This window comes from Pelecanus crispus, chromosome 3 (assembly GCF_030463565.1).
Source record: "Pelecanus crispus isolate bPelCri1 chromosome 3, bPelCri1.pri, whole genome shotgun sequence".
NCBI lineage: Eukaryota > Metazoa > Chordata > Aves > Pelecaniformes > Pelecanidae > Pelecanus > Pelecanus crispus.
In genome coordinates this window covers 105,944,144-106,013,440 of record NC_134645.1, presented here as the reverse complement: position 1 = coordinate 106,013,440, position 69,297 = coordinate 105,944,144, and the positions used below count along the sequence as shown (strand labels likewise).

Below are 69,297 nucleotides of genomic sequence, written 5' to 3'. Positions count from 1 at the left end.
TGTCTTTTTTTTTTTCCTGTGCAGCTAAAATGCATTAGAATTGATTTGTGCTTGTTCCAATGCAACAGACCACCAGGTCAGTTGGTTTGCCGTAGCTTTTCACCAGTGAACACCTGCACCACTTGTTGCTCGTTAATTACGTTCATTAATGTGCGGTACCACAGCTCTGGCCAGGAATCAGGCTCTGCCACACGATAGTTGTCTTGCACAAACAACACTGGCAGACAGGCTGGCCAGACCCAGGGGGTGGGAAGAGGTATTGCAAACAAATATGTGAAGTATATCTCGGTAGCAAATGCCACAAGAGTTTTAGTGGTGTATTAAATCTGAGAGGGACCTGTATGCTCAAAAACTTATTTTTCTAGCTGTATCAGTGCACCTGATAAAAGCTATTTCCCTCCACGCAGGGACTGCTCTGTTCATGTGCATAAACTATACATAAGCCTTTTATAGTCGGCAACACCACCATGTGCTAGTTCCACATTGTTGTTGTTGTGTTTACTTTTGTGGAAGGAATTGGGCTAGTAAGGAAGCATTAACTTAACGGAGAACACAAAAAGTGAAGTGAGACAGAAAACTAAAGCACTGAGTGATGGTACAGTGAAGAAATGACTGAGGAGGACATGTGAGGGGATCCAGCTTGCTGCAGTCTTTTGCTAACTCCTCCGAGGCATTTTCTTAGTGTAAAACTTGGTTTTTCTCCCTTCAGTAGGATGTAGCATACCTGTAAAACTGGTTTTTTAGTACTTAAAAATTGGCCCCTGATTATTTTGCCATTTTAGCATGCATAGAATATACATACTTACGTTGTGGGGGAGAGGTAGCTATTTTAGGATTGGATAACGAAGGGGACCCGGAGCAGGTTTGGGATTTGGCTTAATGTTAAAAATCAAGAAAAAGACTTCTCCCACCACTTCCAAATAAAAAACACTTTTAATGGCAGAAATTTTAACCCAGCCCAGAAGGGCAATGGAAAACCAGTTAATAGGTTCAGGATCTTGGCACCTGCTTTATAAAGGCTTTTCCTTTATAAATATGAAAACCACAGTATGGTCCTAAACTGCAGTTCTAGCTCACTTTTTAGCAGAGTGGCTCTGATGACAGGGCTTGAAGTGAACACGATGGGGTTTCTCTTGTCCCGATTTTCATGTTCTTGCCTATCATCAGTTTGGAGCTCTGTGGTCCCAGTGAAGCATGTTGCACAATTTGCTAAGCATGAGACCAAAAAAAAAAAAATAAAAATAAAAAAAAAAAAAAATTGTTATTTTAAGTTTGTATAATGGCAAAAGTCAAGCAACTAAAACAAAACACAGAGCAAGTCCAGAGAAGGAAAAGCAGCGATAATCTAATACAAAAAAAGATTAGAAACGTCAGCTCCAGTCAGGCATGACCACAGCTGATTGATTCCAGGGAAGATTTCTTTTCTGTGGGGGGACCAATTTCTCTGTGTGGTGACTGTTTCCCCTACCTGTCCTCTTTCAGTCCTAGATTTGCATCCCTGCCCTGGACTGACTGGTCTGTTGCTTTCCTAACAAGGAGTTCCTCATCACTTTTCAGACACTGGTGTGAATCTCAGGTTTCCTCTACTCTCCTCCCAGGCCCAAATTATTTCCCTGTAGATAAACCGCTGACTGACAGACCGCTGACGCCCACCTCCTTTGAGCTACGTTGTCCTTTTGAGGACTGGCATTCGGTGGGCAAATGCCAGCGGAGAGGCTGGGGTCTGTTGCCGGTGGGCTGGATGGAGACGTTGCTGTTCAGGGAGGGGTTATTGATAGGTCTGTGTTGGACATCTGAGATGGCTCTCCCTCCCGCCTCTGCTGGAGCGTGCTCTTCCACTGATGGACAGTTTGCACCACTGTGAGTAAATGTGAAGACTAGACACTACCCTGAAAAATAATGACTTGTTCCTGGATCGTATTTGTAATGTGAAAACGTCATTAGTTATGCTTGTACAATTTCACAGCCATTCTGTCTCCCCTTCATCTGGTGTGGGAACTCAGTTTTTGAAGGACATATTGATGCCTCTGTTTGTGTTCCCTGTGTGACTAATTCAAGCCAGAGCCGTTCCAACCCATTTGCCTGACTTGCCCAGAGATGTTACAGAGGACGCAGATGTTCGAGGGCAGAAGTTCCTGTGGGTCGTCTGGCAGTGGCAGCTGGAGCTGACCCACCAGGCTCCCCACAGAGCCCTTAAATCCCAGTCCCACCACCGTACAAAGGGTTTTGGAGAGAGGTAGGTCCTAAAACCCACTTGGCTTGTTTGCAAAGTATCCAGGACCTGGTGTTCTCTCCAGGGGGTCCCTCCGAAAGGTGGGCCAGGGCTCATTCATGCTTTGAAGCATAGCCAGGCGAGGAGTTGGAGGGTGATGCCTACTTCAGGGCATCAAAGCCCAGTCACTGGAACGGGAAGCAGGAGATACGGTCTCATGTCCTGGCCTGAGGAAGACCAGAGCTACAGTACTTCCCCCACCACCCCATCTCCTCAGGGAGATGTGCCAGTGCCACTTTTCGCCGGTTCTGGGAGCTCTGGCAAGGGTCAGAAAAGATTTCAAGATCTGTAGGGCCAGCATGACTGTAGCCGGTGTTGAAGGCATTGGCTGGGTACATGGACTTCTGCATTCAGCCCTGGGGCATTTCTGCACCCCAAATTGAACCACACTAGGGACAAGGTGGAACTGGAGGTTGCCCTGCATGCTCACACCAGCATGCCCGTGGTTGTAGCCTCCGGTCTGTGGTTATAATATGAGTAAGAGGGGAAGGGTTCTGCTCTAAAAGTGCTGTGGTTTTGAAGTGTCTTTGTTAGGAGTGAGCCTGGAGCGTCATGGGCGCTAGCAGACCTTGTCACCGCTACGCCTGTTTTGGTCCCACACTCTCCACCCCAAGACCCTTTTTCCCTGTCTTCTTCAGAGACACCCACGAAGGCTGAAAGTGCCAAAGCAATTTTGAAATTCTGGATGCAGTCAGCCCCTGGCCTTACTCAGCTGTGCAACTATTTCATCCAGTTGGGACCACAGGGGAAATTGAGATAGAATTTAATTTGCAGCTGGCCAAGATGGGGGAGTTAACATTGTAATGATCCCAAAAAGTATCAAATGCTGTACAACATTGTTAGGCACAAATAAAAGAATATGCAGAGTTCTCAAGGCTGAAACCTGAACTGGAGGTATTAAGTTAAATTACTTTTCATGCTGTATGCATAACAGTCCCTGGTTAAGGTTTTCACTTACGATTTAGCAGGCATTTACATCTCCTATAATCTAACGTTGCACTTTTAGCAGAAACATTGTAGGTCCAGAAAAAGTCTTGTGTGATAAAGAGACCATAAAAATTTGCCTCTAATCTATATAAATGAGCATTTTTCGGCTTTTATACACTAAGAAGTCTTCACTTCTTGTGAAGGAATAAAAAAAAGTTGGTTTGACATCAAGGTGCTTTAATAAATTCCTGTTGACCACAAAGGGTTCCATTAGTATGGTTATGTACTGATGAATATTGAAAATATTTTTAAAAGCACACACAGTTTTTTATAGCCGGGGAGAATAAATTAAAATGCAGAATTATTTCTTTCTGTAACCATATGCTTGTAGATAGGACTCAATTGCAGTCAAAGGCCCACTTGCTTTTCTAACAAGAGAGAAATAAATATAGGTGAATAATGTAATCCACCCTGCTGTTTAAAAAGACAGAAAAGCAGAAGTTGCTGAAGAAATGGTGGTTTTGTTGTCCAGGAAAGGAAAGGTATTCCAAAGAGCTGACAAATACTTTTGCCTAGATAACAGTACTCCTGTCAGTGCAGGATATAGTATTGTTTTCTATGTTTAAACAGTAATAAGAGATGGTGTATACGTACTCTGATACCATCAATTGTATTCCTGTTCTGTGACAAGATAAAGGGAGATTCAAGAAGTCGCCGTACTTAAAACACATCCCCTTTTTGCGCCACAGGGTTGGAAATGCCAAGTGGCTGCCAACGGCTGCTGTCGCTAGCTTGTCCTCCGCGTCCCTTTGGAAAGCCAGCTGATGCTTTCGGAGCCGGTTTAAAACTAACAATTATTCTTGGCAACGCAACGTGTATAAAAGCAAAGGTGCGAGCGGGGACGCGACCCGTTACCGAGAACGCTGGTCGCAGCGATAAAAGCTAAGCGACCCATCAACAAGCCCTGCAGAAGGTGGGAATGGGAACCCAAGCCAAACGGTGGAGCTGCAGTCACAGTGAGACGGCAACGTGCCCATCTGACCAGGGAATCTCAGAGCAAGTGGTGGGCAGTGGCAGGGCTGCTGGCTTAACGCAGCGTGCATGGCAGAGGCAGCATCTCCGGGGGCCAGACCAGGCTTAGCTGAAGTCAATAGGAACTCTGCGTTCCTTTGTTTTTTGTTGTTTTATTAGGACAAATTTTAAGCTTTAGAAGAAAAACCCTCTCCAAATTTTATGACATCCTGGAAATGAAGGAGTACTCCCAAACCCTCAAAGTTTGGAGTAACTGATATCAACTGATACCATAGAATAATTGGATAAGGGTCTGCCAGGCTGCAGGTTCTCACCACTCCCTTGCTGCTTCATCAGTGCAGGCCAAGTTCTTTCACACGCAGTGCTGACTTTTGCATCCCTTATTCCTTAGATGCCTGACAAATTAAGCCTAGTTTGCAGAAGAATTTAGGACTTGCATCTGCTGTAGAAGGCAACAGGAGCATAGAAAGTACATCCACACACCACGATACAGCAGTCTCCTGGTAGAGCAAATGTACTTCTTGGACTGGATAATCAGGAAATACTTCCGGACTGTGGTTTTCTCTTTGTAATATGATGGTAATGCCCTTCCTTGCATTTTGGAGGTGTTCAACAAGCATTTCATTTTTGTTTTGTGAAGTTTTGGATCTTTTTCTATAACTTTCACCATGATGGTATCAGGAGAAAAAGTGTAATTCTCTCTTCATAACCAGGTTTATTTAACATACAGTCAGTAAGGTATGGAAGGCCTTCTGAGCGAGCTCAAGTTTTCCTAAGTGAGCTCAGAATAACATGCAAAGAGAGGCTGAAATGAGATCCCTCACATCCTTTCTCCATGCACCATTTCCCAGTTGCCTTGCCAGACTCCACGCTTTGCCGTGCCTCAGTCTCCTCTCTGTCCTCCGATTTCCCCCCAGGGCACTTTGGGTCCCCCCAGCTCTCTGCCAGGGTTCATTTTGTCCGCTCCAAATCTACTTTTCTATCCAAATCTACTTAACTATCTCCTCCTCTTGCACATCTCACCTCCTCTGAATTCAGTTCAGCTGACTTCCTTCATGTAGTCTGGAAACAAACAGGTGAAGAAAAAAAAAAAATCCATGCTTTCCACTCCAAGTATCTGGATTTAGAGTTGCTCTGGCCTGAAGCAGTTACAAACTGCAGTTGGTAGGGAAGTCCTGCTCCAGGCCCCAGAGCATGTCCCATGCTCATGAACTCACCAGAGAATGAAGCCTGCAAGCTCTAGCTGGCCTCTGGCGAGCACGTGTGAACTACAGCTGGCTTGGGTTTTTTCCAAAGCCTTATGAATTGGCCAAATTGGGACAGACTTTTCACTGAGATTAGAAAAAGTCCATCTCAGCGGTAAGGTTACTTTTTTCATCCAGTTCCAAGTCCCTCTTCCAATAAAAAGAGCATCGCAGCTTTTTGAAGAAGATTGCCAGAGTATTGGGTGAGCTTTTGTTTGTCTTAGACCTGGCCATGCTTAAGTTAAGCAAAAAGGATGCTCTCAGAAATCTGGAACTGTTTTGGCTGAAAACTTTGAAGAAAGCCCAGCCTTCAATACACATCTGGCAAGCAAAGCTTTGGTGTAAATATCTGCTGATTGGGCAAAGGTATACACAAATAAACCCAGGGTCGAGAGGGCAGGATGCATTGGGCAGCCCTAACCATAGGTTGCATTACCAGCCATGTATGTAACTTCCATCTTTCCCTCCCTCAACCTTGAACTCTGAGAAAATTTGGACTCAAGAATTGATGTGGGATCGGTTGTGGTTTGGACCAGGTTTGGCTCAGCCTTTGTTTTTAACTGGATTCAGTGAATCCATTTTATGGCTGCACGTATCTCAGATTCTGCTTTCTGTGTAATGAAGTTTGGCTTCTTGAGCCAAACCCGATAATATGCCAAGACAGCTTGGCTATACAAATGAGGTTATAAAGGTTTAACTAAATCAAAGGGCTGAAGCAGAGAGTAGCAAAGTCATGTACAGAATATCTAAGGGTTTTGCTTCCTTGTGTAAGTAAATACTGTATTTTGTTCACTGAATATTAATTTCTAACAGCTGTTCCCGAGTATACCTTCATCATCCAGCACCGATGTGTCTCTAAAGTGCTTCAGAACCAGTCCTGCCACCCAGGTGAGGACAGTGTTGCTATAACTGAACTGGCTGGCTGATATTACTAACTTCTGCCTGGAAGAACTTTGATAGTTTGATTATAAAATGCATTAGAAGCATGAGACTTAAGGCTGGGGGAAGAATGCAGCCCTTAATTAAAAAGAAAAAAGATTTCTGTCATTAAGTGGCCCCTGCAGCACACAGTTCCTCAGTCATACAGTATGCCAGTGCTATGTGTTCAGCACCAGCCACGTGGCTCGTATGTTCAGGCTCACGGGGCTCCTTTTTGGGGTTTCAGCATCCTCCGTAGCCCCTAAGACAAGCAGCTGGCCTGCCAGGGCAGCTGGAGTTTGTATCTTTATGCTGCGCGAGTCGGTTGTGAGAAGCATGGCTGTAAGACCCCAGCACTCTGCCAAATCTCACGTCCTTCTCTTTTCTGGATCAAAGAGGTCCTCTTGTACCACCTGCCATCTCAGTGACTCTGTTGAGTTTGCACAGGAGCAGAGCCAAGGAGCAGCTTCACACAAACAACAGAGGTCTCGGTCAGGAGGCTGCAAGTATGAGCCGAGAAGCTTGTCCAGTGTTTGTTCAGACCTAATTTGTTCACAACAGCAGCAGCTCAGCCAGCATCTTGGATTAAGCCCCAGAATTTGGGTCCAGCTGACACATGCGGTATGGCTGTTGTCTTACAGGTTGCCTGACACATACGCCCCTTGCTCATATCCACTCCCGAGGCGCTCAGCTAGCACAGTCCTGGGGGGCTTCCTCCCTCCTTTCCTCTGCCATGGGAAACTTGCCTTTGTGTCACCTCTGAAGTCATCACTGACCAGGCTGCAGTGATGAGCACTGGGGTACCAGCTACTTTTCCCTGTGCAAATGAACTCAAACTTGCCTGTCCTCTCAGCAAGCCGCTCACAGTCACCAGTGGGTGACACCCCGTCCCTGCAAGCTCAGCCTCCTCTGGAGGCAGGAGCCTGGGGCTGGGTGCCCCATCTGATCCTACTCTTCGTCCCCTGGGCCCCTGCAATGATCTGGGCTGCCTGGGTTTTTTGAAACATTTCACACCGAATACTTAACATGGGTGAAGCTCCTACGTCGAGCTACCCAGAAGGACTGGAAGAGATATTACAGTTAGCAAGCCAAGGGGTTGGAGTTGCGAGGGACTATTTATTATTTGGCAGCAAGCACGTGCCGATGCCAAGCACGCTCCAGGACTGTGGCAGTCACCTCGTGGCGTCTGCCCGTGGGACTCTGGCCAGCGCGCACCTCACATGCCTGCAGCAGGGCACACTGACACACGGGGGATTGCACATGTGTTTGGGCTAAGGACTGGAGTTTTTTTCTTTCCATTCTTCCATGTTTTTCCACGTTAAACTGCAAATGCAGAAGGGACAAACTGGGTTTCAAAAGTCAACCCTGGATCTTTCTGTGCAGTTTATCATTATAAATTATATTATTATATATTATATTATTATTATATAAATTATATTATATTATTATATATAAATTATCATTCTAAAGCATCAAACCCAAGCTGTCTTGCCTGCACAGCTTTTGTAACATGGTGGCTACCCTAAAGTAGTCAATGTATGGTAAGAAGGCACTTTCTGTAAGACAGATATTCCCTAAGGAGTCCTGTGCCAGAGCGTGGGGGGAGCCTGGGCTGTGAGATGGGCTCCCCGTTGCCTGCCCTTGCAGATAATCCTGCTCCGCCCCTGCAAACCCCAGGTGTAGCCACTGGTGAGAGCTGACATCTTTTCTTCCCTGCGTGGCATGGGACAGCATATATACAAAACAAGGCTGGAAGGGCTTCTGCAGCAAATCCCTAATCCTAGTAGCAGGGAGAATGGCAGCACTGGTAACAAGAGGTAAATAGGGAGGATAAATCTGAACATCCAGGGTAGGAACTATAGCATAAAAAGGTGAAGGAGTCAGAAGGAGAGAAAATTAGGCTATAATGAAAATAGAGTGTGTTGCCAGCATTTGCGGATGCCCAGCATAAATGTGTCACTCCGGTATGGTTTTGCTAGGGGAGGAAAGGGAACCCGGTGCTGGCCATGCGATGCTCCGGCACCGGCCCATCGCTAGCATTTACCACCATCTCGTGGTGAACCAGAAGATACCAACCAGCTCTGTGCCGTTTCCATTTATTAATAGCAAGGGGAAGGGGCAGTGAGTTGATGCTCAGGTTGTACAGTCAGTGCTGTCTCTGGTCACCCCCGGCACAGAGGAGATGCCAGGAACTCACGGAACGGGACTGACCAAGGGTGAGGGAAACATCACCGGGTTCGTTCCCTGGAGATCGCAGGCAACATGCAATATGTGCCCAGCCCAGGACGGGCCCAAGAAAGTCTATCCGACAGACCTGCGCTTGTCTACGCTCACGAGGCTCACAAAACTTGAGTGAGGTACCTGCCTTCCAAGGAGCCCTCAGTCCAGAGGGGTGGAGCAAGAGGACATGATGCTTCTCCTCCAACACTGGCATAAATGCTCTACATTTGGAGGGAGGGAAAAAAACCCACCTCCCTGCTCCTTTTCCTGTGGGATGGTGAAATACATGAAACCAGCAACGGTAGCAAGTCAAGTTCACAGTGAAAAAAATGATGGAGATCAGTTTAGAAAACAGAATTTCATGGGAGGGCAGAGGAGGAAGAGGGCTGCCAAAATGACAGGGAAGATTTATAATTTCCTACTAAAAATATGTGAAGCAGCTTTGAGCTTTGTTTTAGCTGCTTTCAGAAACCAGTGACACAGTAACAAGCCTTAATGCACCACGCTTTATGTAGGAAACCCACTTAATGCACAGTGGACTAATTTCTACATCTGAGATTCTCCCCAGCCTGATCATAAATCAGAAAAGGTCTCAGGTCTGTGTGGTGTGGGGGTTAGCGAGCTGCAATCTGAACCAGACAGTGGGGATCTGAGGATTAAGGCAACGCCAACCCAGTGATGCTTACTGAGCACCCTCGGAAAACAAAGTGAGTATCTAAACAAATGCTCATCTCATGAGATGGGTGTTTTACATCTGGTTTACCCACACCGAGCCTAGTCAGCTGGACCTCAGGTTCAATGTATTGACTAACCTGGGGCCTACAGGAATAAACTACATTTTTTTTCCCCCTTCATCTCCTACCTTGCAGCAAAGCCAGGGAGAGGAAGAGAGATCCCTGTGCTCTGATTTTCACCTCCTCCAGCAAAAAACAAAGACTTTCTCCTCCCACTTTTGAGGCATCTCTACTGTGGACTGTTTTGCCTGTGGATCTTGTGCCAAGCTCCCTGCATTCCTTCGCTCACTTCTTGGCTGTCCCGGCTAGAGAGAGGGCATCTGATTTAAATTTGTGGACGGTGTTCAGCAGGCCTGTGAGCTATAGCTGAGCAGAGAAAGCATTTGGCATCACACTCATCTCAGGTAATTTGAGATACCCACAATATACACAGCTACAGCTGATCAGGACTCCCTTATAGGAGACAGAGGAGCCCAGACCCTTTTAATTCTCTATACTGTCACTCGGGAGGTAAATGCATGTCCAGTGTTTCCTCCATCTGAACACTTTTAGACAGTGATTCCAGGATGAGATGAAGCGGAGCCCAGCCTGATTATATATATTGACATATTGACTATATGTCCGCTGGCTATAAGGAGAGCACAGCCCGAGCAGCTCAGGCACGGACGGCCGCGCTGGTGGTTGCCTACGTTGAGCCGGGTGGGTGCTGGCCCCTGTGCCTCTGCCCCCATGGGTGCGCAGGAGATGTCTCAGTACCTGCAGCCCAGGGCAAAGGCAGTGCAGCCACCCCTGAGCAGAGGGGTCACCGCCATCTTCTGCTCCTGGCCTGGGGTGCAGAGGCTGACATGGGGATGCCACCCTCCTGGAGGCTGTTGAAAACGATAGCTGAGCTGCCAAAGCTCCGCACCTAAGCACCTGTGATGTGTGCGTGGTTTGGCTTCTGTGTCCTGACGTCCTCACACAGGGTATCCCACCCTCGTCCCTCGTGGGGATGGGCCTGGGTAGAGACCTGCCCTCTCACAGGGTCTGCTTTCTCTGCATCTGTGTTTTCTTGATAACCAGCTGATATGGAGCTACTCGTGTCGTACTGTGGAGAACGACAGAAGCTGAGTTATATTTAGCAATGTTCCCATACAAAAGATCGGTCTTGTTAGGCAATGTTTGATGTACTGCATCTAGTGAAGTACATGGCGAAATGCCATGCTCTGATCCAGAAATTTCTATTGCGCAAGCAAACAGGAAGCACAGAAAGTGCAATTATGTGCCTACTTTTAGAAAGAAAAATCTAAACCATGGTTAGATTTATTTCTACCTTACTTTGGAAACTTCTAAAATGCATTTCAGGGCAGTCAGTGGTGCACTTACAGGATGACCAAGAAAAGCCCCCAAAGCTTACCACCATTACCCAAGCTGAAAGCCCAGCGCAGTGAACTGCTGGGGCTGCGGACTCTGCACAGTGTTCAGCTGTGGCACGTCATTCCCATTGGGTTCAGAATAAATTGTTCCTATCCGGTTTTCGACAAACTTGCATTAAACTTTTGAGTCACTGGACTGTTATAAGTTTTATTTCTCCTTTCAGGCAAGATCTGTGGTGTTAATGATCTCCTCAGCATTCCTGTTGTTTAACCTTCCATGCAGAGTGATGCATGATGAGAGTGGGACTGTATTATATTACATTATAATAGTGTTTCTCAAACTGATATAATGAAATACCTGCAGCGGAGCCAGAACGTCCAAGGCATCCTGGTGTGTATTCAGCAACATACCACAGGCAGCTGTGCATATTTCTATCTGTGCAGCCCACGGCCGAAGAAAACCAAAGAGCAGAAAATGGAGGAATTTTTCTAGTCTTGCATTAGAGGACTGGGTGCTACGACAGAGCTGGGTTTATTTGCAGAGCACCTTGGGGCCTGTCTTCTCAAGTGAACTGTGGAAGGACAAACTGGAATCGCCTCTCTAGAAACAGGCAATCATTCTAACTTCTGTCCTCACTAATGCACTTACTGTAACCTACAACCTCCCTCACCTCCACAGCGTACCCCTTATCTTCAGGGTCCAACACATGCTTTTACTGCTCACAGAGAATATAGCTTACATTGCCAACAGCTCAGTTTATATTTAGTCGTTATTAAAAGCCGGGGGAAGCAAATAAAAGACACTATTGGCTCTGAGAAGCTCTCTGCTCTGCGGGCAGTCAGATGAGATGACCTTGAGAGCTCCTCCATTGCTGGTTGCTGCGGTAATCACTGCTGCTGAGAAAATGAGCCTGAACGGGATGAATTCAGAACACAATTTCGTTCCGTTTTTCTGTATTTGTTTTTTTATGGAAAAGTCTCCCACACTCTCAGCTTTCAACTTTGTTTCTCTGTTGTTCAGTTGTCCTAAAGGTTTCTATCCTCACTTCATGCTGTCTTCCCTCTTTTTGTTCCCTTCCTTGTGGTTTCTAGATCACTGCTCTCTTAGCCAGACACACTGTGTATTTCTTCGTGTACTGTTTTCTTGTAACCTTGCTACTTCTGTTACTTTATCTTGCCCCTTCCATCTGTCTTTTACCTCTCTTCACTTTGGGGTACTCTCTTCCCCATTTGTTTTTGCCTTGTGCTTTTTGTATCCTGGTTTACATACTGTTACTTGGACTGGTTCTTTATTTTTGCATGTAAACCCTATTGCATTTCTTCAGTCTTCTCTAGTACAGTCTCACCATCACTTACACTACATTGCCTTCATTGATTTCAGGGACACTGGAAAGAACGAGAGGATAATCCAATTTGGAAGACATCAGGACCCAGATAATACAAAGTGGCAAAATGAGGAAAAGAAAGCTTAGGATAATCCTTAAGCTAGATGCTCCTGTGTTGCAAAGGGAAAGCTCTGCCAGGTGTATAGATTCGCTAGACCCAGGAGCTGCAGGGGACCTGCTGGCATGACTGCAACACGCAGGCTGGGCACGCCGTAAACTCACTTGAGCTTTCCAGAGCCAAGCAAATAAAGAGTCGGGTCACCTGCACGACTTCCCAGCATCCTTACGGAAGAGCAATGTATTCCTCCACTAGCCACAGTCCTACGTTAGGTACTAGAAGTGAATTTGGGGCCACAGATGTCTGGGGGAACTCATGTTACACAACCTGCATTCGTATTGCCTTTTTGCCTCATGGCCAGCGACAGAGAGCTCTTCTTTTTCCCATGTTATGTGTGTCAGGGCTACGAAACACAACAAACATCTATCCCTTTGTTCAAAGAATCTGCAGATGCAATTTGTTAAAAAGACAGAGAAGTATTGGGATTAGGGAGACGATTTCTATTTATGAAAACAGCACTATCAGTCCAGTCCCTAGTGTGAGGCAACTATACAGCACGGCAGCACCTTACATTGCCTTAGTTTATTCCCTGGCTTGTACTTGGGTCAGCAGGACAGTGGCTTAATTGCCAGACTGTGCAAAAGAAAACATAAGAGCAAAATTAAAGGACCAGACCTAATAACAATGAATATCTGAGCCAGGCTGTCAGTTATTTCAGTCACCTTCCTGATGACTGAGCTCGCAGGGCTGGTAACGCTGCTAGCAGCGTGACTGCAAATAGGGTAAAGGCTTCCAAACAGCAGTTTATTAGTATGCACTGATAAAAAGTTGTGTCTAATCCATCCTTATTTAGTCGCAATCATTTAATATCTGAAACATGCTCATCCTATATAATTCCCATTAGATATGGTCAAAACTCCTTATGTCATTCAAAGTGCTTTCAAAATCCCCAGGCCACCAGGATAAACATATCCCCTCACTGTTTCTGCAGTGTACAGCTGTTCTTCTTTGGCCACAGCCGAAGAACAATTCTCAGGTGTTCAAACGCTCTCTCCAACGTAGCAATTTAAAAAATCAAAGAAAAACCCAAAAGCAAAAGAACAACATAAACCGGTAAGCAAGCCCCGTAAGGCTGACTTTGCAAAGCCAACCTGCTGAACGGCCTTCGGTGCCGCAGCTCAGCCCAGTGGATGCTGGCCATGCCGTGCATCTCCATCAGCCTCTGAACACGGCAAATGCAGAGCACAGCCCTCCCCTGCGCTGACAGGAACTAGTGGGGACCGCACGCTGCACTTCGCATCGCTACTAACACACAATCAGAATTGCGGCCGACATTGAAATTGCTGTAAAGCTGAAATTGCTCTGCGACTGACTGCCTTGAGGAAGTGGATACAATGTAGAAGTATATTAAATAATGTCTTTTTAAATTGCACGGTATTACAAATTTCTCAAAACGGCTGCACTAAAAGTTGCCTTGACAACATTCCCAGTGAAAATACAGTGGTTTTATCTATTTTACCTAGAGCAGATTATAATGGGGATATGAATATACCGTACCTTAACTAGAATTGCCACCTCTTTTACTGAAATAAATTGCTCCTTTGCACTTTACAATTGATATATTTTTCGTAGCAGGAATGTTTAAGAGTTGATTTTCCTAATGAATGCATACAGTAGCATGGCTTTCCCACACTGCCCTAGAGACACAGTATTGACCTACATTTTGTCCAGAGCTGTCAGGACTGTACGTGCTGGCTGAACTGGAATTTTGCTTCCAGCTTTTCATCTGTCGCCACGCATGTCCTTGCCATTTGCCATCCCTCCATCAGTTCACAGGACTTCTCATGCCCCAGCTGGCAGTCCCTCTGTACCTCGCTCCTGCAGCCCAGCAGCCTAGGTCACTGGGGGCTGCCCTTGGCCAAGTGTCTCAGGGAAGGTAATATTTTCTCCTGTCTGCCTTTTCTCAGAGGAAAAATATACCAAGGTTTGCACAGAGACTTCCTTTAGGCAGCAAATGTGCTCAAGTGGTTAAAAAACAGGCCTGGCACGTGGTGATGTAGTTCAAACTCCACCTTCATGACTCTGAACAGGGCAGTTTCATTTCCCTCCTCTTGCCTCTCTCATCATGGAGCTCAGTGCTTACATACTCACAGAAAGGTTGAGGTGGGAAGGGACCTCAGGAGATCCAAGGCCAGGGTCACCTTAGCAGTGTCACCTACAGCAGGCTTCCCAAGACCCTGTCCAGTTGGGTTTTTAATATCTCCAAGGCTAGTTCATAGGGAGCTAGGGTTTAGTGTACCACTTTGGTGGCAACTCCTGTGTTGAGTTGCTGAGTTGCTTGGTGATCCCCTCCATGCAGGCCATCAGTTGACAGACCCCTGTTCTCCACCCTGCTCCTGTGGCAGGAGGCCACCAACGTTACGGCTGCGCCCTGGATCTGGCTGCAGGAGAAAGTGTGAGGCAGAAAAAATAGGAAACATGGACTGAGGTGAGAAAAATAAGGGTGGAGAGAGGTGAGCTAAGGGATCGCAGCTGCTGAAGCAAGGGAGGTAGGTTGGGGGGTGTTAGGGATCCCAGTGTAGCGGGTAGGAGAGTAGGATCCTGGACTGAGAGGGTGTTGTTAATAGGAGAGGCGTACACAGGGTTGATATACTAGTGTAGTGGGATAAGATTATATTAAAGAAAAGGTGGGGTTGGAACTGTGTCTTCTTTAGTGCTAAAGTACAGCCCATCCAAGGCATATTTGGAGAAAAGCCATTTTCTCCCTCCCCTTGGTCTTCCTCTGAAGCCTGCGCAGGCCAGAACGACAGGGTCCTACTTAGGAATTTTTTTGTGTTGCCTCGCTTTTCCTCCCTGGGATCTGTTTTTTTCTAAGCTTTGTGCTGTTAGATGTTTCAGCTGCAACAATTTTTATCATGCTCCTATCAGGCAGGAAGCCTGACGATACCTCAGCCTTTCAACCGCCGGCTGTTTGATCAGGTGCACAGAGGTAGCAGAGAGAATTCAAATAACTCTCTATCTATACAATAGCTATTGTTTCCTCTATCTCCCAACTCCAGAGCTAGAAAAGAAAGATGTTGTTTCCCATCTTTGCTTCGAACAGCCAGGGTTTTCAAACAGCCTTTTGATCTGACTTTCACCAACTGTCAAGGCAACCGGTTCCTGGCTTGCATACAAAGGGCGCTCGCTCTCCCTCTCCTACTCAGGTCATTAAACTTCAGGGCCTAATTTGCTGCTGTTGTTCATTTCAAGTTGGGAAACTACTGCTGCCAGGTAGGTTTACAACGCTACTGTGCCATTTTTGCAAAGTTTCATTTCTGCTTTCCAAAGCAATGTGTAAATCCATAGAGAGCTGTGCCTCTAGTATTAATTTCCTAATCAATAAATTGCATGAAGAAAACCATCTCTCAATCATTTCAAAGTGACATAAAGTGTGTTTCAAGAAAACCAGTCATGAGGGCAATGGACAAAGAGAAACAGTGCACAGATAAACACCATGGACTTGATTTAAAAGCAGCATGAATGTGAGAAGTCTGCATGTGATTACTTTAAAGAAATCCACTCTTCTCATCCTGTCTCTCCTTTGCTCGGCCTATGGTGGGGAGAAAATTCATCCCTGCTGTAAGCCAACTGAAGTCATTCTGATCTCGCTGTTTTTAATGCTTACTGCTGTGCTTTTTGTATTTATATGAAGAAATAGCATAAAGAAAGAAAAGAGAAAGAAAAATTAGGCAAAGTTACAATAACAAGTGAGATACCAAGCAAAGATTAAAGCAAGAAACAAAACATTACAGCTCAGCATGGGGTCAAACACACAGAAAAACAGCATTTTATCTTTAACTCTCCTCTTCCCTCTTTGTCTATACATTGACTTGTTAGACTGTCATCAGCTTGCCATCTCACATAGGCCTGATATAGTTTACATCTTAACAATTGAAAATGGCGGAAGGATGAAACTTTGCTTTTAAATAAGGTGGATCTATTTCACATAGAATACATGAATTCCAACTAACCTTAATGTGTTTGTATAAAATACAGAAGGAGTTTCTCACAGACAGAGCAGCTACTTCTTTTTGCTGCGAGAAGCTCACTCCATGCCACGGAATGTCGTGAGCTGATGTGGAAGGGACCCTTGCCTTCCACTCCCACTCTTCATGAGCCAAATGCAAAGCTGCTCAAGTTTGTCAAGTCTTTGCATACGTATCTCTTTATACATACATATATATGTATATGTGTGTGTTTGCAGATACATACATATAAATCCACCTGTATATAGATAATGCTTTGAAATTAGTAACGGTACAATCCTGTTGAATCTTCCAAATTTAGGGGCAGAGAAAGAGTAATTTTCAGAATTGTAGCTTCAAACAGACACATCTAAATCTTGTCTATATCCTCTTTTTGTCTGGACCTGAATCTCCTCTATGCTTTAGTATCCAAGGTATTTATTTTATATGGTAACACTGATTTGGGGTAAAGCCTGAGATAAAAGTGAGTTTTTCTCTCATCCTCCTGAATCTTTCTGTTTAGGGAAGAATAAAATTAAAAGGCTAACTGGCAATGGAAAATCTTACACAACAGACAATGGAAAATTGCAATGTTTCAGGGACTCATATTGTTCATGAGTAGCAATAAATAGTATCTTTCGTCTTCCTATCTAGTTATTTTGGATAAGCTAGCATTGCCATATACTCTTCCACCTGCAAAGCAGTGTCACTACTGTGTGTAAAGCCCACCCTGGCCAGCAGTAAGGGCATGCTGCATGTACACCTGGGGCTATGTGCTGTATGGATTGCAGTGTAATACAGAAGTATCTATGTAAACCTGGGTTTTAGAAGCAACCAGGTGCAATAACTCTGTGTACTAAGGTTGCAAAACTCATGTAATAAGAAAGGTCAATTCGCAATGGGTAATGGGTGCTCATGGCATGGGTATCATTGCAATTGCTAGTCAAGGTGTTTGCAGCACAGACCTGCTCTGCACAAGCACAGAGCAGCAGTCAGGGGCAGATGTAAACTGAGATGTCCGTGGCTGGAGACCTCTCACCTACACACCAAACACTTCTGTTTTCTCCCTGGGATAAAATTCATATGTTGTCTGGTTACAGCTGTGTTTGTAAGCTCAGCCAAGGGCATCTGCCCTGATAAATGCATCAAAGCTGAACAAAGAAAAAGCTCCAAATACGGAAGTTAGTGGCAATACATAGATAGTGAAAGGAGCTGTGTGCCCAGCTTGCTGGAGAGGAAGATACAGTTGTAAAAATATGGCACTTGTCTTTGAACATGAGGTGGCCATCTGCTCATCTAATATACTTGCTTAGGAGCATTCTGCCCTGCTGAGAGATTTTAAAGAAGTCATTGGTGGATGGCTGTTATGATTTCACCCATGTGGACCTGAAGAAGCATCCAAATACAGTGCAAGACAATCCTCATAAAAGAGTAGGTTCTGTAGAGCACTGCAATGTTGGTCATGTCAAAAAACATGGCTTAAAAACTCCCTTTAAACAGAGAACAGATCCCCTTCTTTCTCAGGTACATTGCTGAACCTCCAGGCAGGTTCAATAATTTAACATGAATAGTCCTAACATTTTAATTATCTTCAATATTTACTAATTTGCTATTTCAGAGAATCACAGAATCACAGAGTGTTTGATGTTTGAAGGCAGCTCTGGAGGTCATCTGGTCCAACCTGCCTGCTCAAGCAGGGTGACCTAGAGCCAGTTGCCCAGGACCATGTCCAGCTGGCTTCTGAATATGTCCAAGGACGAAGACTCCCCAACCTCTCTGGGCAATCTATGCCAGTGCTCAGTCACCTTCACAGTGAAAAAGTATTTCCTGATGTTCAGATGGCACCTCCTGTGTTTCATATTTACTAATATTTTAATACTAATAACCCCCACAGAAGATTCAAAAAGACAAATTTTATAGATGGGGATAATGTGGCAAAAAAGAAAAAAAAAAAAAATTGCTAGGCTGGAGTTATCCAGCAGCCCCAGGTCAATAACAAGTGTGGTCTCCTAATTCCTGAGCCTTTCTCTCACATGGCTTCCTTTTCCTTCAGAACTTGTGGTGTCTCTTCCTTTACCTGCCTATTTCATCCACCCTCATCAGGGAGCAGGAGCAGGCTATGGTCACTACCGGTGAGATACTAATGACAAATCTCAGAATGGCCAGTGTCCATCTAGCACAGGACTCTCCTCTGTGGTGGACAGCAGCAGATGCACAGGAGCACAACCAAGACCATGCACAGGCTGACCTTTCTTCTGACATGTCCTTTTGACTTTCAACAAACATCTATTTAGGAACTTCCTGAGGTGACAGTTTCATCCACATCCCTGTGTACCAATGGATATATTTTCCATGAACTCGTCTAATCACTTCTTGAACCTACGTGTACTTTTGGTCTCTGCAAAATCTTTCACAATGTTGTTACATACTCATGAATAAGTCTTGTTTGTTTTTAAACTTGCTGCCTGATCATTTTGTTGAGTGCTCTCTACTTCTTGTATTCCAAGAAACAGTGACTAATCATTCCCTTTTTAGCACCACCTCAGTATTCAGCACTTCCTAGGCCTGTAGTGCATCTCTCTTCGAGTTGCAGAACCTAGCCTATTTTGTCTTTCCTCATAGTGCTCTTTTCTGTATCTTTCCTGGTTCTCCTACAACTATTTTGTAGTGTGGTGAGTGGAACTAAGCAGAGCATCCAGTAACCCAGGGACAGTGCAGATTAGGAGAATAATGTAATGCTGTGTTCAGTTTTGTTCTCAGCTCCTCTCCTCATAATATTTAATGCTGTTGGCCTTGACAAAAAGAAAGGGCATGAAGGAGAAATCAGAGTGCTTGGTCAGCTGATAGTCACAGACTTGTTCAGGTTGGAAGGGACCCCAGGAGGCCTCTAGCCCAACCTTGTCCTCAAAGCAGGGTCAGCTCTGGGGTCACACCAGGTTGATCAGGCAGGTCTTGAAAATCTCCAAGGATGGAGACTACACAACCTCTCTGTTCCACTGCTGGGCTGTCCTTGTGGGGAAAAGGTTTCTCCTTCTGCTCCATAGGAATTTCTCTTGTTTCACCTTGCAACATTGTCCTTCATCCTCCCACCACTGTGAAGAACCTAGCTCCATCTCCTTGCTGCCCTCCCTGTAGGCACTGGGGGCTGCTGTTAGGTCCCTCTGAAGCCATCTCTTCTGCAGACTGAACAAGCCCAGCTCCCTCAGCCCCTCCTCACAGGGCATGTGCTCCAGCCCTGACTATCTTGGCGGCCTCCACTGAAGTTGCTCCAGTTTATCTATTTGTCGCAAGGGGAGGACCGGGAGCAAAACTGGACATCCTAATCTAGATGAGGTCTAATGATTGTGAAGGAAAGGGGAATAAGCATCACCCCAAATCAACTGACCATACTCCTATTATTACAAGCGCAGCTGCTGTTGGACATCCCTGCTGCTAGAGCTCACTGCTGGATCAGGCTCAGCTCACTGCCCACCAGGACCCCCAAGGCCTCTTGAGCAGAGCTGCCCCCCAGGCAGTCAGGCCATGGCCTGAATCACTGACAGGGTTTTTTCACAGAATCACAAAATGGTTGAGGTTCAAAGGGACCTCTGGAAGTCATCTGGTCCAATCCCTCTGTTTAAGCAGGGTCACCTGAAGCAGGTTGCCCAGGACCACGTCCAGATTGCTTTTGAGTATCTCCAAAGAGGGAAACTCCACAACCTCTGGGCAACCTGTGCCAGTGATCAGTCACCTTCCTGTGTTCCAGTTTGTGCCCGTTGCCTCTTGTCTTATCACTGGGCACCACTGAAAAAAGCCTGGCTCCATCTTCTTTACACCCTCTCTTCAAGTATTTACACACATTGATGAGATCCCCCTGAGCCTTCTCCAGGCTGAACAGTCCCAGCTCTCTCAGCTTTTCCTCATAGAAGAGATGCTTCTGTCCCTTCATGATCTTTGTGGCCCTTCATTAGATTTGCTCCAGTGTGTCCTTGTCTCTGCTGTACAGGGGAGCCCAGAACTGGACACAGCACTCCAGTGTGGCCTTATGAGTACTGAGTAGAGATGAAGGATCCCCTCCCTCATCCTGCTGGCAGCGCTCCTCTGAACGCAGCCCAGGATAACACTAGCATTCTTTGCTTCAAGGGCACATTGCTGGCTCATGTTTGCCATCCCAGGTGTACAACTTTGCATCTGTTCTTGCTGAATCTCATATTGTCCCTGTTGGCCCATTTCTCCAGCCTGTCTAGGTCCTTCTGAACAGCAGTCCTGCCCTCAAGTGTACCAGCTGGTCACCCCCCTAACCCACTTTGGTGTTGTCTGCAAACCTGATGAGAATGCCCTTCCTTGCCTCCTCCAGGTCATTGACGAAGACGTTAAACAGGACAGGTCCCAGGACAGACCCCTGTGGTACCTCACTTGTTACTGACCTCCAGAGTACAAACCATCAGCCACTACCTGCTGAGCCCACCATCCAACCAGTTTCTTTCTGGACTAAAGAATGCTTAACAATTTGCATCTGAAGGTTTAGAAAACCTTTAAGCAGAGGTTGGCCAATCTGAGACTGATCAAGACTGGTTCATGAAGATCTGGGGTTTCAGTTAGGCTAGTTTTGATCATTACCACCAGTGGAGGAACGGGTTGGAGGAATTTTCACCTTTGGCTCCCCTTACAGTCAGTGGAGAGATAGAAAAAGCAAGAGCCTTTTGCAAAGGATAACCCATTACATCCACTCTAATATAAATTTTTAAGACAGATGGGATAAATCACTGTGGCCTATATGCCTCCACTAAGGAAGGAGCTTAAGCCACTAGTTCAGTGTTAAACACCTAACTTGCATGCAGCTCAAGTCAGTGAGATGAGCCATACACTTGCCATCTTTGTATTTTAATTCTCTATCTGTAAAGTGAGAATGCTGACACATTCCTTGTTCCTTACATCTATTTGAATTGCACCTAACTAGTAAGTTAGGCTGACATTTTTTTGAGCCTCTCTTATTGGCTTCATGCTACCACTGTTAATGATGAGGGGATGGAAGACAGAGCTTCTAGAGAAAATAAATTTTGAGCATCTACACACAACCTAAAAAACTCACATAGAAGGCACATGAAGGGAAAAACAAGGCAGTGAATTTCCACAATTTCTCATTCTCTCAACCTTTTGAACTGCTGCCAACTTCAAATCTAAACTGGCATATTTCTTATTTTGCTGTTTTTAACAGGAGATAATTATAGCTCATTGTTCCACAGCTTACTGTGTAAAATGCTGAGCAGTACTTCTGTCTATTCTTCTTAGCTCTGAGGAACTTTAACTACTTTTGATTCTTGTATCCCAGATAACCACTATTTAGCAGTTAAAAGTTCATTACAAATGAGGCCAAACATAGATGAAAATGCCAACAAAAACATGTCTGAAAAGATAGATGAATAACATGGCAGTGCCAATAGAAACAGGTTTTCTCACACTATATTTTTAAACATAGTCAATGAACATTTTATAAACTTTAGGTATATTTGATGAAACAGACTTTCTACAAAGTAATTGTCCGACGGATGGGAAATTTAAAAATGTTAATGATACTCTGAAGCAGCACCCAATGAGGATACTTTCTGCAAATATCCATGTGTATTTCTTTCATGACCTAGAGTTCAAACTTCTCTACTGTTTTGCACACTATGGAAATACGTTTAAACTATAATGCACAATTAAAATGGAGATGGAAAAAGCATGTTTGAGTTGCACTCTTGCACTTTTCCACAATTAGGAAGAAAACAGTTCCCTTGGGTTTTCCTTCTTTGGCTGTGAAGGAAAATGGCCGGTTAGTATTTCCAAAACATTTCTCTGCTATTCCACGACATCAATTAGCTCAACAAAAAGAGGTTCCTTCTCCCATTCTTTTAATATAAACTCCAACTGAAAAACACATCATTAGAAAACCTTCTTTTAGAGGTTCCTCAATTTTGCCTTTTTCATTTGAAGTTTTCTACATTGAAAGGATGCTCACATCATCCCTTCTCTCAGCTTGAACTTTGCTAATGAGAACATCCTCAGCTTTTTTTCTTCTTTGTGGATGGGTAGGGAAAAAATAGTACTTTTCTTGCTAGCAGAAAAGCAGGGTGGATGAACAGGGCACCAGAATCCTAGATTAGGACAGAGATTCATCACTGACATATAGGACAAAGGTCAAATAATTTCTTACTAGAAAATATCTAAAACAGTGAAGCACGCTTGGAAGCACAAGTTGCAACCAGAATTCCTGGCCAGGTCACAGCAATAAAATCTATTTTCCTACATTTAAAACTAACTCTAAAATACTAAACAATTATTAGTAAGCTTTGTGTTTTGTAGCACCGATTAAAGAAGCCTAAGAAGCTGTCAGAGTCAGGGCTGGCAAACAGGCAGCAAGGCAGGACAATAACCTGAACAGGGTAATAAAAGCGTGCCTCTGTGTCAGCAGGCACACTTCACAGGCCAGATGTTTGTGGAAACACACGTTCACTAGAGCCTGAAATAATTTTTCAGAGCACAAAGTAGGGCAGTTCTAGCAGAGATATGGACTCAGTAGCCACCACCTCTGCCAGGGCACTGACTGGCAGGAAGAGGATACAGATAACCAGCGACATGACTATGTTATGAGGGGTCAAAATTTTTATTTGCCAGAGGCAGCAAATATCCCCATGAAAACTGTGGTTCACCCATTCCTAACAGTTTATGGCACTGTTTACAATGTATTCCAATGAGAACCTGATGGTCAGTCAGAGACACAAAATGAGCCTCTTTGTTTGTTCATGTTATGCTATGGGCTGATAAAAAGAGACAAACATAAAGTTCTTGTTAAAGAATAAAAGAAAACCAGAATGTTTTCATCAACCCATCAGAGGCCTTACATTGTACCAAGGACCACCGACTAAATTCATATTTGTTTTACAGGAACATATTTTGGTGAGAAGAACATCTGGACTTACATTAATTGGTCCTTGTTTATGTTAAGAAAATTTTATGTAATAGGAATGGCTAGGCACTGCACGGAGAGTCAAGCAGGGTATGATGCAAATCTTTAAGGAGATGGAAAATCATCCATATGGTAATTATTTACTGTGGAGATGTTCAAAAGCATGCAACTTCCACTAAAAGTGCCAGAAGTTGAGTTCATAAGTTCCCTGTACCTTCAAAGCTTTTTCTTTTCTACTGTCATGGAAACTGAAATTGTTTCTACATTTTCTTCTTAACTGCTGTGGAACTTGAGGAAAAACGGTCCAACTCCAAACTGCTGTGCTCACACGAACCAAAACAGGAAAAAAAAAAAAATCCAGTGAATGTGAAATGTCAAACAGAAGAGAAACAAATTCATACAAGTACATAAGATATGAAAAATTAGGCTAGAAATTATATCTGGCTATGTGGTCACCTTGATAACTTCAACAAAGAGCCTTTCCAGGTTGGTTTTGAGCCAACCTAGTGCTTTTCTCTTATTTAATAACTTCAGTGATTTGTAGTCCTGTTTGTATGCTATTTCCTCCCATTTTAATCTTCAGAGGGTCAGTGAAATGTTAGCTCAGGGATACTTTCTGAAGCACAAGAGGCTTAGTCAACCTGTTCTGCATAAACATCTGAAAATACATAGATCAATTGATTTACCAAAGGCAGTACAGTATCTAACTTGTACATTCCTTCCTGTCCTGAAATAGTAAAGATTAGAGACACAAGACACATTTTTTATGTTTTCCCTGTGCTTGAACAATCGTTAGAAAAATGCAGTTCTGCTAAGTCCATACACTAAGAACCAAGAATTCTTTGACTCCCTGTGCTTTGCCATCACAACAGGGCTTTAAGGTATGAAAGCTGATCAAGTAAGCAGTCAAATCCCACCGGGTTTTCTTCCTCCCATTTCTGAAGGACAGTCAGGTACATGTGTAATGCAGGACTGAAATAAAAGGGATGGCTCCAAATTTGGTAAAGTGAGCCAGTCCTATTCCTTTTTTAGGGCCTGAAATATATAGAAATAGGACAGGTAGCTCTTCTTGATACTTCTGTCTGGCACCTTCCATCTGAAAGAATTTCGGCGACAGGGGCTGTGATCTGAGACAGCTGTAAGGACTAACACACGTAGCTGGAGCTGCAGGAAGCGGCAGCAGAAGCAGGCTGCTCTTAACTAGATCAGAGCTAGCTAAGTACCAAAGATCTACCCTTGATTTAAAACAAGGCCTGTGACATCTTCAACAGCCACAGTTTGTTGGGACGATGGCCAAGCCAGTGTTTCCAGTGTTACTTGGAAATCTGTTGTGCTTCATGTACCAGTTAAAGAACATTCTTTGGGCTCCAGTATCCCAAACTGTGCAGCCTTGATAAGTCTCCCAGCTCTACCTGGTTGGGCAAACTGTACCAGGAGCGCATCTAATTTGAACCCACCATTCAAAACATGTGTCTTCATCCTCCTTGTACCTGGTCTCTCTGACACCTGATCACCACCACAACCAACAAATTTGATCATTCACAGGTGAATCAGACTGAGCAAAGGACTGACCTCCACCTGACAGTTTTAAAAGCTCTTGGTCAAGGAAGAATACATGTCAACACTGATTTGAGCTTCTCTGGAGTAGCTGAAAGGAGATCTTCTGTCTTCCCATGGTGCCTATTCCAAAGCTGTGGAAAAAACCTGCAGACCATGAACACAGCTGAAACAGGCACATCTGTATCTCTGCCTGCACACTACACCGAGCCCCTATTTTTACCCACTGTTATAGCTAAGATGGCTGAATTACAAGGTCACGTATTTTGCTGAAGGCCATATCATGAGTCATTTGATTAAAACTCTGCCCTTCCTGGCTCTAAGTCCTTTGCTCTACTCATTAGTACACACAATGTAATGAAATGCTGGAATATCCCCAGAAGGGAGTCTTGCTTAGACCACTTCCTCTGTAGTTCACTACCACAGACCTCAATTCTTGGCTTGGGCAGCTTTCCAGCTGAACTACATGATGCAAAATAACATTCTAAGTTGAAATTTCAAGTGGGATAATGAGCAGCTACAGAACTTCAACATTGTTCTAAATTTAAACAAAACAGCCAGAAGAATTTTAGAGAGTATTCAAGAGAGTAAACAGAATAGAGGCTAAGCAAATACATAGCAAACACTATTCACCCTTTCTATTATCCATCTTGACAAGCTTTCTTTGATGCATTTAGTAACTTATAACAGAAATGACCTCCCCTTCCTTGCTTTTTTTCAGTTTTTAGCAAAAACCCTTTACCCAACTCTCTGACCCAGAATATTTGAAAACTGAAGAGCTGGTAAAATTAACAAGCTGCGCTGACTGATGAGAAATCATTGATAACATTAGATACTTTATTAAAGTTGCATTAAAACTCTTCTATTTAACAACACAGTTTAAGGAAGGGTTCATTTTATAAACTCATAGGGTGTTGGAATGAAAGATGTGATAGTTCCCATGTAACCTCATAAATTCTCTTGCTAGTCAGTCTGCAGTCTATGAGCTCTAATAAAATTCTCATGAGAACACAGTATCCGTCCATAAAAAACTCCTGAACCCCTCATGGGAATTGGCTGGTTTAGAAGGGTTCAGAGGTTCAAGCCTGTGGTTTATTTATTAAAATTTTCTCAGTAAATATATCATGGTATAACAGATAACAACCACACTGTTCTGTGCTAGTAACATCCATCTTCCATAAAATACATGAACAGTAAGCTTCAAAAACAGGAAGGAAGAAGAACCTTGAGTTACATTTAAATGTGGGTGCACTGAACCTTTTCTCAAAAAGAGGCTGAAATCATAAACAAGAGTGAGAATTTGCTGCTTTATTTTTCTCCTCACAAAACCACTGTCATCAGAAGCAGCTAAAATGTTGCTCTATGCAAGGCTATAAAAAGTGAATTCAGGTCACCTGAGCTTTTAATAGACTGTGCTGAGGTTAGACACTTGTAGTCCCAAAAGACAATGGTGACTTAGAGGTAACATATCTGTAATATTAGAAGTGTGAATCTGATCATGAACACTGTGTCCATGCTGGAAATACAGGCATTTTGTATAGTCTGTGGTTGAAGGCTCTGAACAAATTTTACCTCCTCGCACTGTAAAGCCTCGAAACCAACCCTAAAAAAGAAAAGTGCAAACTCCTTCCCTTGGACCCAGTGAACAGCAGGAGGAATGCGACAGACAGTGGTAGCTTCTGTGAAGCAATATTGTACCCAAGAATCGCTCAGATACTCTAGTGATGAGTTTGATAGCTAGTTTCTGTCAGACTAGTTATTCTAACACAGGATTCACACAGTCATTTCCACCATAAAAGGCTCCTTAGGGAGGAAAAGCATCACTAAAATCCAGATAGATCCTTTTTTTTTTTGTTGGAAAGCAAAACCAGTTGGTCGAAGTCCTGGGCCTCTGGTGGTGGTGTCCTGAAGAACACTTCCACTCTAAAAAAGTGTAAGTCTTTCATAGGTGTTTTATGGCAGGTCATTTCAGGCCTTTAGAGGCAGGCTCTTGGGGTGGCAGGAACAGGGAGGTGACAAAGTCACCTTCTTCCCAGCACTACAGCCAGCTGCCAGCTTCCAGCTCTGAAAATGAACAGGTAGACAGTCACAGCTCTCCTGGTCCAAAGAGACACTGCTTCATGCAGGTGTGCAGAGCATCGCAGCCCCAGCACGCTGTGGGACCCAGGACTGCCAAAACCACCATTACTCTAAGGTGCCAGGGCTGAGCATGTCATAGGCAGTCTCCACGTTCTCTACTCAGCAACTCCCATATCTTCCACTCTTCTCCTGGTATTTCTGTATTAAGAGAAAATGGGAGAGGAAGATGCTATGTGGAAAGGGTGGAGTACCCTTGTATACTCCCCACCTTGCTTCCCTGGGACACAAATGCATAGCTTTCATACCCAGCTGCTCTCTGCTCCATAGCGCATCCCATACGCATCTCCCCAGCCCCTAACGCTGGTGCAGTGTTTGGCCTATGAAGAGCACAAGGCTGCGCAGCAAATGAGCCATTAATCTCATCTCCCTGGAGTCTGTGTGCATGCAGATCCTGCTCAGAAAAATGCACTCTGTTCTGATTTCTGCCAACCATCCACTGAAATGTAAACGTGGTTTACTTTTATTCTCAGTTTCAAACAACTCCAAGCAATTGCATAGGCTTTCTTCACATACCATAACACCACCTTGGATATGTTCAGAAAGTTTTCTTAGCTTGGATAATAGAGTTCTGGCTTTGTATTTCAAAGCAGTGTACTTCAGAAGCTGCTGGGACTGCATCTTTATTAAAAATTCTCTGTATCTTTCCTTTCTCTTTACGTGAGCTCAGCACACGTACAGTATTTGAATGCCCACATTAGAAAGATAACTAACAAAAATATTCAAACAACCTTTTTTTTTTTTTTTCCTGGAAGAAGCCAAACTCTGTGTGTGTGTGTGTGTGTGCATGCTTGTGCATGTGACAGAGCTGGTTTTCTTCACACTGACACACCCAATACATGTTTAAATAGAAATGTGTATGTAAAATTCAACTGTTCAACATGTGAAGTAACCATTAAAAATCTTTCTTAATCTCTTAATGGAAACAAGAGTTTGATCCTACAAACTGTGTACACTACTAGTTACTGTTAACCAGCTATAGCTGTGCACATACAGGAAGTCTGTGGGTACAGTACCTTTACACATCTATACAACTTTTCTCTGCAACAGAGCTGGCATTTGCATTTGCCAAATGATTTACTCCATACAGACAAGAGAAAGCAAGGGAATATAGCATTCATTGACTTTTGCAAAGTAGAAACTAGATTTTAGCCCACTCAAAATCCTCAGGCTTTAGGGAAAGCTGCTGCTTGCATTTTAGCTCCAGCAGTAACAGTGATCTGTAATTTATATAACACATCTTTTGAAAAAAATCTCAAACTTACAAAGATTTACAGGGTCATTTCAGCCAACAGTGAACTGCAGAGATGTGGGGAAGTAAGTTGGTGACATAAAGAGATAGGCCACAGAAGTGAAAGATAAAAGACCAAGAATACTGTATTCCCTTGAAAAATGTAGAGGATAACAGGTAGACACACTATAAATTATAACACTGGATTATCCTTCAGCTTGTAAAAAATGTCAGGAGACCCTAAGTACCTACAGATGCTCAGTGCCTCCATTTTCAATTACCTCTGAAAGATGGCCCTTCCCTGTGGCCCAGCGCTGATAGGCCAAGAACAGCGACTAGAGATTGACTCAGAGGCAAGAGCGGTGCCATACTTTGCAGCTGTATTTATAGTCAGACCCCGGCGTTTTCCTTGCATGTCTATCTGCAATTCAAAAACATCGCCTGAAGACATATTAAAACAATAGCAGTCACATAGCTCTATCCCCCCACCCTGATTTACTGCCATAAATCATGCTGTATTGAGAGAAAAGGCTATTCATCAATTACTTTAGGACCCCAGAATTTATCTGTATCCTTTTCTAGGAGCTAGCAGCTCTGCATACTCTTAACACATTAAATTATCAATGCAACTCTCTTCCATTCCCAAAAGTTGAGGATTCTGTTATAGATCAAATCATCAGTTAAATTATTGGCCAGTAATCACAGAACCCGAGCCAACTGCTGACAAACCAAATGCATAACTGGCATTTATACTAAATTAATCATGTAACACGTGGCATTTGTTAGAGCCTTACCACATTGTACACAGTCTGGTTATTTCCTGACTCCAGTTCCAGTTTCAATCACGGCTCTTCATTTTATGTAAAACATCCAAAAAATAAAATGATCCAAATGTCTTTATCACCTCGGAAAATGTAAACTGTGGGAGTGTGAAATGTAAATTCTTCGCCATCCAGTAAAGCACCAGGCCCAGATGGCCTCTCTGCAGAGTTTTTCCAATGATCCAATTTGCTGCTTCCATCCCATTTATGATCCCTTTATTGAGAATCATAATAGGTGTTCAGAAGACATTTAGCAAAGCAACCGATAATTTTATTTTTGGATTTTGGAGCCTGAAGAGAGTCTGGAAATAGGTTTGCTTGCCCACTTATCATCACCTTCAACCGTGTGGGATGCATCCAGAACATCACAACTCGCTCTGGTTTGAGCAGCGTCAGCCACATGGCTGTAGGCAGCTGCCTGGCCATGCCCCTTGCTCTCCCTGCTCCTGTGGCCCACGTGCCTCCCAAGGATGGCTCTGCCTCACCATGGACCTGGCAGGGGATGCACAGTCCCCCCGCCTTGGCAAATGGCATAGATAATGTCACCTGTGAAGATAAAGATACAGCCAAAGTAGGGTGGTGGTGGGGGGTGTGTGTGTGTGTCTGTGGATCAAATACACCAAACTGCCCAGTCAGCATTTGCCCAAACTGATTGTGTTACAGAAGATGACCATCAGCCAGATTAAATAGTTACTGGGGAATTACATATAGCAGGAACCAGACATACCAGGAATCAGACGGAAAAGAATTATAAAAGATGCGTGAAAACTCTTAACAGGAGGGAGAGGCCTTGGAGGGGAAACAGCTTTCTCAAGGGCATGTGGTTCAGCCAACGACTTGTAGGGAGCTGCAGGGGTCTGCATAAAGGTAGAGGACCCACATCTGCTGCAGGAGGCATGTGTAAACAGGGAGACCTGCAATCTTTGGGAAGGAGGGGTGGTTTTGTAACCCATACTGCCCAGGAGTGAGGGCGCGCATACGACTCTGTGCGTGTGTCCATGTGTTTCTGTGTGTGTGTATGTGTACACTAAGAAGGCTTTGGGATTAGTTACAGGAGACTCTTTTGAAATTTCTAGTATGGTTTGCCTACTGTATTACTGATCCCATACGCATAGTTCACTGACTACTGGTTAATCACATACTGTTAATAAAGCAATAAACTGCTTTGATCCATATTTAAACTATGTGAACTCAGCAGTTTTTCCCTGCAACACCTAACAAGCTGCTGAAGCAAGCAGAGATATCTGTAGCACAAGGATTTTATGTTTTCTTCCAGAGCATTGACACTGAATTAATTAATGTAAAAAATAAATTCATGTTTAGTGAATCGTATCTAAATACAGGTGAAATCCCTTAAGCGCATGCAATATTTGTCTCAAAATAATTATTTTGAAGTAAGATATTACACATACAGTTATTTAAGGCCTATTTCCCAGCAGTTTATATGCAGATGTTACACAGTTAGCATTTGTAATTAAACATGCTGTTACACTTCAATTTGGGGATCAGCACTCACTGTTTGCACCGTATTTTCCCTTTCAGTTGTCTGTGAAAAGAACAAACTGGGCTGGATTTGGATCTCAATTACCACAATCCAACAGAGAAGAGGCTTAGCTAAGCCCCACTAAAGAATCAAAATCATAGCTGTACAAGTGTTTTTTGCATGTTGCAGAGTTTCACTAATCCTATAGGTTTGGGGGGGGGGGGGGGGGGGGTTGTAACATCAACTCAGAATTTCCTTTTTCTGTAAGACAGGCAAATCTTTTCAATTTTACCCATTTAATTGGCCTGGCCAATTCTCCCTCCTTCCATAGCTGTAATAACATACTCTAGTATTCCCTAAAGCATGTTTTGCGGTGCATGCCTGGATATGCTAGTCAGTGCTAATTTGCTATTACCCTGCTGTCCTGACTTTCCCAGACCGCACTGATACAAATGTAGGCAGCTTGGTTCAAAGCATGGACTTTGTGACAGCCTCACAGCCCTGAACACTGCCCAGCACTGGTGGACTACCAGTGACAGCAAAGCCTCCACACATCCTCACAGTACGGATAGGGCATAAGCAGGCAATCAATCATGAAGGCTTGAACACTTACCAAAAAACGAACTTTGAACAACTTGGTAAAGGAAACAAAAAACCAAAAAAATCCATTTCTGGGCTGAGATTGTAGCTGGATATCCCAGCCAAAGATAATTGTATTTCACAAAATTGCAAACCTCACATGAGGGTTTATAGTGGAAAAACACTGACAGGCCATTGTCTGCGGCAAAGTATTCACAATGCTGTAATTATAGCTTTACCATAACGACTGTAACTCTGTGGTCAGAAAGATGGCAAGAATATGATAGTTTTCCATGGAATACTTCTTCCTTCATAGATGTTCGGCTTGAAATCTGGAGTTTAAGTTGCAGTGTTGCTGGCATAATTTTTCTCACATTTTCATTTTTGGAGGCTGATCTATAGATGTGCTTTAACTTGGCTTCTCCTTTTAGGTGTACAAATAAAAATTACTTCATATTTTTCCAAGCTTGATTAATCACACGTAAAAGTAGACATGTAAACACTTTCTGTCGTTTGATGTTTATAATCCTCCCTTTGCACCCACAGTGGTACTCCTTCGGGTATTATCAGCCACAAAAAATGAAGATAGCTTTTTCCTCTTGTTTCAAATTAGGTCACTGCTGTTATTAGGCGAGATCCCTGAGGTCCCACCGAGCGGTGCTCCTCCAGGCTGGCTTGGCAGGAGACATATCCTAACCCACGCTGCTTGATGACAACCACCATGAGATACCAGTCTTACACCCACCAGGGGCTCCTTTACCACATGGTTGTGGAAGGTTTCTGGCTCGTCTGCACTGGAGGAGCAGCAAAAAACCCTCAGCAGAGACCAGAGATCTGGCTCCATAATCAACCAAGCATGAAATCTAGTACTGTCTAATATACCCTCGTGTATCTAAGTGTGGGATGAGCTTTGGAAGGAGAAGGAAAACAACATCTGAACTGTTAAAAATGTTACTTCTGATAGGTCTAAAAGATGGAGTAATCATTACTGGAGGCTGCTGAGTAGTGGGTGGCCCTCCTTACTGGATGTCCCAACTCTAATGAGCTTGGAAGAGGAAACAAAGTCAGAATCTCACTGGGAAAGTGCTGGAACAAGAACATTGCTCTGAGGGCCCAAGCCTGTTCACCACTTTTTCTCAGTAGTACTTGTGTAAGCAATACTCCTGATGTTAATGTGATTATCTAAAGGCAGAAAGAATACTCATACAAATAAAGGTTGGGATTCATGCCTAGTAATCTGTCTGATCTGGCACTCTCTCTCCTTCAGCTGCACTAGATGTTTTCCAGCAGAAGATTCTCAAATAATATATCCAAAATACCCCAGTATCCTGGGGGAAAATTCTATCATAGCTTACGAAATCTTTCCTGGGACATAAGTATTCATCAAGTTCTGTGCAGACAGAGCAGAAGGATCCCAGGGGAAAAGCGCAACATCAAGAGGGCTATAGTTTAGTCTAAAGGTCCCTTTCTAAGGGCTAATACTATGTGGATTGTCCTAAAACTGCATGTTTCCTCAATACGGTACAACAGAATGTTAGTGATCTAAGCAACAGGTTTCACTGAGGTAAGAGAACCCTGAGATATCACCTTCAAAAATAAAATACAAACTCCTACCATCATCACACTTGTCCTCACATACCTGAGGACAGAAAACCAGGGCCCTGAAAAGAACATAAGGGATGCCCTGGTGGGTCAGACCAACAACCAGCTATCCCCAGTACCCTTTCTCCAATAACAAGAGATGCAATTTAAAGAGAATATGCAAGCTGGGCATATAAATTTCCTTTGTTCTCCTCCAGCATCCACAATCATTGTATTAGGGATGTTAGGGAGCACATCCCTACTCATTCCTTTTAGTATCTCTTTATGAACCTGTAGTCCATTTAATTGTTTAGTCTCCTTTCCAATCTGCTGACCCATCTGCTTCCAAAACCTTTGCTGGCAGCAAATTCCACAAGTTCACTATGTCTGCTACCTCAGAAGGTATTGCCTTTTATCTTTTCTAAACCGAGCTCTTACTGGTTTCAATGAGTGCCCCCTAGTTCTAGTACTGCCGGATTTGGAGAACAACAATCTGCATTCACTCTACCCAGTGCCTTGATTTTATAAATCCTGATCATAGCCACTCTCTCCGAATTGAAGCGCATGCTGTGGATAGCCTCACTCCCTTCTATTTGCCCCCTGAGAGTATGGCATGTGGGTTTGAGCGGGACTGTCCCTCCGCCTTTTACTCCCCTCTTTGACACATAAGCAAGGATCAGCTCTCTAAGACTGCAGTTGCACAACAGAAATGTCAACAGCAAGCTAAATTTTCTGATGATTTATCATCATGGCTCAGCACAGAATTCACTGAATGCCAGAGGTGGTTCAAGGAAGGGACTGAGAATGGGGAAGCCAGCAACTGAAATAAGTTATTGCAAAATCACAGCTTGAGCCACTATCTGTGTACCCCATAAAAGCTAGGATCTTGCAGACCTATTCCTTCTGGGAGGGATGTTGTATTTCACTTTCTTTTTTGGTTTGAGAATGATGCGAAGGATGCTTATGATTTCGATACTCCTGTCCATAAGCTTGCCCGTACTGGAGCTGAACAAAGGTCCAGCCAGCTCATGCTCCTGTCTCAGTCAATGGCCACGGGTAGGAGAAAAACAGCAGTAACAGTGGGCATCAACTGATGTCTAGGAAAGAGTAAGGACAGGGCATGCATATATGAACTTTCATCCTAAAACTTCCCTAGCTTCAAACTATTTTCAGCCCAGGAAGCTGCCTTGAGGCATATATAGGTTTTAGGTATGCCTTGGTGTATCTGCTAGAATTTGAAGAAGGCAAGGGATCCTGTGCCTCTGTCCTTCAGTGAGCTGTTGTCTGGAAAACTCTTGTCTCTCAGTGTGTGCAGTTAAAAACAGACCCCTCTGTACCAAGCACATAGTGGTGAGAGGTATCAGAGACCTGATGTCTATCACAGGGCGACAAATATTAGGGAAAGGGTCTGAAAATACACACACACACACATGCACGCACGCACACACACAAAAATCCCTCCCCTGTCCTAAGAAACTTTCATCTTCATGAGCTGTTTTCAATCAGCTGTAAACATCACACAATGACAAACAAGCCACTTCAAATGTATCTGAAATCCCTCGGGCTTCACTGTGATTTCCTGAACTGCTTCAAAATCCACATACTTATTAAGAAAGATGGGAAATTTGGGATATCTTAGAAGCAGAGCACAGCTATAGTTGTCCTAATCTGGATTTATCTAGACCAAGGATTCCTGAGATATTGAAGAGAAAAACCTCCATTTCTTCAGGAGATGCAGTCTATCAGCTTTTGAGAACTCAGCTAGGAAAACCAAATCACTACACCAATCAGAACCCAAGGTAGTTTAATCACTCGCTCTTAACATCTACTACAGCCCTTTGATCATGCCTGGTGGGACGAAACAGTTTTACGTATGCTCTCCCAAATCACTTCATGTCACAATCACGTTCTTGCATTTTGTTCCCATTAATCTCCCCAATATTAAATGTAGCTAGAACCTATTTTCACTGGAGACCTCACACTAAAATCACGGATATTGTCAGCTCACAGTAAAAATGGATATTGTCAGCTCCCAGGGTCCACAGGTAGGTTTCTGTGGGCATGCACCTTATTCCAGTGTTTGGTAGCTTCCAGAAATACTAGTTTGTTGGATTCAGCATCTGGGAAGATTCCTGAGATACCACTGACCAACCATAATTCTGAATTGCATTTCACTGAATTTACCAAGAATTTCAGTTGGTGCCATATCATAATGCTTTCTCATAGGAAAAGTTCTCTGAAAAGTCAGAGGAAAGGCACAGCTTCAGGTTATCTCACTCCTTCTTGCTGATGCCTGCAAAGGCTCTCCCCAGCCCCCAACATGGTCATGCAGTCCCAGGTCTTCCTTTGTACCCTGATGCTTGTTAGACCCTCCTGACTTAACTAAAGGAAATAAATGACCTACTGAACTAATTCAGCAGAAAGGCATGTATTTTGCTGCCTGCTTATGTTTCTGCTGGGTTACTGAGTTGACTCAGCCATTGAAGACTGGGAGAGAAGGAGCAAAACTCATCAATTACTGCACAAAATAAGGGACTGGAAAGCAGAATTGGAAATGAAGAGGTCCTTTTGGCAGCAGTGAGCTGTTAAATCTGAGCACCATCTCCTGTGAAATCACTGCTCAAGAACCCACCTCTTTTTCTTTGCAGGCTTTAGTCCATGTTTATATATGTTTGGTTCACAGACAAGGCCTTAGAATGTGTGGCTGATTATGAATGTGTATGTTCTGCCAGATTACTTCCTGGTTACTATAAAGAGCAATATCTCTGCTTTTCACCATTTGATTGAATTGCCAGGGATGATTCTGGATCTAAGCTTTCACACTAAATTTTCAAGGAAGTGACACCTCAGGATTGAAGGGTAAGGACCATAAAGGCAGCCCAATGAGGCTGTAGATCAGTCTCCTCAGCCTTTTAAAACAACCTTAAACACCACTGTCCTTCTCACTGCTTATATACATATGTGTGTGTATATATGAAAGCTTACGGAATTTATTTCTAACAGTCACCTTTTTGTACCAGAACATAACTGCCTTCTTCCTTATTTACTACAGATTATTAAACCTGAAGCCTCTGAATCTGCATTTTAAAAACTGTCTTTTGCTCCTCTTCCTTTTCCGTAGTCCCACCTGATGAAGAGAACAATCTTCTGCACAAAAATCTTCCACAATTACAGCTGTCTCGGGGTGCTTAGCTGCTCCTTTTCCTCCCACTCAGGACTCTTCTTCTGTCTATGGTATTACAGAGGCACTCTTCCATTCTGTGGATCCCTTCTGGTATCACATTAGGTTCTGGGATAGCAGTTAGCATTAAATCTTACTTGGAGCTTTCAGTTATGAGTAGCCTTTAGTGTTAATACAGGAAGACCAACCAAAACCGCCAACAGCTTACAGCTGGAGACAGGTCTTCCATGTGATTCACCCTGCCAACACCCTCTCTAACAGGTAGCCTGAGCAAAAATGTTCAAGGGGAGGGAGATTAGCTGCATTACACAGGCCCCTTAGAGGCTTCTTGTTTTATCAGAACCCTAGCAAAGCAAGGCACAAGCTCAGCCTTTCTCTGGAGAGAGTGCATCCATTCAGATGTGAATGTAGGTGGGCCTAACAAAAGGTCACACATGATCAACATGGGTGGAACTTTCTGCAAACTGGTCTGTACAATTTTAAGAAGCCTCCACTCAACATTTTTAACCCTTTTCCTCTTCAGGTCACATTTTCATGAAGATGGAAACATATATCGCTGAACCTAAAGCAATTTACTTGCCAAATTTGAAAGCTGCTTTTCCAAACCAGAGAGATGCTAGAGGCTGTTCAGTGAAATGGTCATGTTTATAATGGACAAAACCATGTATTCTCCCCTAAATTCATCCCTGTAGTTGGCTCGATTGTTGCAAATGGAACTTTCCAAAACCAAAGCAAACAAATCATAATACAAAACAAAACAACCAAAACAAGATAAAAAAAAACAGCTGGAAGCGGACACCCAACAGGGGGAATTTCAGCTCAGACTGGCAGTTATGAACAACTGAAAACTAGAATAGAAAGTGCTTAGCAACATTAACACTAGCCTTGCTGCTAGCTCTGTTATACCTCACTGTTAGGATTGAGGGGTTTGATTTATCATGCTACCAACAAACTAATTTAATGAATTCTCCTCCCATTAAAAACCTCCCATGGGACACTACCTGTGCTGTAAAATACAACAACCATTTCACATCAGACAATAGTTTAAGTAACAGCTGAGGGAAAACAATAGCAAATACTTTTCGTAATTGAAAATGGAAGGGAACATAGCAAGCAGCATATAATTGCATGAATTTAAATTTAGCCCAGCCTTCAGGGTTATCCAGTCTACTTTAGTGAGGAGTATCATTGAATCAGTAACCACAATTGGTCATTATCCTAGAGGTGCCAAAAGACACTGTGTTTGTTCCACGTTGGAGCCCCCTCAAATAGAATTGCATGGTTTTGTTGCATTTAATCCACTGTTTATTTTACTGTGCTTTTCAAGAGTCACAAGTCTCAGAATACTTCATAAAGAAATCCAAGATTTCTGGATTTCAGCTTATGAATCTGCTTTTGGTTTGCATTTTGGAGCCGTCCTGCCCTCAAGTGTCCTATGTTTGTTTTCTAAAGTTGCTGTACCTTCAGTCTTCCTTCCCACAGACACTGGTGAGATAAGGAGAGCGGTTCTGTTTTCCACCGAGCACGCAGACTTGGACAGCTCACATGGAGTGGGTTTGTGTCACAGCTAACAGAAAAAACAAATGGAACGTTAGGAGTGGAAATTAAATACGTTAACCCTAATGAGAATACTGATTTGCTTTCCAGCAAGCTCTTTGGAGCGGAAAACTCCCACACCTTTAAGCAAAGAAATCTAAAGGAAACACAAGATTTTGGCAGGGATTTGCAGATGACCCCTGAAGAAGGCAGGTATCCAAGTCCCATCACACAGCATTGTGCGTCTCTCCCTGTTGTGGCCATGTTTATGCTCAGCCTGTTTGTGGGAACAAGGGAAGCGTGGGGAATGTCACAGGCAGGCACCCTGAATTACTGCTGGAGGACATGTCCTGTGCTGGTCAAGAACAGCTCACTTGGAGAAAGCTAAAGAAATACTGCAGATGGTGACAAAATACAGACAAAAATAGCTTGTAGTGGAATAGCTCCAGCAAACAGGGCTAGCAGACAAGAAGTCAAGGTGTTAAAATAACCACATCAAACAGTTTCATAAATTAGCTACGTGTGTAGTATCCAACTCTTGGGGTTCGCACCTGTTGGTTTCCCCCAACAAATAGGTAACATCAGCGTTCGGCCTACGTGTCTGCTCGCTGGACTTCATCCAGGTAACCCTCAAAGTTTCAAAGAAGCAGGCGAGGAGGAGGAGGAGGAGGAGGAGGAGGAGAGAGGAACGGGCCCGTGCGAGGGGCAGAGGGGGCCTGGGACAGCAGCGAGCACGGCTGGCAGGGTGGCAGGGTGCTTCTGGGGGGCTGCAGGCAGGAGACCCCCGCCCCAGCCCCTGCCCCGGCCTCCGTGGGACACGCACCCTTTGGGGACAGGCGGCTCTGCAGACATGGCTCTTTCTCGTTCATGACTTCTTCCATCCCCAACATGGCAGGGCAGGGTTTCCTTAGGGTTAAAAGGCTAAAATAAGCCACGGATTTTCCCGCTGCCCGCGGCAGACGAGCCGCCTGAGGGCAAGGCGAAGAGCTTCGGGAGGCCGGAGCCGCCAAGGCCGGAGCGGGGCCCTGCCGCGGCGGGGCCCCGACAAAGCCGGCGCTCAGGGCCGCCGCCCCGCGCCAGCACGGCCATGGCTCCGCGCCCCCGGTCTCAGCCAAGCGCCACAAAACGCCGCTGCCCCCGCGCGGGGAGCTCCGCCAGCGGAGGGCGGCCGGGCCCCGCCGCGGCGCCGCCATGATGGCGGCAGGTGGCCCCTTCCCCTCGCCCGGGATCAGGCCCGCCGAGGGGCAGAAGCCGGGGAGGGGGCGGCGAGGCGGGAGGACGGCGGCCCCGCGACGCCTCACGGTGCCCGCCGGGCGCGGGAGGCGGGGCCGGGGGAGGTCGGAGGGCGGCGGGGCGGGCGCGGCGCGGCGGGCCGAGGTACGGCGGGGCGACGGAGGGGCGCCGCGTCCAGCGGGGCGGAGGGCGGCGGGGGCGGCTGAGGGCGGCGGGGGCGGCTGAGGGCGGCGGGGCTGGCTGAGGGCGGCGGGCTCCCCTCCGCAGCCGCCCGCTTTCGGGCGGGGGAAGCGAGCTCGGGGCTGCGGGGGGCGGAGGCGGGGGAAGCGTGGCGAGAGGCGGGCGGCGGGCTGCGGGCGGCGGGCCCGGGGCAGGGGGTGGAAGTCCCCACCCGAGGGAGAGCGGCCGGCCGCGCTCGGCCTCGGCCCGCCTGCCTAGGCCGTGAAGGCCGGATGGGTCGAAGGTCGGGCTTTGACCGCGTTTTCGGGCGTGCCGTGGACCCCTAAAAATACCTGCCTTCCTGAGGGGGTCACAGCTGGAGGGGGGCTCGCTGTGAGGCACTCGGGTTAATATTAAAGGCTTGACGTGAAATGGTGAGTGTGTGCTCTTTCCTGCCGCCCCTTTAACGCTGTGATTAAGGAGACACCCGCTCAGGTAAAAAGAAGGATGCACTTAAGCATACATTTAATTTGGGAGAAAGAGGGGAAAGGTGTATCCCGCCGGCTGGTGGGAGAGCGGCCATAGTGCTGCTGGGGCTGGGGCTGCAAACCACTGCCACTCGTGCCTTTACAAAGCACAGCCGGGAAAGTAGGCGTTGGGAGTGCAACAGTAACTTAAATACTTTTTGGAGGGCAGAAGCCTAACTTCAGACAATGTATCAAAATCTAAAGGTGAAACAAAAGAGGCATCGACAGAGATAGGATAAAGCTTCTGTATGTATAGCTTCCTGAAGACAGCCTAGGTTTCTGCCTGGAAACTTTGGGTAGGCTCTGAAAATTCCTATTTTTACCTGGTGTTGCAGGGCCTGTGACATTCCGCTTGAAGTACACCAAGTACAGCCTGGTTGAAGGCGCACTAAGCTGTGCGCTCAGAAGAGCTGTATGTATCCGTAGCGTATCCCTAGATCAGCCATATGGCACAAGTGCAACAAAACTGATGCTTTGGGTGGTGTCAAGCTTTTGGCTTGCATACATGTGTTTTTGACTGGGAAAAATGCATGTCACATACATCCCAAAAATACCAGTTTCCCCTAATGGAAATACACTATACCTAGATACTGAGGTGTAAGGAAGGGCAGCAGTTAGTGAAAAGATGACACAATAGCCAACAGCCACACCTTCACTTTTTGAATGTTTTGACACAGTAGTCAAACATGACTTAGGAGAGTGTAGTATTAATAGAACACTTTTAAGTAATGATTTTTTTTTTACCAGGAGGAAGGAGCTTGTTTGTCTTCAGTTGCAATGTGTTTTCTCCTCCAGACTTGGGACCATGGCTGTTGACTGGACTGGTTTTGCATATGCTGCATTGCTGGCTGCTGGAGGTGTTATAGGATACACTCGTAAAGGTAAATGCTGGGACAGCAGGATTTGGAAATGAAGCATTTGTGTTTCCTCTCCACTACACTTCGTAAAAAAAAAAAAAAAAAAAAAAAAAAAAAAAAAAAGTGATGCAAGACATGAGAGCTTTGCTATAATGAATACAACTGCATCTTAAATCCATCCTGCACTGCTATAAATGAGCTGAGTCTCATGAGATTTACTTGGGTCAACTTAAGCATTTAAGTGGTCACTTTTCTCTGTTAATCTAACTGATGAGTTTGTTTACAGGGCAAAAAGGGGCTGTCATGTTATTTTTGACCTTCAGTGTATTTTGGGCCTTCTCATTTCCTTTAATCATTCCTGCATTGAGCGTAGTAGATGATCTTTGATTAAAGTTTATTTTCTACCGAGGCCTGGCTTGATTTTGAGATTTCCAGGTGCACACTGGAAAGAAAACCCTTTACTTCCGTACTCTGATCTGGTGGTTAATTGTCGTTAGATATTAACTCTAAGATAATCAGGTTTTAGGCTATTGTGTACTATGCAGTGCATTTTCCATATTTCAGTCATTTCTGCAGTCCTTCCCAGCCAGCAGCGCCCTGCCAGAGCCGAGCGCGGCATCCCGGCAGAGGTCGCAGCAGTACCGAGGATGGGCAGGCGGCATCTCCAGGCTGGTCCCTGCTAGCTCTCCTGCAAAGTGCCTGTCCCAGCAGCGCGTCAGTCTGCTTTGCCGTGGCCATTATCCATACCAATTTTTGTGATTTAGGGTCACTGTTTCCCTGCATAGCATGTGCATGCTTTGCTCTTAGAGGCATGGCTTTATATCTGACTTTCTGAAAACACTTGCTGTATTTTTTTTGTTCGCACCCTGCTGCCCTCACTGACCATCCCAGTCCACTCTTTAATAGTTAGTCAGTCCTTGTTGCAAGTCTGGATTTTTTTTTCTTTTATTGGTAGTGACTTCTGTTTTCTTGCAAATATAACAGGATGGGGAGCTAAATGACATCTGGGGGTCTGGATTCTTTATTTATAAACATTTTAGGATCAGCTTAATCCAGATAATGCCTGTTGTGTTGATTCTACGCTTTTATCGTACAGTACTTGGTCAAATGCCTATTCAGAAACCTAAGTGTATTACTGAAACACTGGGCTTTATGAACCAGTTTTGTAATAGCACCGAAAGAAGATGTCAAGTTATTTTTAAAAGCGATATTTTAATCCTCATTGCCATCTAATTGTTTTTTAATTATTTATTAATTGTGATGTTGGTGATACCATTTCTTTGTCCAGGACTTATGTCAGACTGAAAGGCTTATGGCTACATGTGTTGTCCAATTTACCTTTATAAGTATTGACACATTTCTACCATTTTTGGAGACTCCCAAGTGCTGTAAGTTATAGTTAAAATCAACAGACAGTCCAGATAAATTACAAAAATGCTTCTAAAGATATGTATGGTAGAGACAACAGACAAATTTAGGTTTGTGCTTTGAAGATTATTTTTCCCAAATTGCAAGTATTACTAGATCCTGATCATCTCCCTCTAATTTAGTCAGCTTTGCCCCTAATGCCATGCAAGAGAATGACCGAGTTACAGAAGTAGTACCTCTCTATTCACACTGGGTGAGCTAGCTGCACTGAGGCAAAGTGGTTTCTATTTTTAAAATATTTGGATAATACTGTGTAGAGAGGGAATTACTGTGTAAAGATTGAGCTTAAATACATTGTATTGCGAAATAACACTTGAATGGTTTCTTGCAGGTAGTAAAACCTCTTTAGCTGCTGGTCTCACCTTTGGTTCTATGGCTGGTTATGGAGCTTACTGCATAACACGTGATCCAAGAAATGTGAAGATATCATTGTGTAAGTGTTTTACTACAGTGAACGAACAAACAAAAACCCCCAAAAGCAGTTTCCTGAACTGCATGTAAAATTCTCTCTTTTATTAAATTTTGAGTATTGCTTCAGTTTAAATGTTAGTTTTTAAATAGAGTTTGACACTTATTTTGCAACTTAACTTGCAAAATTTGAGAGCTTAACTCAGGAACCATTTGCAGGGTAAGGCAGATTGTTCACACAAAGCCAGCAGGCGTGTGTTACCACCTGGCAGCGCCTCCTTTTATTAGATGGTTACCTAACATAGCAAATATTGTGAAATCCAGCTGAGAAGCATGGGAGAGTACTGGAGTAAAATATTAGTGCTACAGATAAGAATCTAATTTGAGAAGTAAAGTAGCTAGTTTGCCATGAAACCCTCATGGAGGCAAGGAACTACAGTTTCTAAGGGGGATGTTAACCTCACACAACTGATTTGCTGTAAGAGCTTTTGGGAGCTTGTCTCACTCATGGTTTTAGCACAGGTGGCTTAGGCTGTGGTTTCATATGCAAAAACACATTTAAAATACATTTAATCCAGATTGTGTGAGTACACAATAGCTTTTTCTGAACTTAGTTAGACTTTATGGTATTCTGTTCATGCTGGCTTTGTGCTTTACATCAGCCACAGTTGTAAAAATTCCATTTCAAAAAAATGTTGAATAGCATTGTTAGCAAAGTATGTTCCCACTGAGTTCTTGAGAAAAGGTAGTAATGGCATACCTGATCTGCTCCTAGGTGGCCTAAAATTGGACATTCCAGTTTTGCCACCATGACCTTGCTCAGATTAAGTTATCCCACTGTTTAAAAAAAAACCCCTTTTTGGAGTGAAGACATAGCCTTAAGTATATGTAAATTTGTAATCATTCAATGTGAGGTGCTTTTAAGTAGCGTACGGTACTGTCCTTTTATGGGTCAATTCAGTCACTAATTTGGGTACAGAATTTGTGAAAGAGAAGACTAATTAAAACTTACTAAATGTTGCCTATTTCCCAATTCCCTGGTTTTGAAAGGACTAATACAAAATGTCCACTAATCTGCTTGTGAACGTCAGATATACTAAAATATTGTTGGTGTTGTGCATTTCATGTAGTTGTAGCCATGTGAGGACTTCTCTCAACTGGAGAAATGTATTTTACTAATTTAGCAGAAATTATAGCAACACAGATGAGAGAGTTCACTACATCTGCCTTAAAAAGTTCTTATTATGTAGAGTAAAAGGAACAAAGACTTTTTAAAGCAGTCTTAGTTTAGAATGTTTACGAAGTAATGTTCTAATTGCTTAAAACCTAAACATATATTTAACCTTGGCTATGAATGGGTGGCCTCTTCAAGATCCACCTGTGCTGAGTGAAACAAAGAAGGTGGTCTGAACTAACTGTGGTAGTTTTTGCCTGAAGTGAGTTAGGAACTATTCATACAAAGTACTCTGCCAGGGCCAACCATTCAGGCTGATTTTCATCTCTTCCAGGCTGATGTATCTCAGTCTGGAAGAGGGTGTCTTTATATATATACATAGATACCTCAAATGAATAAAGAACTCAGTAGGAAGACTTCAGAATTAGACACACTTGGAAACATCTACAGGTCCACACCTTAAAAACCTCTGGTGTCTACTGTATCTGCTACTGTCAGAAAAATAAGGGCTTTCCGTAATAAATGCGCATTGCTTTTGTAGAAAATCAGAATGATTGCACTTATGCCTAACGTCCCGAAGTGCCAAAAGCAACTGGAGCACAGATGAAAGCAGGAAATGAAGTGCATGGAAGAAAGTGACTGCTCTGAACTTAGAAACCAGTGGAGTAAATTGCAATGTAAAATGAAGCAAGTACCCAAACCTTTAAAAGGTTAGGACATTTTAAAAAAAAAAAAAAAATCGCCCTCCAAACCCATAACTATCTATAGTATTTATCACCTACGCAAGAGTCTTCTACAATAATGTAGGTAATGTTTTAGTACAAGACCTTGATAGTAGGGTTTTTGGAACTTGTCCTACATAGAAAGAGTATGTAGCATACAGATACCCCAGGCACATTTTCTTAGTTGTTTTATAAATTATCCTTTCAGACATTTTGCCACTCCCCCTGAAATTAACTCTGCGCTTTCTTGAATATTTTAATGCAATTTTATGCGTTTGGAGTGGGTGTAGAAATTCAGACTTCAGTATGCAACAGTTAGTGCTACTCAGAGTGCAAGCTGATGCACCTGATTTATTGAATTTCTGATCTGAATCTGATTCACTGAATTGAATTTGGCTTTATTTATTGAATTTCTTTGACTGATTTAAGGTGAAACAGTGACTATCTAGCACTTTTGAAAATCAGGTCTAAAAGTTGAACGTCTTAAAAACTCACTGGCACATGTGAAAAGCCAGATACTAGTAACCAGAAAAAAGAACTTTACAGAGTGAACATGCTTTGTAGCTTGTAATTAATTGTAAATATACTCAGAGCTCTGGCAAGACGCATACTGTGGAATAGTCCACTCTTCAGACATTCCTGAGAGGATCAAGGCTATGGGGCCAGAAAACAAGAGCAGTGGATAATGGAGCGTAATAGCTTTTTGCAGGGTATCTTTAATGAGTGCACATGCATAGCTGATAGAGTTTTGTAAGATGCTTGTAACTGTCAGAGCTTGTTTTATAATGCTGGAGTGAGTTTAAAACTAATTCTTGACACCTGTGAGCACAGGACTGTCCACAGGAGTAGACAGTGGAGTTTGAAGACAATTAGCCAGATGTTTTAACTGCTCCATAAAAAAGGGAAGAGATTTGTGTAACTGCCATTACTTTGGCTGCAAGAGTGATAAAGCCCAGCTGCCCACCAGAAGTCCTGCCTCTCTGCCCACTTCTAGGAAGCATTTCAGGTGACAGTTCTTTAACGAAGCTAGCTATCTTTGCAGAGTTTTATGTATTCTCATCAGTCTTCTCATTTATGTAGCGCTCTGCAGCCATAGTTGGATATGAAATCCTCATGCCTGATCAGTTCATTGCTACCTCCATTTTTAGGTAAAACTGCTCCAGGAAGAAGATGCAGTTCCTTTCACGACGTTTGTTCTCTGCTGCTTGCACTGCATTTGTTGCCCTCTTGGGCTGCCCACCTCTTGTCACAGACAAGGATGGTTCCCTTGTAGCAAAAGGAAACAAGGGAACTTGTGGTCATGATGAAGGAGATGTTGATAGCCATATTTTGTAGCGAAAACAAGTGGCAAACCTTCCAATCTAGTTTTTAAGGCTCAGCCAATAAAGAGCTAGTACTGTAAAAAGAAAACAGATAAAGTTGGATGCTCTAGCTCCTTGAATAGTTAGAAACCAGCTGCACTGGTCTAGGGTGTGGGATTTATGTGGGATTCCTGTAATTCAGCATACACGTTAACTGTTATGATGAAGATTCTTCCTACTTTATTTGTATCCCCATGAATGTAGATACGGGGGAGTAGAACTCACTGTCTGACAAACTTACTTAGTACCTGTGGAATAGTATTTAAGCATTCTGCTGCACATGGAAACCTTACTTGTAGCTGAAAGAAATCATAGCAGTGTATTTTGGAAAAGCAAGAATGTTTTTATAGACCCTATCTCTGATCTAATGTTTTATTAAATTACAGTTCATAGCAAAACATAGCAATGACCTTCGATAACTTCCCATGTTCCTGAATGGTCCACGGGGAGAAGTGAGAACATAAATATATTGAATTGTCTTTTACAGTTTCAGCTTTTCTTTTGACCATTATAATGGGAATGAGGTTCAAGAGGTCCAAGAAATTAATGCCAGCCGGACTAGTAGCATGCCTGAGGTAAACATATATTGAGGATCTTTAATGTACAGATTTCATGGATTTTCAAATAGTTGCCATTTGACATCTGATTCAAGCCAGTATCAGTGGAAGTTACTATCATCCAGCAACTGTATGGTTTAAGTGAAATTAGTTTGGAGGTCACAGTCCCGTTTCCAGTGAACAGCTTTTTCATCTCACTAGGCAGATACATCTGATATGGACTGATTTTCTCAGCACAGAAAGGAGAGATCTGCAATTAAATATTAATGCATATTGATAAGGCTCTTGGAAGAACCTGAGGTAAGCCTCAGTGTATTCAAACACATATACATAGAATTAGTCATCTAATTTCATACAACACGGTCATCTTAAAAAGACCAACACTTTGGTTTAGAAGTGCTTTCAAAGCTACTGGAAGCGCAGCACCTCTGAAAACTAGGACGTTTTTGACCTACCTAGGAACTTAGGTCAGTATTACTGCAAATTGTGATGTTTCTAACCATTCTGACTGCATTATTGCTGCTGTTCATTTTGGCATTCTGGGAAACATAATTTAATGTACTTATTATTGTGGAATTAAATTATGGAGTAAGTGAAACTTTTTTTTTCCCCAGTGAGTCTGTAACTCAAAACATTTTTCCACTCTAAGTCAGAATCTGCATCTTCTGAAGGAATAATAACTGTTGCTTTGTTGTTACCAGATTCAATGTAACACCATTAACTGTTTTACTCCAATTACATACAGGGAGGAAAAAATCAGATACAAATTGTCAAGATGCAAAATTTAAGATCGGGACTTAAACTGGAAAATGTTATTTTCCATTGTGGATCGCTTTTCAGGCCTAGGTGGACTGTGTGTTTCAACAGACACTGAGGCTGTAGATTTAGACATTTTAGAAGATTGCTCACTAGAGGTTCTAGTGTCACGTATTTATGAATGTGCTGTTATTTAATGATGACTTTCACTGTTTTTGTTCATGTACAACCATATTTATGTTTTTCATTCTGGTTTTTTTTGCAGCCTTTTGATGATTTTGAGGCTTGTTTTTATGCTGCTGTAGGAGAATTTAGCAACTTAAGAACCAAAGTATGACTGCCTCACTCACCGAACAGAGGCAAGCTCTCCATACTTGAAAGACAAGTTTGAACACAAGTCTTACGTTGCATTTATCTTTTCTGTAAAAGATCGGTACCTATTATTTTATTATTGACATTTGCTGATATTTTGCAATCTTTTTTTTTAAACTAAAACAAGTGTTTGGTTGATGATATATTTTGATCTACTTCTGTTTAAGCAGTCTGTTAACTCAAGGGATCTTTTCTCCGTAAGTTTGATCTCCTTCAGGGGTGCTGAGTGCCCCAAGAAATTGAGTTTTAGTCTTGCACTGTGGCTCTGAGGGAAGAATATATATAAATACATGTTTATGCTAAAAAGGTATATTGTATTGAACCATAATTTTGTAGCTTCTGAGATTAAGTAATCAATTTGAATCATACTGTCAGTTACTAATCAATAAAAGCTCAGGCCTGTACTGTGTTGCACTAGAAAATCCACTTTCTTTTCCACTGGTCCTAAATGTAAAAACTATTATCAATGTTCAAATAAAATGTAAAATGTTCAAAGCTTCTCATTTTTTTTATGTAGACTTATTTTTGTCAATGGAAGAGTCTGGTGATCTGCTTTGTATTCAGTACCGGTTTAAAACATGCACCATGCTGTAAATTCCCACTGACATCAACCACAGCTGAGGAAGGTTCACCATCTTGCACATACAGGTTCTAAACTCTCAGTCTCAGTACTTTTTAACAGGTTTGCCATTGTGGTCTTACAGAGATTATCTTGCTGAAGTCCTCCCCATAAGCAGAGGGGACTGTTCAGACATAAACTATTCAGGGATTGAAGCTGCTTTGGTTTGCGTAGAAAATAATTAAGTACTCCCTGGATCTGAAAGCTTGGCTAAGACTGTCTTCTGGTGCACAGGAATGTGCAGCCAAATCATTAGGAAACTGAGTATCGGTGAGTGCACTATTGAAGACAAAGAGAAATTTTGCTGCTTTTAATTTTTTTCATACAGAACTTGCTTATAAAGGCTATTTGCTCCACAAATCCATCAGCAGAATGCCAAGCTTATTACTCTTGGCAGGGGCTTAGGGAGTGACAAGGTGTTGCAAGCGACTCAGATGTCTAAATCACAATTGATCAAAAAAAAAAAAAAAAAAAAGGCAATTCCCCAAAACCACAGCCCCCAGCTCTAGAATCTTTTGATAACAAATGTTGGTATTAGTGATCTCCAGGTGTCGCCACGCTTACAGGGATTGAACTGGTATGTTATGGACTTCAGATTGGGATCTTGGTACCTAAAATGATGGCTGGACACATACGATGTAATTCATTTTATCCTGAAGTAGAACTTCAAGGCAGGTTAGAAGAATTGAACTGCCATGTACCATAGCAGGCTTAGGTGCTATGTAAAGTTTAGGCAACCTAGTGCTGAAATGCAGAAGCCATCCTGCAGCTGCTGCTAGTCCAGATCCTAAATGCAGTAAGATTTTGAGTTTTTGAGCATGTCCAGAGTTGAGCCTTCTATGCATTTGCTGAATTAGCCCAGGGAGGCAGGGGGCTGGGGGTAGCCTCCAAGCCCAGTTGTAATCCAGAAGCTTTGGCTTGAACTCCTGAGCAGCCCAAACAAGTAGCATTCTCAGCAAGTCCAACACATCCCTATGGGACTGAGGACTCGCAAAATGTAAAGGTGATGTCCTGTGCCAGTCTGTGTAATGGTTCAGTGATCATAGCACGTGTTTGGAACAGAGCTGTAGCTCAATGAAACTTGAGTACTACAGTCGGCATTGCAAACTACTGCTTCCAGCTCCCTAGGAGATTTTAATGTAAAACCTCTTAAGAGTTCATCTGGGCAGTGCTTAGGCAATTGGGGCTTTCTGGTTTGTACCTCTGAGATGCAGCATGTGGCTCTTCTTATGAACAAGTCAGAAAAGGAGTTAACTTTGCTGGGCAGCAATTCAGGATATACACTGGTTGACTGTTTTCTCTGCCTAATCAGTTTGAGTCCTACTGAGAAAAACAACTAACTGCAAGGAAGAATAGTTTATGGCACTGTTCATAAAGGGGACAGTGATGGTTCCCGTGAAATGAGGGTAAAGAATCTGAAACAGCAGTGAATGCTTTAAGCACTGTTGAGACAAAACTCACTGAAAAGGTAAGCAGCCAGTGCAGTTCTCTTTACAACTACTTGGGAAGTGACTGAAAAAGGTAAAACCTTACAAAAAAAACAGTCAAGTGGCATTTTCCTCACTGTGACCATCTAGCCAAGCAGCAAAAGGAAGAGCAAGGGAACAGGTGGTTTCAATGGATGAAAACCACATCGAGCTAATTAAACACATGTACTTTGATCTTCCAGTGAATAAACTCTCTTCTAAGAGATTCATGTGGGGATTAAACAAGTTTCTTTCTTTTGCCCATAAACTTACGAGGATCATGAGTTTTAGTGGGTTTTTTAAATTTTTTTTTTTTAAACTGCTGCTCTTGAAGTACAGAGACAGCAGTGAAGTACCGCAGGGTGACAGTGAACTTTGATCTAGGAGAGCACCTAGAGAGCAAAACCAAAAGATTCTAGGCCTGAATTTAAATTATTTCCCCATTTTTATGGAGTGGCTCTTCCTACTGCAGTTTATTAAAATGGGGAGAGGAAGGGGAAGAGAGCTTGCTTTCTACAGTACTCTGGAAGCTACAGATGAAACATTTTACCCTACCAGGCATGTACTGTAACTAAAAAGCCACAAAGTATCAGCATATTTTATTTCATATAATTGCTTCATGAAATACCACTTTCTGGACTCAACAGGTCCAAATTAGCCTTTTACTCTAATTTAAAAGGGTATTCTGTTTCAACAATTATCATGTGACTGGCTATATGATGCAAACTACAGAATACATCTATGCAGTTTACACTTATAAGGCACAGCTCTGGTAATATACTACTGTTGTGCTATCTTCAGCAGCCACATGATTAGATATTGAATATTTTCCTCACAACAGCAACAAACTTCTCATCTGTTGGTGGCTTCCTCTGGCTGCCAGGTTGCAAGAATTTTTTGATTGTTGGAATGTTGCTTGTTCTTCCTTTAAAAGCCTGTAAAAAGCAACAGTAAAGCCAATGAGAGTCAGAAAACTGTAATTCCATCCTTTATAGCTTAAAAATCAGGTGACTTGGATTTTTACTTCTCAGACATACTTAGTCAACAGAGAAAGGTAGTAGCTCCTTATAGCCAGCTCAGCACTCAGCATTTTCCATTTAAAACAAATAAATAATAAATAAAAAAAAGCAAACCCACATCTACAACATATTAGTCTTTTTAGAAAATCCAGGTGTGAATATTCAGATCTGCAATGCTGGTGCTATAAAGTTTACCTTAGTTTCCTAGATGGACATGGGAGAAATTAATATTAAGAGTTAAGATTCATCTGGTAAAGGTGGAAGAAAAAAAGAAAGAAAAAAGAAAAAGCCCACAGCCTGAATCCAAACCCTGCAGACATATTTGGGAAAAAAAAGAGGCAAGGACAGGAATACCTCAGTGCAAAGCACCATGGAAGACAGGACATAAGAAACTTAACAGCTCTTCATATATGACTTCTTCAAAATACAATTTTACTAGCAAAAAGAGACGGACAGGAACTGCAGACACAACAGGCCACAGACTTCCCCTCCTGATGGTCATTTGAAGACATGGAAGTAGCAGTTACAGGACCAAACTGGTAGCGTTAGTAAATGAATTCCTGCCAGCTGAGAACAGCTGGGAAAATGTCGTGGTTTAACCCCAGCCAGCAACTAAGCACCACGCAGCTGCTCACTCACTCCCCCTGCCCCGGTGGGATGAGGGAGAGAACCAGAAGAGTAGGAGTGAGAAACACTCCTGGGTTGAGATAAGAACAGTTTAATAATTGAAATAAGTAAAATAGTAGTAGTAATAATAACAACAATACAATAATAATAGTAATACTACTATACAAAGCAAGTGATGCACAATACAATTGCTCACCACCCACCGACCGATACTCAGACAGTTCCTGAGCAGCGATCGCTGCTCCCCGGCCAACCCCCCCCCCAGTTTCTATACTGAGCATGACACCATATGGTATGGAATAGCCCTTTGGTCAGTTTGGATCAACTCTTCTGGCTGTGCCCCCTCCCAGTTTCTTGTGCACCTGGCAGAGCATGGGAAGCTGAAAAGTCCTTGACTAGCATAGCAACAACTAAAAACATCAGTGTGTTATCAACATTCTTCTCCTACTAAATCCAAACCACAGCACTATGCCTGCTACTAGGAAGAAAATTAACTCTACCCCAGCTGAAACCAGGACAGAAAAGTAGAGCTGGAGAAAGGTGAGCCCCCAGCAGCTCTGGGGTCAAGGCAGTGCACATGTTCAGGTTGTAGCCAACAGAAGTAGACCAGAGAACTGTCAGTAACATAGTACAATTGTTCAAAAGATTTAAACATTAATTAGCTTTTAAAACCGGGCAGTGACATTTGTATGTTACATTCCATATTGAGATCAGATGATTACTAACCTGTAACACAGGGAATCCAGACAGTATATCAGGTTTACATTCTTCTGCCATTAAAATGGCTTCCAGCAGATGGATGTCTGCCAAGCTTAATTTGTTGCCAACAAGATAATCATGCCCATGGTCTTTTAGGGCCTACAAAACACAAACAAACAAACAAAAGTCATGTAGGATGTGACAATTTTATCTAGATATCTCATTACAGACAGATTTCTACACAGCAGAGCAAATTCATGCAAGAATCTATAAAGTTAGAAAGTGATAGGTATTCTCACAACAAAAACTTAAATGGGAACTCATGTTTCAGTGGGTGTGGACCTATCACTCACTCTAACCTACTGCACCAGGTAGCTATAGCAAGTCCAGTCCCACAAGAAGGACTTCAATCACAGAAAAGAAACAGGACCAACGTAACTGTAAGAGACAGTCAGGACACCTTCCCTGTAGTGTAAGTCAAGTGAATTCCCAGATGTTTCAGCAAAATTTGAGATTGCTGATTATAGTTTGAAACAGGTCAGGAACGAAGGAACACAGCCCTTCCACCCTTCATCCTGTATGGAAGGATTCTTTCATGGCAAACTGCTGATGCAAGAATCGCAGCCTGCCAACACTACTAATAGCTGTAACAGACAAGCTGTGACTGTTGCAGCACAGCTTCAGAGCAGTTACCAGCTCTCCAGCCTACCTTTTTCCTGAAGACTATCACCCTTATAGCAGGAGAAGGAAACGTGTCTGTGCCTAGTATACTCTAATGCTACACTTCAACAGCTAACAAATGTCCACTTTGGAAGCCAATTCCTTCTCCAATCCCAGCTGCCAATTTTACTATAAAAGAGGTAGTAACCTCTGACAGAGGCAAGGCTGATACCTTCGTGTCGTTATTTCCTGTACTGCTCTAACAAGGCCCACCACCGCTTGTCTGTCAAAGCCATATGGAAACTCCCAAACGGAGCATCAGAACCAGATTGCCTGCAGTGCTTTATGTTACCTTTTGCCGCTCTGTCTGCCTGCTGAGTGTTTAGAGTGAACACTCATAGCCAGGGATATTTTCTGGCTGATATGGTGACTGCATAACACATGGACTACAAACCCTGCTAAGCTGAATCAATGGACAACTTAAACAGCTGGTACAGAAGGAAAATTATTAACCATTCTAACAAAATTAACTAGGCTAAAAATCATGGAAAAGTTTAGCTGTGTCTTTACCATAAATGAACAAGGATTATTTTAAAGACATTCCTCCAGTGAGCATACACACTAAAACATATCATAACAATAGTTTATGCCACCTAGGCACAGGTTCGGAGAATACTGGTGTCTAAATTTGCTTTTTTGTTTTTATGTTACCAGACTTCAAATCTTTGAAAGATTAATGTGTGTAATCAGTCTCTCTCAGCACAGCCTTCCATTGGTATGGCAGTGGATCTATATGAACTCTGATTACAGGAGTGCTGGCTTACATCATTTATTTGCAATTTTTTTTTTTTCCCCACAGGGCAGCCTCTGTCCGTTTCGCTTGTGCAATTTAAGGCTCTCAAAGAGGCACGTGAAATTGCATCAAGTCCTGTATTTTTTGAATGGACTTCAACTGCCTGTGAACCAAGGATTCAAGCTAGAAACCCAGCTCAGCTCTGAAACAACACAGCTTTGTACCCTGGGCACAGACGTCCAAGGAGACTGCTATGCTCTGAAAAACCGCCGTGAGAAAGTCTGTATAGTACAACCATACGAGGTACAAAAGGTAGAGTTACAAACAGAAGTAGGCTAGTGAGATGAGGATCACAGCTCGTTCAATTCAAACAGGAAAATGTTAACACCAAAAAAATTTAAAATATCCTAAAGGGAAAAACAAAACAAAACAACAGAACAAACAGCAAGTTGGTAGGAAATGGCAACTCAGTAACATCCAGGCTATGTTCCAGGGAGAAGCAAAGAACAACCTGCCCCCTCCTGACCAACTCTTGCCGAGCCAAGAAAGACTCTTCATGTGCTCCATGGGGGTGGCAAGCATACCAATGCCTTGCCTCGCAGCTCATTAGAGGCCAAGTCTTTAGTGCATGCTAGCCAGTAAATAATTGCTTTATGCTTTTAAGTTAGATACATTCTGTTTGCAGAGCCTCTCTGTGCACACCTAAGGATGCCCAAATAGCAATTCAGAAAAAGACAGTAATTGTAAGTATAATATATTTAAGCAATGGGTTTGAGAAAGATCACAGAATTAGATCCTTAATTATAAAGCACAATTATATTTAACTTTGAACAGCAAGAGTATATTACACTTTCAGGCAAAAAGTTCTGAAGGCTGGCACAGGTATTTAAATGGTGCATTTATGCAAAATGCCAGGAGCTATCAGCGACTAAGTTGGGTTTAAAACGTAAGATCTGCTCTTTGAGGAGTCTTTAAGAAGACAGCAAAGATGCTCAGTACTCAAACCAGCCCAATATTATTTTGTGGCCCTCCTTTCACGTTGCTGAATACTGGCTCCATCATACAGTTCCAGAGTTGTACTGTCACTTGCCTTCTGGAAAGTAGGCGTGTGGGGAGAGGGGAGTGGGGTGGGGGGGGAGCCTGTACCCCACTTTATTGTCTTTGTGGACTACTGGTGATTTATCACTTACCTTTTCATAAACAGGGAAGTACCTGGTTGTAGCTCGTTCGATGATTAAGGCAAGATTCTTTTCTTTTGTGTCAGCTGGTTGAAAAGGGAGATACATGATCATTCCCATCAAGTCTGTTGTTCCCTCCACATACATATCAATCCTGAAACAAATATTTTTTATTTCACATTTATCATTTGAACATTCCATTTTAGTTATTTTCCTGAAATACAGTGCTGAAATGATCACCGAGTAAAATGCTTATTAGTGAATGTAACATCAGACACTAGTTTGTTTTCTTGTTCTTCCACTTTGATTCCAGGTCAAAGGAAATAAGAACGCTTAAAGACACTTCATTTTTTGCAGGCAGTTGTAGTTTTTCCTACTGTTTTCCCATTTAAAGAGGAAAAAAAAAAAAGGCATACTTAGCCTTTATTAGTGTATTAAGGTCCTACAGTTGCCCAGGAACTTAATGCACTTCTGATCTCTGTGAAATCAAATGAGCCTGAAGGTGGCCATAACATTCTCACTGTGTTGACAATTAACAATCATTTATTAATGACAAAGTCCATTCACCCTATCCCTGGATCTGAGGAGACAAAGCAGATGGCACTGGCAGATGTATAGGCACCTTTACATGCAGATATTTCACAGCAGTATTCTCATAAATATTAAAAATCATGGAAAAGTACTAGTAGGGATATACAGTATGCACTGTTACCGTACCAGGCTCTCTCCTTCAGGTCCTTCCCGTAGAGGTTGTACTTTGCTGCTATGTAGCTCAGGATGGCTCTAGTCTGCACCATCTTCATCCCATCGATCTCCACCATGGGCACTTGCTGAAATAGCAGGGATCCATCTTGGGAAGAAAAAGAAGCAAACTACTCAGACTGCTGCAGTACTACACACTGAATCGGAGAAAGAGACCTGGTAACACACCAAGACATTTCCAGTTCTGAGGGGTGAAAGCATCCACAAGGAAGCAGGTCTCTCAGATCTTCTCTTTACAGGTCACATCATATTGGAGGTCTTACAAAAATATCACCTGTTGTCCTTTTGTTACATTGGTGTGATTTATGTTTAGGGTACAGTTCACAGACTCACCATTGCGTAATTTTTCTAGGTCTTCCTTTGTTTCTATGAATTCTTCCTCAAACTGAAAAGCAACAACAGAAAACAACGCTGTGTCACTCCAAAGGCAATGGAGAAGTGGAAGGAAGTCTGCAAGTTAGGCTCCACCTCTCCACACTATTCCCCATACTTTTCATGATTGTGTTGACCCCCTACGCCTATTCTTCATCTCTGCTCCAGCAAATAACCCTGGACTATAGTGTTCCCCCACCCCACAGTAACGTACAATGCTTTACGTTCAAAAAAAGCTTCCTCATTATAAAGACCAGCCTACTTGCCTGCAAGAACAATAAACAGACACCAAATCATTCACTTAAAAGCAGCTGATGCCATGTGACATATTGAGAAATTTTTAATAAGTTATGCCTCTGTTACATTTACCTCCCTCTTCCCCACTGCTGGCATTTTTTTTATTTTAAAATGAGAGGGACATTTGAATGAGGGCAAGATCTTTGTTTCCTCAGTACTTGCGCCCTGCAGCTTCTCTATCAGCAACATTCATAAGTGAGCACCATTAAAAAAGCCTTTTATTTCCAGTGGAGTATAAATAGTTTCTGAGAAAATATTTTCAAAGCACCGTATTCAACCAAAAAATGAATGTATAAATTAAGATGCCTTAGGATGGTTTTCACCTGATGTGAATCTAGATAGCTCCCCTCCTGCCTTCAGGGCAGCTCTGCTGATTTATCTTACTCAGGTCCTGACCCAAAGAATGAAAAGCACTTTATTTGGAGATAATGTTCTAAAGTTTTTCATGTGGCATGCGTGGTCTTTCAGTGGAGAACAATCATGAGACATAGGGAAGTAATAAGCATTCAGAAAAAGGTACACAGTTTTGGTCTGTAGCAACAATTTAAGACCGCAGCTTAAAGGATGTTTCAAAAACGACACTTAACAATTTATTTGTATGTTAAAATCCTTTTACTGCACAACTATTGCTCAAGGAATACACTAAATACATGAGAGAGTGTATCACTGAATCTAAGCATTCTGCATCACAATATGTGATGTTGTGCATATCTCTAAGCACAGATGCAACTGAGAAACCTTTCCAAAGAATACCTATTTTAATCACAGATTAATCTGATCAGTTTATAAAAAAAGGTACAAACCTCAACCCCGGCTGCTGCTAACAGCCATCGGATTGACTCCATCTTCCCCCTTCCCTTGGTGTAATGCAGCTTGGGTTTCCCCGCCATGATTTCAGAGTTCTTGTTTCCTGTTAAATTCAAGATGATGATCTTACAGAAAGCATTTTTTCAATTCGCATTTAAAATGTTCCACTACTAAATACATTTGGATGAATGTGAAAGTAGAAGACCAGTCAGAGCCTAGACACTTGGGCTTGATGCAACCAAGTTTCCTGTGGATTAGTGGAAAAGAAGAAAAAGTACACACTACCATAATATGCAGCAATTCAAAAAAGAATCATGACAGAATATAACAAGCATCTACTAGATCATATACATATCTTTAAAAATATTAAGATAGCTTTAAGAGCTCATGAGAGTTTTAAAACCAAAGCAGAACTGTACAGTATTCCTGAATAAATACATTTTTAACCTTGTAGTGATGCAATCTCTTCAGTAGGGGTTGGGTTTTGTGACAGCATCCATGTCATACCAGCTTTGAAAATGTACTATGTCAAATGAATTGCTTCACAAGAACCAACCCAGAGACAGCAGCACTATTTTCACCTCTCTCATCGTGACATTTCAGAGCCCTGTGCTCCTGTGCCTTTACAAATATGACCTTATAACAACAGTATAGATTCCAGCATATATCTCACCAGGCCTGCTGACTTCCACATTTAGCTAGTTCTGTTTGGACCATTAGCCAAATCACAATATATCCATTATAGAGAATGTGGACCGACTTCAGACCCATTCCAATTTTATGAACAACAGTTAAACTGTAGCAGGGATTTATATCCTATTTGCCCTGAAAACGTAACTTTAAAATCAAAACCAAACAAACGAGATCGTGACCTCTGTTGGGCAGATAATGCCCAGCCAACGTCCCCAGCAACAGGGGGCTGAAGTCAGCCCACCGGATGATGGCACTGGGATGAAACACTTCGTCCCTTCAAATTTCACTAACAAGCGCAGTCACATGCCATAATATGAACTCGGCAGCTGATGTGACCTTGCCTGGTGCTGGAAACAAAGCCAACACTGTACTCTTATCATTAATGGGTCCCAGAAGAATGAAGCAGATTTAATAAGAAAACAGAGTCACAGACTAACAGAGTGCTTCATCGTTAAGACAAGGTTTTATCTGTTTACAGGCAGGCTTATTTATTCTTGCATAGACTTCACAGTACGTAATTGAGCCACAAAGTGGAAACTCTGGCTATAATCCCAAAGAAACCTGGTGCCCCAGTCCAAAATACAGGTCTTCAAAACAGCTGCTAAGCTTCCACCTAGCCCTGGCAATGCCTGTATCCCCAGACACCTCAGTCTCTTGCAACAAAATTCTCCTAATACGTAAATACGTGCTTTTTAACAAAGACTCGATTATGTCTTGATGGTTTAGAGCTGGCATCTAGTCCAGAGCTGCTGGATGCCTAGCTAAATTCCTAATACCTGAACAGCAATAGGGCGCATAAACCAGGCATTTAGAGAAGTGCCTTATCACAGCTACCTTCCCAGGCCCTACACGCAGAAGACCGTGGCCTGCACTCCATTTCTAGTTTCCACAAGTGTGTGAGTTACACTATAGTGTACACCAAGTGAAAGAGCTCTCAACCTTCCACACTTCAAAAATACTTCATTCCCTGGTGCTCAGGAGGCAGATGACGGTCTCAACTCCACCCCATCAGAGGGGAGAACTGCACTTGGGCCCTCACAGACTGGACAAGCACTCTAACCTCCAGCACGTGGGATCCAGGCTGGGACACACACTACAAGGACAGGCTAGCGTAAGCAGAAAGAGCAAACTTCCCTGACCTCTCCCCAAAACAGAGGTAGAGCTGATAAAAATCAGCCCAGCCAGAGCCCTGCTTGCCAGTATCAGCTCAGTGCTCCACTCCAACAAGCTGGGAAAGCTGAAGAGCAGAGCACGTGTCAGTGGAAAAAAGTCCAGGTTTCAACATAACCTGCGCTTGTTCATCACAGTTCCTTGTCGGGATTGGCCAACGGTTGAGACTCTTTGTGCAGGTAAGAAAAAGTTTCCATTTTCCTGGAAAACTGCACTGCTTAGGGACTGACTTTGGGGTTTAGGCTGAACACTTACATAGGGTTGCAAAGTACTGTGGTGACTCTGTTACTGCTCTGCAATGAACACCCCTTTGTAAAGCAGTGAGTCACGGAAAAGTAGCAAAGTTGGTAAATTATCTTTCTTGAATAGCAGTAATGGACCTGAAAAGAAATTACAAACTTTCGTGATGTTCTAGTGCATTGGACCTTCCCTGGACCTCAGCCAGGCAGTTGTCAGAGCGACGGCTACCGCTGTGGTCGCTGTACTAAAAAAAATCACACTATTTTGTCCAAAACAATTCAGGCACCGGCCTTCCAGTTAGAACCAAGTAAGCGAATTTCACAGCAAGCTCATAATCTGCTGCAAGATCTTCAACTTTCTTCCTAATTGGGGGTGGACCCTAAAGTCGCTCTCTGCGATGCTTTGCTCCTCGAGCGCGGCCCGCACAGGGCTGCGCAAGCAGAAGGAGCTTACAGCACAGGCCCCGCGCTGCGGCTTCGAGCCCGGCCTAGGGCTGCAACTGCTCGCCCACCAGCTGTGGCTGCAAGCCTGCGTTCAGCAAGCGTTCCTCCCACCACCCGAGCTGGGAGAGCCGCCCGAAGGAGGCGACAGGCGAATCACCCCGAGAGACGTTAAAACTTTTAACTCCAAAGAGCAGTTCCTCTTCAGGTTCCCTGCAGATCCTACCCAGAGCCAGACACAAACCCCCCTCTACACACACACACACCCCGCCCGGCGTGGGTCCCCGCTGCAGGCGAGACAGCGGGGACTCACCAAGCCCCGCACCGACACCGCCGAGCAGCGCCGCAGGACGCTCAAGCACGGCGCTGAGGTAAAAACCGGCCTGTGCCGCGCCTCGCCTCCCGCCCCCCTGGCCGGGGCCACGGCTGGCCGCCCCCAGCCCCCGCAGGCGGCATCCTTGCCCCCTGCGCGGGTGGCCTGGAGAGGGCGGGCAGGCAGGGGGGCAGGCAGGCGGGCAGGCAGGCGGGCAGGCAGGCGGGCAGGCAGGCGGGCAGCCCTCCCGGCCCTCCGCACCTCCCCGCGGCGGGAAAGCCGCTCCCGCGGCGCTCGGCGGCGGCACACGGCGCGGCGGGCCCCAGCGCTGCCCGGAGAGCAGCTGCCAGCCCCCGCGGCCCGCCGCCACACGCCGTGCTTCAAAGCAAAATTCACACCCTCCGCCGGGCCGCCACCGGCCGCCCCCCACACGGCCGCCGGCTCCCTCAGCCCCCCCCAGCCCGCCGCCGCAGCCGCCAGTACCCTCCGCTCGGGCCGCTCCGCCGGCAGATCCCCCCTCTCGCCGCGCACCGCCCGCCCCGAGCGGCCCGGCCCGCCCAGAGGCGGCCGCTCCTCCCCTCCGCCGCCGTTGCGGGCGGCCCGCCCCCAGGCCCCGCGGCCTGCCCCCAGGCCCCGCGGCGCCTTCACGGCGCTGGGGCACCGGGGCCCGGCTTCGTCCCTAACCCCTACCGGCGCAGCTGAGGGGAAAGCCAGCGGGGCGTTGTCCCTCAGGTCTTGTGAAGCGACTTCTCCCACAGGGCTGGCGGCGGGGGCGGCGGGGTGCCGCGGCTGCACCCCAGAGGGACGTGGCAGCCGGGTGTCCTGGTTTCGGCTGGGATAGAGTTAATTTGCTTCCTAGCAGCAGGCATAGTGCTGTGGTTTGGATTTAGTAGGAGAAGAATGCTGATAACACACTGATGTTTTTAGTTGTTGCTGAGTACTGCTTATGCTAGTCAAGGACTTTGCAGCTTCCCATGCTCTGCCAGGCGCACAAGAAACTGGGAGGGGGCACAGCCAGAAGAGTTGATCCAAACTGGCCAAAGGGCTATTCCATACCATATGGCATCATGCTCAGTATAGAAACTGGGGGGGGGTGGCTGGGGAGCAGCGATCGCTGCTCAGGAACTGTCTGGGTATCGGTCGGCGGGTGGTGAGCAATTGCATTGTGCATCACTTGCTTTGTATATTATTATTATTATTATTATCATTATTATACTGTTAGCATTACTATTTTACTTTATTTCAATTATTAAACTGTTCTTATCTCAACCCAGGAGTGTTTCTCACTCTTACTCCTCCGATCCTCTCCCCCATCCCACCGGGGTAGGGGGAGTGAGCGAGCGGCTGCGTGGTGCTGAGTTGCTGGCTGGGGCTAAACCACGACACTGGGGCAAGAGAAGGGTTTTGGGGCTCTGGAGGCGGCAGCGGGCTCACAGTGATGGCGTGACTCGGGGAGAGGCCTGGGCCGCAGCCCCCGTGCGAGGGCTGCCGAGCTGCCGGTGTGCCAGGGGCTCTGGGTCTGCATGGCCGAAGGCCGGGGTGCGTGCGCGGGCCCCCAAACCCGCCTGGCTATGCAGGGGAGCTCGCACGGCTGGGAGCTGGCAGCCACGGCCAAAGTTTGTGGCCTGAATTTCTGACAGCACTCGGCAGCTGCAGGTGCTGCCCGAATGCTTTGGTGAGGCGGGAGGGAAACAGCTCTTGCAACAATTCTAATTAATACATGCTCTGCTGCAAAAAAAACATTGGGTTTTTTCCTTTCTTGATGCTGAAAACTGGTTCCAGCCGCATGGCATTTCCTATAAAGAAACTGTTGGTGTTAGCAAGAATTTTAGTGCCCTCAGTTTGCCCAGCTGAAAACTGCCGGTACTAGAGCATTAGCTGGTTTTAGGGCACTGGCTGTTGCATTTACATACTTGGTTGATTTGGTGCTTAAATAATAGTCATATTTATGTGTTCAACTGTCTTGCTAGCCTCTCAGTAGCAGAGCTTGATTTCAGTGATTATAAACATACAACTTACTTACAACTTGTATTTAACTGAGTTTAATATAAAGACATAAGTCAACATGAAGCCCTACATTTCAAAGTCTCACTAATACCTGACACCAATTTGACTCCTCCTTTCTCAAACAATGTTTTCAACTTTACCCTTGGCAACAAGGATTCGTTTGTCAGTCGAGTCTGCAAAGTGCTTTTAGCGGCTACAGTAGACCTTTTGTTAAAGGAAATATTGGTGAAGCTACAGTGCAAGGGTTTAAATGTCTAGTGACAAAACAGAGGTGCAGTAGGACCTCTGGTCCCAGCATACTCCAAGTTAAGTCCAGAGGAAAGCTGAATCCGAACCTGTCATCCCCATCGAACCAGAAGCTGTAGGCTTTTCCTGGCATTTCCCAGAACAGATCCATCGCCCGCTGTGCTTGCTTCATTTTCCAGCAACTCTTGGGAATGCCAGAAAGACAGACCCAGAGAGCCCTTAGGTGTGTAAGTAGCAGCAAGAAGTCATTGAACAAACTGGTTTTGAGTGTCAATAGTAAGACTTTATTTGAGGTATTCTCTTAAGTAATTGAAGACATCCTGTGTTGTCCAGGGTACCTCCTACCTAATTCAGTGAACTATTTCATTTGCTGGTATGCTCATGTAGATTTACCTTGGAAGTGTTTGCAGTAGGCTAAAATCAGTCCTGTAGCTAAGGAAAGAGAGATCAAAAACCTTTTCACTATTTTCATTAATTTCACCTTGCCACTCTCAGCAAACACAAAGACAATGAAACAGAGTTTCTGTGGGTTTAGGTTGCTGCTCAGTGGAAAATTTTCATCAGTTTTGGTACATCTTTTTCTTGTAGTGGTGGTTTCCTCTGGCTGCCAGGCTGCAGGAATTTCTTTATTGTAGGGATATTGCTTATTCTTGCTTTAAAACTCTACAAAACAAAACCAAAACAGCACTGTGCTTAAGAACCATGGTAACTGTCAGACATTTAGATGTTATCCATGCTCTAAAAGTAACATTATGGATTGATCCTGCGGAAGACTCTGTATGCTTCATCCTGTTATGCTTTTATGGCTATAGTGACAGAAGGTGGCAATAACCATCAGTATTTGAGGCAGGCTAAAAGTACTTAGGATATTTGATTTTGATTTTGCCTTTCACTTCTTTCCTCACCCTCCCACTCTCCCATATTTCTCAGCCAGTTTAAATCAGTGGTCCTGCTTTGATTCATCGTGCATTAAAACTGTCCATTCAATTACCTGCAAGAGAGGAAATTTGGCAAGTATATCAGGCTTGAACTCTTCTGCCATTAAAAGGGTTTCAAGTAGTTGCACATCTGCCCTGCTAAACTGGTTGCCAACAAGAAAGTCTTGTCCATGATCTTTCAAAACCTAGAAACGGAGAACCAGAAGCAGATGTGATTTTTTTTTTTTTCTCTGTGTGAGTTATGATACGTTCAAAGCAAGGTCATACACTGCGTGGAGTTACCCTTGAAAGAAGGAAATGCAGTAAGAACATCTGTAGTACAAACAAATGATCTGACCACACTGTCATCCCAGGCGTAATTTATCAGCCCTTTCTCTTCCGCATTTCTTTCTGGTAGCTCAGTTGTACCCTTCTTGCCTTCACTTCTGTAGCTCATGTAATCAGCGCTGCTGTGTTGAAGCCTAAGCTTTATGGGATACAACCACCACTGCAAATGCCTATACAAAATTTAAAAGAGGCTTAAGTTCAGCCCAGGGCATAGTAAGAATATCTTGAACTCTTTCAAATTATGGGCAGCTCCCTTACTTCTCACCTGTTTCCTCTTCAGTTTTGGGAATATTGCACTGGGAATTCTCCACATGTAACCTGTGCCTCACAGTCTTGACACCCAACTAATCCATCCCTTTTGTTACAGAAGGAGCTGTAATGCTTTTATGCAGCACATATGGTAGAGGGGGTTCTGCACTTTGGGAGGAAACTTTATGTAAAAGCTGATGCTATAGTTTCTTTTGTTTGAAACAACATACAGACTGAAACGTGGAGATTTGCGGAGCTCTGTGTGTCCTGGGGTTTTGCAGCTCTGCATCTCTCCCAGATTTGTAGTGCCTTCTGTCCCCTCTGTAGTGTCCTGTCTCCATCCTCATCCCAGCCCCACCAAAACCATAGCATTTATATTTAAGTGGTAATTTTTCTTCTCTGTTTTCCTCAATAAAAATTGTTTGTGTAGATCCAGGATGAAGTTTCAGGAAAACAATATTAATTAAGATACTACATCTTTGCCATGTACCTTCTCATAGACTGGGAAGTATCTGTTTGTGGCCTTGTCCACAATAGTAGCAAAATGTTGCTCCTTTTTATCCGCTGGTTGGAAAGTGTGGGTCATGAGTAACTCGTTCAGATCTATCACTGCTTCCACATACATATCAATTCTGAAAGGAATAGATCCACTTGGTCAAGTCGAGCACAGTAGCTCTGAACAGCACAACAGCCACTGGCATAACCCCGCTGAGATGTTGGGAACTCGCCGCCACTTCTATCCAGCATGCATAGCTTGGAACAGTTCCCCCAGGAGTGCAGTAGCTTTGGGGGAAGTGGGGGGAGCATGGGTGAAAGACAAGTGCAAAGTGCCTCACCAAAAACTAAAGACTGCACCCCTTCCATTTTTCACCAGGGGTGATACTTCTCTATATTAAGTTTTTTTGAACCCAAGTACAACATTGGCATGTGTGTCATCCAAACTTCTGTGAAAAATCCAGTCAGACATGGTAAGTCAAACAGTGGGTCTATACAATTCCTAACAAATATCTTGACATGTTTACCAGTTCTAATTAACTGAAGCATTTAAAAATACTTCAGGTCAAACCATGTGTCCTAAGAGCCCTGTCCTTTAATAACCAGTTATTAATTCTAATTCTAATTCCTGGTTATCAGAGAGAGAATTTTTTTGTTTCCATCAAAGACATTTCCCTGAATTTCGTGTGGTGAAAATGCCTGCTGCTGACAACTGCAGGAGAAAATGAAAAGCAGCATCAGTAAGATGGTCTGCCCTCTGCACTCCTGACTGCTTTCTTCTGATACCTGTACTGACCTTTGATCTTCATGAACTCCCTTGCACCATGCTGCCTATCTAATCTAGCTGCTTATTACTGTTGTAGACATCACCCGCAGTCAGAGTCAACATGTGCTACGTGAAAAGCTGCTGTATCACCCTGAATCTAACTGTGAGCTGGGGTATTCTTGTGTTACACAGAGAGGTAGTATGAACTGTAGTCTAACAAAGGTGGTACTGTTACAGTACAGGGCTCTCTCCTTCAGGTCCTTCCCGTAGAGGTTGTACTTTGTTGCTATGTAGTTGCCAATGGCTCTGCTCTGCACCATCTTCATTCCATCGATCTCCACCATTGGCACTTGTTGAAACAGCAGGGATCCATCTAGGGAAAAGGGGACAAGGCAAGGAGACATCCAGTTTCTGGATGAGAACCATTAGTGGGTGTTTGGCAAAGTAAGTGCACGTATTGTTTTTTTATTTAGAATCATAGAATCATTTAGGTTGGAAAAGACCTTTTAGATCACCGAGTCGAACTGTTAACCTAACACTGCCAAGTCCACCACTAAACCATGTCTCTAAGCACCACATCTACACATCTTTTAAATACCTCCAGGGATAGGGATTCAACCACTTCCCTGGGCAGCCTGTTCAAGTACTTGATAACCCTTCCAGTAGCAGTCTTCCTCATTCTCACAACAAGGCATGGGAAACGCTTACCATGAAACCAAGAACCATTTTGTAATGACATGTTAATAACTTAATATTACAGCAGTTAGCATCTTGAAGTTTCTTCAAATCTGAGGAAGCTCCCAAATGCAAAACTTTTAGTAGTCATACACTGAAAAAGACAAGTCCTGTGCTGCATGGCCCTAACTGTCATGATTTTCATGGAGGTTAATACAGATGAGAAGGACTGAAGGATCTGACCCAGCCAGTTTCTGGGTCAGAATCCCCTCTACCATGCTATGGTAAGTATTATGGAAATCTGGACTATCTGTGGGCTTGTCAACATATAATGTAAATATAAATGCATAGAATATCTTTGTGACTACTATATAGACTTTATACGGTGGCATACATCTGTACAGACGTGAAGCAGGGAATAATGGGTGGGTTTGGTGAGAGTCCTGCAAGAGCCAGATATCACTTGGTGTGAGACTGTAGCCATGTAAATACCTTACTAGTCTGCAGAAGCCTTATTCTAGCAAGGAAGAGGTCAAAATACCTCCAGGAACCAATCAGAGAAGTGAGTCAGAGTATTTGCTTTATGGAATCGTATTTCTTGACTCAGACAACTGATTAGCTACATCCGTCTTCGTATCCACTGTAAGACAATCATGCAGGGAAACTGTCTGCTATTAAGGGCACATTTTCATTTATGCTTGTGTTTCAAAATACTTTTTGAAAGCCAGCAGGTGGCAGGGGATTCGTGTCATTGTTTCTAAAGGAGAGCAGGACTGCAAATGCCAACCCTAGCTCAGACTTCTTTGAAAAGCTAAGTGAACTAGAAGAGCACAAGACATAGAATTTTGTTTGGAGGAAATGTGAGTATCATGTTCACAAAGATGGAATGAATGAATTTCAAGATGATCTGATAATAAAAACCTGTATTGTCTTAGGACAGGAGGCAATGGGCAGAAACTGAAACAAAGAGGAGTCAATCATCTGAACTTAAGGAAAGGCTTTTTTACTGTGAGAGTGACTGAACACCGGTGTAGGTTGCCCAGAGAGACTGTGGAGTCTCCATCCTTGGAAATACTCAAAACCCAACTGGACACTGTCCTGGGCAGCTGGTTCTAGGTGGCCTTCCTTGAAGAGAGGAGGTGGAGCAGACGATCTCAAGAGGTCCCTTCTGACGTCAGCCCTTCTGTGATTCAGTAAAGACTGAAGCAACTGGGTGGATGATACCATCTAACACACTGCAGTGTGCATCTGTGATACCTCATGTACAATCCAGTCTAGATTTTCTTTTTAAGAGACATAAAACTTCTTAGATGTTCTAAGACAAACAAATTATTATTATTATTATCTAATTATTAAAAAGAGAAGGAAACTTACCCTTCTGTAACTTTGTCAGATCATCCTTTGTTTCCAGAAAACATTCTTCAAACTGCAGGAAATACAGAAGAAAAGTTGTGTTGTCACTGCATGTTTTAGCTTCTGCTTTGCATGAGACAATGTGTTTTGGGGAATTTTACTTTTAAAAAAATAAATCAGATTTGGAAGTGATATCTTTAAAAATTTATTTTGCCTCTGTCACATCCTCTCCTCTTCCCTCTCACATATGGTTCATATTTTTGTACAGGTAAGATTTTGGCTAAAGCTGAGGTGACTGAAAGGCACAAAACCCTGTCTGCTGAGCAAACGATGCCCATGCCGCTTCTGTTGTCAGTGCTGGCAAGTGATGGTGCAGGGAGAGAGAAGGATAGGTAAATTCACACTGCAGCAGCAGGACTGTGGTATAGCTCCTTTGCCACAAGCTGGCAAAAGGAGGGATGAAGAGAAGAGGTCATGTGCCCCATGCAGCTTTCTGGCACATTGCCCATCACCATGACAAAAACTGACAGCTCTTAAAACACACAGATCCCCACACTCCCTTTCCAGTTTAATATGAGAAGCCATTAGAAGTAAAACCAATTAGTCTGTGGTTTATAATGTACAGTACTTCAGGGGTAGGACACTGGGATTTAACTGAAGGTCTTCAGAATTGAAAGTGCTCAACCCCTGTGATTAGAAGATAAGAAGCCAGTTCTGCTGCTGTGGTTTTAATTTTTTTCTTTCACTAGCTACAGGGGAGAGGCATTTGTGGTGCTACCAGTAGGCTTAGCACATGATGCTTGGAAGTGAAACAGGAACTCACCCCCCTGCTTAGGATCGGCAAGTGGTCATTGTTGGCTTGGTCAGCAATGCACTAAATGCAGAGCTGGAAACTCTTGGTCAGTCACATTTTTTATAAGAAACAGTAAAAATACATATTTGTCACATGCTCTTAGTATAAAAAACAGAGGCAAACCTCAACCCCGGCTGCTGCTAGTAGCCACCGTATTGATTCCATTCGGCCTCGTCCATTGAAGTAGTACAGCTTGGGTTTCCCAGACATGTTTCTACGTGCCTGATTTCCTACTAACTGGAATAAAGAAGTAAGTGTTGCAAAATAAAAATTTGGAATGCTGGTTTTGAGCCTCTAACTGGTTCTCAAGCATTGTTCAAAGCTGTCTTGTTTGAAACCAATGATTTATGGTCCAAGACTCTCATCAAATTAGTCGAGGAGCTAAAAGACTATATTGAGAGACTGCATTGTATAGTTTTGCCTTAAGATGTCTTTGATATGTGCAGTTTAGTTAAGCAGAACTTTGTACTGAGAGTGATTGGCCCATGTCAGAGAACAAGCAAATCAAAACCCATTTGCATCCCAAAGTGTTCTGCTTTGACCAAAAAGTAGGGTGTGCAAGATACACTCTGTTTATTTTGGCATTATCTCAGGATACAGTTTACTCTTTAATCAGATACACAATATAAACTCAGCAATTGCTGTGCTTTGTCCAGCAGCCATTCTGTTCCATTATAAAGTGGCAGGAAGGATTTCCACCCCCCCACCCCCCCACCCCCCCATTGTAAACTTTCAATCTCATTTACAACACTCCCCACTCTTCTCATTTCTTTAGGCAAGCACCTGAAGACATGGAATTTAATTTTGACTCTGGTAACATTAGGTTTGCCTTTACCACAGACAGAGCCAAAGTGCAATACCTGCTTGGTTCAATTCTAACTCTTTGCTGGAATTTAAAGTGACAATGGTTTCTAGAGAGACTGTCATCCTCCTCGTTCAGAACCAGTGCGTGCATGTCAGCAGCAAACACGTAGACAGTGCCTAGTTCATACTAGCTTCACAGTTATTAACATCATGTCAACAGTAAAGCTACAGCATTAAAAGCAGCAAAAAGCAAATAAATGGCTACCAAAACCCACACATTCCTCTTATAAGTAACGTCTTTTTCTCTACAACAGGAAGAAGGGGGTGAAAGGAAGCACTCCACACTTTTGAGATCTAAATTTCTTTTTCTTAAATCTATTTACCTAGAAAGCAGATGATTAATAATTGTAACATTTGATGCACATAACCGTGTTGGTAAAGAAAGTACATACAAGTATTTAATCCGTAAAACCCATTCACTGACTTAGTTTGAAGTATACTAATTCCCTATGCATGCCCCAAATCCGAAAAGCTTACCTTGTACACGGTTTAACTCACGCTAAGCTCTCAGTAGCTTTGCCTTGAGATTATATTGGTCTGTAGCCCCTCCTACAAAGAGAATTGCAAACAGTTCTCTGCCGATGGGAAACTCCTATTTCTTAAATAAACAAAACCAATTAGGTCTGTTTAGTCACTTCTCACCTACAGAAAATAAATTCCTGACTACTGCTGACTATGTACAAATGCAAGATTCATGAGAGGTCATGATCACTGGGAACATCTGTGCCAGCAGAACATTGTATGCTTCCTATTTTCATTGTTTGGCAACCATTCTAGTCAAAAATAATCAGAACGGCTGAAAAGCTCACACGGTTTAAAAAAAATACTGTGACAGCAATCAAAATTTTATTTTAATATTTTATGATTTTTTACTTTTCATAGAGTGCTGCTTTACATAATTCAGCTTGAATCCTTCATAAGCTTCCTTCCCTTCCTTATGTCCCCCTGATGGGGGATATTCCTTCAGGACATTTTTTCTGCTGAATTTCATTTCTGGGCATAGAAGGTCTTTTTTTCTGTTTCTGTCAAAAATGTCTCCCCGAATTTGATCTGGTGAAAATGCATGCCAAGGACAAGTGTAGGAGACAGTGAATGAAGAGCGGCATCAGAAGACAAGCCGCCCTCTGCACTCCTGACTGCTTTCTTCTGATAACTCTGTTGACTTCAAAGTGTCAACACAGCATGAACTCCCTTGCATCATCCTGCCTGTCTAATCTAGCTGGTCACTCCTGTTGTAGACATCACCTACAGGCAAGGTCAACGTGCTATAGAAAAATCTGCTGAATCACCCTGAACATAACTGTGAGCTGGGATATTCTTCTCATATCACACAGGGAGGTTGTATGAATTGTAGTCCATCAAACAACAAAATGAGTTGTCACAATACAGGGGGCTCTCTCCTTCAGGTCCTTCCTGTAGATGTACTTTGCTCCTATGTAGCTGAAAATGATCCTCATCCCATCAGCCTCCACCACTGGTGCCTGTTAGACCAATGTGTTCCATGCTTGACAATAAAATAAGCTTAATTATTTATTTAGAGCTAGAACCACAGAAGATCATCATGGCATCAGAATGGTCACCACTGCAATGTCTTGTCTTTTAGGAGGTGCCTAGTCCCCAAATGGAACAC

The 69,297-nt window shown here is 43.6% G+C and overlaps 3 protein-coding genes across 3 annotated transcripts; 1 reads left to right on the top strand and 2 right to left on the bottom strand.

Annotated features, from left to right (window-relative positions):
• Positions 1–39,906: 39,906 nt before the first annotated feature.
• Positions 39,907–46,672, top strand: TMEM14A (transmembrane protein 14A). Its single transcript, XM_009478082.2, has 4 exons — positions 39,907–39,985; positions 41,721–41,822; positions 45,542–45,629; positions 46,633–46,672. Exons 1-4 carry the CDS (start codon positions 39,910–39,912, stop codon positions 46,670–46,672), a joined length of 306 nt encoding a protein of 101 aa, XP_009476357.1. The 5' UTR covers positions 39,907–39,909.
• A 2,920-nt stretch (positions 46,673–49,592) lies between these two features.
• On the bottom strand, positions 49,593–59,405 carry LOC104025549 (glutathione S-transferase). The gene is made up of 7 exons (XM_075706791.1): positions 59,378–59,405; positions 56,035–56,141; positions 54,896–54,947; positions 54,518–54,650; positions 53,813–53,954; positions 51,197–51,328; positions 49,593–49,759 (listed from the first exon to the last, which is right to left on the bottom strand). Exons 2-7 carry the CDS (start codon positions 56,119–56,121, stop codon positions 49,637–49,639), a joined length of 669 nt encoding a protein of 222 aa, XP_075562906.1. The 5' UTR covers positions 56,122–56,141; positions 59,378–59,405; the 3' UTR covers positions 49,593–49,636.
• Positions 59,406–61,690: 2,285 nt separating this feature from the next.
• LOC104024359 (glutathione S-transferase) lies at positions 61,691–67,013 on the bottom strand. Its single transcript, XM_009486272.2, has 6 exons — positions 66,927–67,013; positions 65,972–66,023; positions 64,163–64,295; positions 63,152–63,293; positions 62,139–62,270; positions 61,691–61,810 (listed from the first exon to the last, which is right to left on the bottom strand). Exons 1-6 carry the CDS (start codon positions 67,011–67,013, stop codon positions 61,691–61,693), a joined length of 666 nt encoding a protein of 221 aa, XP_009484547.1.
• Positions 67,014–69,297: the final 2,284 nt, after the last annotated feature.

Bases quoted from the DNA above. Each gene is read 5' to 3' on its own strand.
- TMEM14A (XM_009478082.2), top strand. From the start codon at position 39,910: ATGGCTGTTGACTGGACTGGTTTTGCATATGCTGCATTGCTGGCTGCT. The intron at 39,986-41,720 runs GTAAATGCTGGG...GGTTTCTTGCAG, and splicing joins TATAGGATACACTCGTAAAG to GTAGTAAAACCTCTTTAGCT. The intron at 45,630-46,632 runs GTAAACATATAT...TTTTTTTTGCAG, and splicing joins GGACTAGTAGCATGCCTGAG to CCTTTTGATGATTTTGAGGC.
- LOC104025549 (XM_075706791.1), bottom strand. From the start codon at position 56,121: ATGGCGGGGAAACCCAAGCTGCATTACACCAAGGGAAGGGGGAAGATG. The intron at 54,651-54,895 runs GTGAGTCTGTGA...TTTCTTCCCAAG, and splicing joins CCTAGAAAAATTACGCAATG to ATGGATCCCTGCTATTTCAG. The intron at 53,955-54,517 runs GTACGGTAACAG...TATTTGTTTCAG, and splicing joins GACCTGAAGGAGAGAGCCTG to GATTGATATGTATGTGGAGG.
- LOC104024359 (XM_009486272.2), bottom strand. From the start codon at position 67,013: ATGTCTGGGAAACCCAAGCTGTACTACTTCAATGGACGAGGCCGAATG. The intron at 66,024-66,926 runs GTTTGCCTCTGT...TATTTCCTGCAG, and splicing joins TAGCAGCAGCCGGGGTTGAG to TTTGAAGAATGTTTTCTGGA. The intron at 63,294-64,162 runs GTACTGTAACAG...TATTCCTTTCAG, and splicing joins GACCTGAAGGAGAGAGCCCT to AATTGATATGTATGTGGAAG.